General features: G+C 48.8%; 2 protein-coding genes across 5 annotated transcripts; one reads left to right on the top strand and one right to left on the bottom strand.

Annotated features, from left to right (window-relative positions):
* Window positions 1–13645: 13645 nt before the first annotated feature.
* Window positions 13646–29899, bottom strand: Ly6h (lymphocyte antigen 6 family member H). 3 transcript variants are annotated; one of them, XM_028783446.1, is made up of 4 exons: window positions 15673–16172; window positions 15042–15169; window positions 14481–14597; window positions 13646–14242 (listed from the first exon to the last, which is right to left on the bottom strand). In XM_028783446.1, coding segments are annotated over exons 1-4 (483 nt in total). In that variant the 5' UTR covers window positions 15675–16172; the 3' UTR covers window positions 13646–14006. The 3 variants fall into 3 exon arrangements, with proteins under 3 accessions (XP_028639279.1, XP_028639280.1, XP_028639281.1); XM_028783447.1 differs by having other exon boundaries at window positions 15624–15760; XM_028783448.1 differs by lacking the exon at window positions 15673–16172 and adding an exon at window positions 29822–29899 and having other exon boundaries at window positions 13648–14242.
* A 14703-nt stretch (window positions 29900–44602) lies between these two features.
* Gpihbp1 (glycosylphosphatidylinositol anchored high density lipoprotein binding protein 1) lies at window positions 44603–47478 on the top strand. 2 transcript variants are annotated; one of them, XM_028783441.1, is made up of 4 exons: window positions 44603–44739; window positions 45046–45168; window positions 45555–45671; window positions 46124–47478. In XM_028783441.1, exons 1-4 carry the CDS (start codon window positions 44688–44690, stop codon window positions 46201–46203), a joined length of 372 nt encoding a protein of 123 aa, XP_028639274.1. In that variant the 5' UTR covers window positions 44603–44687; the 3' UTR covers window positions 46204–47478. The 2 variants fall into 2 exon arrangements, with proteins under 2 accessions (XP_028639274.1, XP_028639273.1); XM_028783440.1 differs by having other exon boundaries at window positions 45772–46246.
* The last annotated feature ends 6273 nt before the right edge of the window (window positions 47479–53751 follow it).

Genomic DNA, 53751 nt, shown 5'->3' with positions numbered 1-53751 from the left:
GATAGATAGATAGATAGATAGATAGATAGATAGATAGATAGATAGATAGATAGATAGATATGATGGATGGGTAGATGATGGATGGATAGATAGATAGATAGATAGATAGATAGATAGATAGATGAGAGATGGATAGATGATGGATAAATAGATGATAGATATGAGAGTAGATAGACAAGAAATAATAATTGATAGATGATAGATAATATATACAGAGATAATGATAGACAATTGGCAGAAAGATAGATAAGAGATGAAGTGGCAGACGGATATATCAATTAATTGATACTGACAGATGCTAGATGGAAGAAAGAAATTTGATTCGGTCTAGTCAGGCACAGTAAGCTAAACCTTTAATCTCAGCTACACTGGAGCTGAACAACAAAACAGAAAGATCCCATCTCAAAAATAATATTAAGACTGGGGATGTGACTCAGTTGCTAGGTTACTTGCTCATCATGCACGAAGCCCTGGGTTTGACCTGCAGCACCACACAACTGGGTGTGGCGGTGTAGGCTTGTGATCCCAGCACTTGGGAGATGAAGCAGAAGGATCAGGTTCAGTCAACCCTCAGTTATATAACAACTTAGAGGACAATTTAGCCTAGCACTCATGATACATTGTTTCAAAAAACACTGAGTAGAAAACAAAACCAAACCTCTGCTTTATTAAGTCCATGTAGATTTATTTCCCTACCACAGGTCTATGAAGCATCCTGGAGTAACTTCTGAGTTGTAGACTTGTGAATCTTCTGAGCCTTGTGTCCATGTGTTTGTTTTGCTGACAGTTGTCCCTGCTGTGCACGGTGTCCTTTGCACCTGGTGTGTAGTATTCCACTGTGTAATGACACCACTATCAACACTTTTCTCCTATTGATGGGTCATTTCTGGATTTTTTTGTTGTTGTTGTTCTTATGAACAGTGAAGTTACAAGCATCAAATGCATGTCTCTGGTACACAACACACTTGGGACATTTTTATTGGGTGATATGCTGGCAAGGGATGGCTTGGTCCTGGGGGACATAATCACTCAGCTTTCCAGAAGGTACTGGTTGTCCTCAGGTGGCTGTACAATTTGTCTCTGACCTGAAAAGTCCAGGCAGGGCTGCAAAGCACATCTTCAACACGTGACATTGTCAGCTCTCCCAGGTTTGTTAATCCAGCGGGGACAGCTCATATCTGCAGTTGTTTCCCTGGCAACTAGTGAAACTGGAGACCTCCATACTGGAGACCTGTTCTGTGACTTGCCTGTGCCTGCAAGACTCTGCCATTTCCACCAGATCTCTGGTCCTCGTCTTCCAGGGGCTGCTAGTTATTTATCAATGTTGTCTTCAATCAGTTACTCTGTTGTCAGTGTCTTTTCTCAGACTGTAAATCATCCTTTTGCTTTATTTAAGATGTTGACAAGTGAAGGCTTTTAGCTGTCACTAGTTAGCCTTTTGTTATAATTTGCTCTTTTTGTATCTTATTTTGGAAGTTTGCCCTGTGCACAGGTCACACCAAAGTCCTTCTCCAGGCTTTCCTCTTGACATTTCCTTCCCTTGATCCTGGAGTTCATTTTAGTGGGTAGTCTGAGGAAGGGATCCAATATCTGGTTCCCCGCTCCAGCTCATTCTCGAAGGGACTCTCATTTTCCCCTTCCTGTCACTTGGTGTGATGGTTTGTATATGCTTGGCCCAGGGAGGGGCACTATTAGCAGGTGTAGCCTTGTTGGAGTAGATGTGTCAAGACCCCCATCCTAGCTGCCTGAAGTCAGTCTTCTACTAACAGCCTTCAGATGAAGATGTAGAACTCTCAGCTCTGCCTGCATCATACCTGCCTGAATGCTGCCATGTTCCTGCCTTGATGATAATGGACTAAGCCTCTGAACCTATAAACCAGCCCCAATTAAATGTTGTCCTTTATAAGACTTGCCTTGGTCATGGTGTCTGTTCACAGCAGTGAAACACTAAGACACATGGGCTCTGCATACTGCTAGGTCTGTCTCTGGGTGCCTGATCCTGTTTCAAAGGACGTTTTTGTCACCTGTAACCATGTCTTCCTCTCACTGCCACTGTGATGTCATGAAGGTTCTTGATGCCCCACAGCATGTGTCCTGTCCCCACTCCAGTATTCTGCCAGTTCCTCCACTGTAAGTGAGGATAGTGGTGGCCTTCCAAGCTGGTGGATGAAAAACAGAGAGTAATAACCCCAAGCATGCAGCTAGTGTTCTTGGTCCCGTAAGTGGCACTTCCCACACTGGGGTTTTGACCTGTTAAAATATATACTAAGTTCATTCAATAAAATTCAAAAAACTCATTCAATAAAATTTGGGCCTCCGACTCCCTGGAGGCCTCCAACAAGGAGCAATGGGAAGAACTGGCAGGGGCCACAGGTAGCCTACATGGGCAGAAAAGGGAAAGTTTAAACACCGCCACTTCCCAAGAAGCCTCTGTAGGAAAGGCACGGGTAACCATGGTGACTACCAGATGGAACACGTGCCTCAGACATATTCTGCAGAGAGACTGAGTCCCCTAGATTCTCTGGGTTAGGATCACAGTCAATGTCACCTCAAGTTCATGAGCTCATACTAACCAGCTATGGTCATGTATGGTTTGGGCACTCCAAGTCTAGAAAGGGCCAGTCTGAGGAGGGTTTGAACAAGAAAGTGAGTGTTTGGGAGCACGGTCAAAAGAAAAGGGTTGATCCTGGGACTTTTAAACAAGCAAGGCTCTTTACTCTAAGCTGTCTGCTCTTCATAGCTGCTCACAGTATGCCCCTTCCATGCCCAGATAAGTTTGGGTGTCACTAGGCACTTGATTCCTGACTTATGGTTAATTCGCCATCATTTACCCCACTCCACCCCTTTCTATTTTATTCATTCATCCTTTTTGATCATTCAATAAAATTCTAATACCAATGGCTGTCCGGTCAGGCTCACTTGTTCATACCCACCCATGTGAGGTCCCTTCCTCCAGGAAGGCCTCGAAGTGCTAGCTAAGCCTGGTCAGGACCAAGCTTTGCCTCAACCAAAACCTCAGTTGGACAGTCCTTTGCCAAGGATTCTGAGGCAGTCTGCATCTGCTCGGTGATCTCTTGTGCTCACACACCCTCTCTACCTTCATCTACCTACACCTTTGAGGTCCTTCCCTTCAGAAGTCCCTCCTGGATACTATTACCCTCCTAAATTTCCTACCAAAAGGGACACAGGGTCTCCCTGGCAAATGCCCAACTCAGTCAATGATCTGTTACCTCCCAAGGAGTCTCCCCTTAACTCAGGACAGAAGGCTATTACAACCCAGAGAAAACACTTCATCACCCCCTTACAACCCCACAGAGCAATAGGAGCTCTGCTTCTTTCTCGGCCTGTCATGCTGAGAGGGTCTATATAGATGCTAATCATGGACCCATTGTCAAACCTCTATTTAAGGCCTTTTGGGACCAGGATGTAAATTACTAAGTGGTTCTTTCCTTTATCACTGTCTTCCAGACTCAAAAGGCCCTCACCAAGGCCCAGCTACAGCCCTCTGCAACCTTCAAAAGAATTTTCTCCTGCATGTAGCCTATAAGGGAGGGATGGCACTAGGATTCCTGGAGTGAAAGCTAGTGGCACTAAAGTGTGTTGGCTTTCCTTTCTAAACAACTTGAAAGCACCTGCTAAAGGCTGGCCTCTGTGCCTTGGGGCAGTGGCTGCCTGCTGCTGACCAGGAGCCTAACATGCTTACATAAGAACAAAAGTCAGACACTCAAACTGATGTCTGTCAGAACCAGGCCAGCTCCTACCTTACCCAGGCCCAGCTCTGATTAGGAAATCTAAACATTCCTAGCCACAAATAAAATCTCCTAAATATTACAACCCTTCTCTCTACAATAAGACCCATTACACATCAGTGCCTATAAATTTTAGGGTACACTTGGGCAGTTTGTTTAGATTCAGCAGACTTCAGATTCTCAAACTTCCCAGAGTACAGAGTTCACCCTGACCCTCAAACGCATCTGTGTGAAAGGCAGAGAATACTGTTTTATCAAAGCTCTCCCATCCTGGGAAGCCGTCAAAGACTTAACACCTACAAAGACGGCAGGTATGCCTTTTCCACTGTGGGAACTGGAATGAGAACTGTCCCCAGTAGGCTCAGGAATAAACTTTTGGTCCACAGTTGGTAGTGCTGTCAGGGGGGCTGTGGGGGAAGGGTGTGAGGCCTTGCTGGAGGAAGTGTATCACTGGGGGCAGACTTTGAGAGTTCATAGCACGGCACCCAGTTGGCTCTCTCTGTTTCTGTGTCTGTGGTTAAAGCTTTGGTCTCTTAGTGTCCTGCTCTGGCTACCTGCTGTCCAGCCTTCACTGCTATTATGAATCCTCCCAGTGGAGCTGCAAGCCTAAGTAAAATTCTAGAGGTTGCCTTCATCACACACCCTGCACTCATGGGCTGGAAGCTGGAAGAATTGAGGACTCTTGGCACCCCAGGGCCCATAACACATACTTCTCTCCATTTATAGCTGACAGAGGCTGCTATATTGTCTATGCCTCTTCTTCTAACCAAATACCCGACAGGACCTGGCTTCAGAGACGAGTGTTCGATTTGGCTTGCAGTTTGAAGGGATACAGTCCACCATGGCAGGGAAGGTGTGGCAGCCAGAGTGTGAGCAAATGGTCTAGAAGAAGAGGGCAGACAGGAAGAGGGGCTAAGCTATAAACCCTCAAGTCCTTCCTCCAGTGACCCACTTCTTCCAACCAGGCTCCACATCCTAGAGGTCCCATAGCCTTCTGAGACAGCGCCACCAGCTGGGTACCAAGTGTTCAGATACAGGAGCCTATGGGGGCCCTTCACATTCAAATCACAACAACTGCCAAACTCCTGAGCCAGATTGTAGTCATCTACTGAAAGAGCCACCAAAAGACCAAGTACTAGGGGTGCTGGGGAACAATGAGACAATCAGAAAGGCTGCCCCTTTACTCTCCAGCCCCAGAGGCCCTCAGTCATTTGATGGAACGAAAAGACATAACAGAAGACAGAGCTGATACAGAAGGACCCTGGTTTTCCTTACCAGGGAAATTGTCCTTCCTGCTAGTCACAAAAGGAAAATACACACCAGACTGCAGAATTCTTCACACATAAAATATAAGCCTCCACAAAGGCTCCTGCCTGCCTTCTCCATTGCCCAAACCTGGGAGTTAAAATAGAAACCCTCAACAATAACAAAAACAGCAGCAACAACAACTGCCCTCACTCTCTCCTCATACAGGGAGGGTTCCAAGATTACACCTCTGGGGGCTCATTTGTATTTAGAAATTCCTTCTTATTTTTGACTCCGATATCCTCAAACTTCCTTTGTTTAGACTTTTCTTGCTCTGCTCCACAGAACTGATGTCCACGGCAGCCGGCGGAATCGTTTTATCTGCTCTGACAACTTTAACCATGCCCACCCTCTGGCTTGACCCTTTTCTTTTACACAGTCTCCTGGAATTCCCTCTCCTTTGTTACCCTAACCTGCTCCGCCCCTACTATAAAACCACTCAAAACGACATCCAAGTATCAAATAAATTATAGCTTTGCAGATTGTTGGAACAGAGTCCCTTACTAAAAGATGCATCTGGTTATTCTTCTAGACTGGTTTGCTACCACTGCCATTTTCCCCATACAGGACTAGAGAGTCAGAAGCAGGTGGATCTCTGCAATTTTGAGACCAGCCTGGTTTGCATAGCAAGTTTCAGAACAGCTAGGGCTATATAGTAGATCGTTGTTTAAATTTTTTTAATTAATTTAATTAATAAACAATTTTAAAAACTAAAAAACATATATATAAGAAAACAGCTGCCACAAACACATGCAACACATAGTGTGCTTTCTGGTGAGACTTAGTAGGAAGCTTCTACCTTCACATTCCTAAACTGTAAGGAGGGCCTAGCAAGAGGGAAAGGTCAAAGGTCAAGAGGGAAAGGTCAATTCTGTGTTACACAGAATCAAATGACCATCTTTCCTTGTTAACCAATTAATCAGAAGAAATGGCCGCCTTCCCAAATGGAATTTTTCATCATTTTTTTGCCTTTCCTTCTAGGTTGTAGCCCCCAAATCCACAACAGTCACTTCCTTTGACACTGAACAATCTGCTTAGAGATGAAGAAGAGGTACAGTCAGGTCGGGAGGACAAGTCTCAGGACTGAATCAGATTTTTCAGAATCCACCTTTGGTTCTGACAGCATCTCCATTTAACTTAGAACTATTGTTATTACTATTATTAATTTGTGAATTACCAGTTTTCTCATTTTTTTCTTTAGATGTGTTTAAAATCCAGCTAAAGCAGGCTGCCCGCTTATGATCTATAATCCTATTACCTAGGACATTTCATTTAACACACACAACAATTTAGAGGTATTAAATGCTCCCCATAGAGAGAAGCACAAAGTCAAGCTATCTTTAGTTAGATTCCCCTCTTTTTCTTTTGAAACCCGTGCAATTTGAATTAGCAGTTATCAAGCATAAAACACAGCTGGAATACCAAATAATGTTTTTTTTTTGTCCAAAGGCTCCCTGTCCTTTAAATTAGATATTGGAGGAGCATCCAGAGACCAGACTGACTGCTAACAAATTAACAAACCGAAATGCTTTCGGAGGTCTGACAACAACAAAGCTAATCCTGGGGAGCCAAGATGCCCCTAAACCAAACAGACACAATGGACACCTTAAACCAAGTGCTTCAGAAAGCAAACCCCAAAAAGTATCCAGTGAGCAGGATCCTAACAATCAGTTTCCAAAAACAATACATTGGTCTTCCACCAAACCATGGGAGTTGGGAGCCCCAGACAGAACTCACCAGCATCCATCTGAAGAGGCCGTGCTGGGTGGTGGACACAAAGGCTCCTCACCGGTACCTGGTGCAGATTCGGGTGACAAATGGGTTGTGCTTGGGGCCCTAAGTTTGAGAATCATAACAACCAATGCAAAAACACAGCTCTCATCTTAAAGGGAATAAATGATAGTTTCTTCTAGACCCAAGAGCATGAATGTCCATGGTTTAGGAACACAGATTTAAGTTTCTTCATGCTCCATGTTGCAATGTGGTAACAGTCTCACAAAGTTTTTTAGTAACCGTGGTGGTTTGAATACGCTTGGCCCATGGGAAGTGGCCCTATTAGGAGGTGTGGTCTTGTTGGAGGAAGTGTGCCACTGTTGGGAAGAGAGACCCTCCTACTGGCTGCCTGCAGAAGGCAGTCACCTTCTGCCTGCCTTCCTTCAAATCAAGATGTAGAACTCTTAGCTCCTGCTCCAGTACCAAGACTGCCTGCATGCTGCCATGTTTCCCTCCATGATGATACTGAACTGAACCTCTGAACCTGTAAGCCAGCCCCAATTAAATGCTGTCCTTTATAACAGTTACCTTGGTCATGGTGTCTCTTCACAGCAATGGAAACCCTAAGACAGTAACAGATCAAAGAAAGTTATAAATCAAAATACTTTAAAATCTACTGGTCAAGGGGCTGGGGTGATGGGGTAGTAGTTAAAGTGTTTGCCACTGAAGCACATCAGGAGTGTAACTTGGATTCCGAGAACCCATGCAAACATCTGGTGAGTGTGTCAGCCTCCACAGGCATGCATACATATGCACATGCATACCCACACATGTGTGCCGACATGCATGTGAGCATGCATACTTACATGCACATATACACCACGGATACATGAAAAGGGAAAAATTAATGTTTGGAAGCAATGGGTAGGTGTACTGCAGCAAAGCAAAGTAGGGAGGTCTCTATTGAGGTCTCAGATGCTCTTTGGTGACCGTGTTAGTTTTTGGATTGGTCAAAGCCAGTAGCTTACTAAGAGTACATTTTAAAGATTGGTGGTTTTGTTTTTTAGTATAGTCATAAAGCTGTTAGGTTAGACATAGGAATGAGCAAGGAATGACTTTCAAAGAGACTAAAAGTAGCCCAAGATAATTTGGCTCTGATCTGCAATATTTTAACCATCCGTAATCACTACATTCAGCCTTCCAGCCTTGTAGAATCTGAAACATAGGTGTGCCTCCCACTTGGGAACTTCAGCTGAAAATGAATACCCATATACCCCAGCTACCCATATACCCTGAATGTACACACCCATGCACACAAGAATTCATGGGAGTACCCACCCTTCTATCTTGTCTAATGCTCCATCCCAGACCCTAGAGCCTAGCGCTCAGCACCCAGCAAGTAATGAAATGGTTAACAAGTAGCACATTTGGCCAGTGCTTTCCATCTCTTCTGATGTACCCATCTTGCTTATTTTGGAGTATGGATGGCACAGAGTCCTGGAGGGAATTGAGTGGGAAAAGGGCAAAACCTCCCTTCAGTCCATAGTTTCTACTGCTTTCCAGCCCCTGCTTCTAGATCAGCATTCTGCCAGCCTGGAACTTAAGGAGCAGAGCCAGAGGCTAGACCCAGCCCCAACTCCACATACACAACAGCCCTTAACCAGGATGTTCCACCTCACGCCTCAGGACCAGACTGTGAGGGTGCAACTCTCGGAGAGAGTCAGATAGCAAGGAGTAGGGAGAAGGAATCTGAATGGAGGTAATCTGGCATTTCCTGCAAGTCAGCCAAGACTTCTATCTCAGCACCTGCCCGCCCACCCCCGCTCTCTCTCCTCTTCACCTTGTTTTCTTAAGATTTATTTTATGTGTGTTCATATTTTACCTGCATGTATGTGTGTGCATCACACCTGTGCCTGGGGCCCACAGAGGTCAGAAGAGGAATTTGGATGCCCTGGGACTGAACTTCTGGATGGTTTTGAGCCACCATGGGCGTGCTGGGAACTGAACTCAGGTTCTCTGCAACAGAAGCCCTTAACGGATGAGCCACCTGTCTAGGCTCACGCTTCTGTTTTTAAGGGAAGCTGAGTATTGAACCCAAGGGCTGTATATGCTAGACAAGTGCTCTGCCATTGATTCCAGTCTTATCCTTGATCCTTACCTCTTTCAAATCTACTTCTCACGTATGAAGTGAGAGCAATAAGACAAAGTGGGCACAGCAGGTACAGAAGGAGATGAATGTGTGCTCAGCACCATGGAAAGGAAAGAGCAGGGAGGGCACAGGGTGCCCACTGCTGCTGACAGAAGCCACCATGGTATTGGAGGACTCCACTGGTTTCCAAGCAGCACATGGAAGGCAGGGGACCCTTGTGGCCCTGCATAGCAGTCACGGTGCCAAACTCGCCTCTGGTCAAGATGTCAGGGTACCGCAGGCAGATCTGTGACACAAACATGCTGACCAAACACTGTCCGTTTAAATGGGGTAGCATTTGAAAATATGTCACCAGGGTCTAGGTTGCTTGCCATCAGGAAATCTGATGCAACTTGCTCCATTATCTGCTCATTAAGCTGGAGACACACGTGGTGGGGTCAGTGGATGGGAGAGAGCTTCTCTACAAATCCATCAGCCGTTCTTGACTTGTAAAATCTAATTGAGATATGAATAAATACTCTAACGTAAGCAAAGGTGAGTACAGTTCCTAAGGTAGTGGGAAGGCCTGCTGGGAAGAGACTCCTGGGCCACTGTCACTACCCAGCCACCCTTTGCAAAGACTCTGTGCCATGAACACAGAAACCGAACAAAAAACAGGAAAACTGAAATCAAGGTTGGATGTCTTCATTTGGAGGCCGTGTGGTTTTATGCCTTGGCAAGGCCAGTAGTGAATTTAGAAGCAGGGGTTTCCTTCCCTGCTAATTGTAGTGTGGTCTGTATCTGTTTCAGTGGTGCTAACCCTTCTGCGTATCTGGTCAGCTTCAGTGCTGTGGACCCCACCTTCCCACTGCAGGTTTTAAAACTACACCTCCTAGTCCCACAGTCTCACAGGCAGCTCGGAGGCCGTGAGCAAGTTTGACTTTGGGAGAGGTGCCTCGGATCTGCTCTCCCAGGGTTAGGGCCTCCTAGCTGGTGGAGCAGCTGGACTGGTGTCTCTGCTGGATTCCACCTTCAACTCATCAAGTCCTAGTAAGCTCTCTTCCTGAGCATCAGGCAGACGCTGGGGTCTGCACTAGAAAGGACAGTGTGTGTGCAGGGACCACCACTCAGCTATATGAGGGACATGATGGTAGTACTCCTGCTGTTTTATTTCCAGACCTAGCCATTCACCAAGGCAGCCTACACTTGTCTTATTCAAAGCAGCCATCCATGTCATCTTCCCAGGGTGGTGGCTAATGGAGGGTGGGGAGAGCAAACCATCACATCTGTCACTCAGTTATCTGTGGTAACTTGTGTCAGCCCAATGGTCATCAGCCAAGAGGATCTTCATCCTTGTTGTGTCTGTCAGCTCCTCCAACCTGCTCTTCTGGGGCTGCCTGGGGCCCACCATCACCCCATCACCACCCTCAGATCTGGGATCGTGTGAGTACACCCATTAACAGAGATGTCCTAGCTGAATGGACCTCCCTCCACTTGACTACATGCTTCCTATTTTTAAATGTCTGAGCAACTCCTCTTAGGGGTATCTGTTCTACTCTCAGAGAAGCAAGGGGGGGGTTAGGCTTTGGGAAGCACTAAAGCTAAAGAACTCAGCCCATCACTGATCTGTCGGTAGGCCTCATTTGTTCGCTCATATGGAGTGAACCACTTATGGAAAAACAAAACAGAAAGCCAAAAACATCAGCTTCCCACACAAATATGACAAATTGGATTTCAAAGGAAAGGGCCTATCATTCTACTACCACAGAAGCTATGGAGAGTCTAGCCGTTCACACACCTAGGGAGGCAAGCAGCTCATGAGAAGAAAGCTACACAGTTCTTTAGAGAGATCCCATTCCAGAGGCCCTTATGTATCTGAGTGAGGACTGCACCTGTTTCAGACCCCAGAGAGCAAACTCTAAACAGATTCTAACAGAGACTCTGGATATGGGAAACTTCACCTACATAAGAACCAAGGGCAGAAGTGCCAAAGTTTCCAGAGGGGCCACAAAAGTCAGTTGCCTCAGCAGCCATTAAAATGTTTCCCGAATTAAAAAGGCATACCCAAGACCAGTGACAGAACCAGAGAGGTGGCAGCTCTTGGGCATCCTGTCTAGGTAAGAATGCATCATGTTGTAAAGGTCGTGGTTTAAATCACTGAGGAGATTGGGCTGTTTCATAAGTGACTGAAAGACAGTGGCCACTTGGAACAACCCCCTCCCTCTTGCTACAACGAAGCTCAGGCGGATGGATGTCTGAGTGCAGCTACCAAGCCTGCCAACATTCAAGAACACACGGTACAGATTCACAAGAAGACAGAGGAGGTTCTGAGGAGGAAGCCCCAGACTGTACAAAAATTAGACAGACAGACCTCAATGCTTCCAGCCTCAGTATAACACACACATGGTTCCACAAAGCAAGACAGGGGTGGCCATCAAACTGCCAGACCTACATAGAGTTGTGTATGCCGGGAAGAGGCCAATGCTGGCATGAGAGGTCAGCAGGAAGGAGTCAGGAACTCCTCAAGGGACACTGTGACTAAGGACCTCAGGGACATTCAGCCATGGCTGACATATTGTCAGATGGAATGCCAGCAAGGTTCTATCCTTTATCTATTGGATGGACAGAAACCCCTGACAATACACAGCTAGAAAGGATGTAACAGCTAGACAGGATCACCTTGTTAGAGGACCTAAGATTTCCTCTCTGCCTGCCTCTCCCTTCCTCAGATCAACCCTTCGTACCTGATCGCCTCAGGCCCTAGCAGGAGGACAAGGATAGACACCCCCCGCCCCAGCCAGTGATAAATCTGAAAATAACTCTTAGTGTCTACTAAGGGCTGGCTAAATAAACCAGAGCCATCCATTCCCGGGACAAGTTGGAACTTGAAAACCCACAGGACACCAACTATGACTCCCTGAAAAGAGACTGCTGAGGGGCTTCCTAGCAAAAAGGGCCAGACCGGGAGATGAGATGGTAACCAAATCTGATGCTGAATTTCACCCTTAGAACACACAGGATGGAAAAAGAAAGAACTAACTCCCCCATGTCCTCTGTCCTTCACGTGTGTGCCATGGCACACATTCACAATGCAGCAAATAAAAACTAAATAGAATAATTAAAAAAAAAAAAAAAACAAGACGAAGGACAGAGAAGCACTCAGCCCCATCCAGAGAGCCTGTACCTGTCACCAATGTGGAAGGCACCCAATACCACACCAAAGCTGGCCATGGAACTCTCCCTGAGTTTAAGCTCTCCCTGAGATTAAGGCATTGGCAACTCAAATAAGGTTGCTGAGGGGGCCCAACCCTCTGTGCCTGTTACCCCTCCCTCAGAATCCCCTCAGGGGTACAGCAAGAGAGTTCCTCTAACTTCATGTATTTCTTCAGAGAATCTTGGTCCTGTTTGTCTTGAATGACCATTAAGACAACACATTTGGTGCAGAGTTGCCTGAATGAATGTGGGCTCCAAGCTCATCTCCAGCTGGTGGCTTGGCCTTCCAGAATCTCCACAGACTTCCCCAGGGCATCCACCACTTTCAGGCTTCCTGTTCCTTCCATACACACCCTTCCCCTGCTCCAACTGTACTCCATGCTCCCTAGGCACCAGGCATAAGCAGGGGGAGCATTTTAGAAGGAGGCATGGAACAGAAGGGTCCAATGGGGCAAAGTTCAAATGCAAAAGGAACCAAGCTTTTAGAGACAAGTCCTTGGCTGTGTCCACAACAGATTGCAGACATTAGCAACTAGTGATGACAGGGACTCCCCCTTCCCAGTCACCCACCCGAGCCTTACTCTGGTCACTCATAGACAGTTCTCAGGAGTAATACCAAGGCTACAGGAACTCGTTCTCTTTCTGGGGGTCCAGGACCCAGCAGTACCACGGGTTTGGGTCAGCCACAGGTGGCAAGGAGGAAGCGCTGGCTAAAATTCAGGCCCCAGAGAATGCCTGGGGTGTTCCCTGAGCATCACAGGGTGAGCCTGGCTACACAAACCATCTGTGGAGCATCTGGCAAGCAGCAGGAAGCAGGGTGGACTCAGGGATGAAACTGAAGACCAGCAGCTGGGGTGGAAAGACCAGGACAACTCATCTCCCCGTACAAGTCTTCCCCGTCTCTCCCACCTTTGCCACCTTGTATGGAAATCAGCATCTTCAGGCCTCAGGACTCCATCCATGCTGCACCCCAACTCATAGTGGGGCAGAGGGGTGCAGATATCCAGTGAAGGGGCAGTTCAGGAAGTGAGACCTCTACTTCCACCTTAAGCAACCCCAGGGCCTTTAGCCACCCTCAGAGAGCTGAACAGGCACGACAGTGTCTGCAGTCAGGCCAATGTGCGTCCTCGGGTGTGAATGTGCATCTGGACACATCACTCGGGGTGATGGAGACACTGGTGAGGATATTTTGGTGCCTGTGTGTGCAGGCACCTGTGAGTGTGAACATGTGACTGTGAGCAGAAGAGGAGACACTGACTTGTTCTGCAGGAAGGCATCTCCCCAGGCTGGCCGTGTGCATTGGGGAACGCATCTAGGAGTATATCTTACACCCATGGTGAGCTTGAAAAGTTCTCAGGCCTCCTCCCACCCCCGCAGCCCTACTCAGAGCATCCCCCGGTGTCTTAGCATACACTCTCACCGCCCTGAACTCCTGACCAGACAGACCCCTGTCTGTCAGGTCTCTCTGTGCCTAGCTGGGCGCTTGCTCCCTACCAAGACCATGCCCGACCTCCAACACCCAGGCTCAGACCCGGGGCACAAGACTCAGAAGTGACTTTATTTCTCTGTAGTTAATGCCCCTCAGGCCAGGCTGTTGGGCTGTCCCTGGCTTGACCTCCCTCCCCTTGGGGACCTGGAGGGTCCCAGTCCCTTGCCCTCCCCCTCCCCCCTACCCCAGCTTCCTGCCAGGATGTCTGGATTCCTGGAGCTATCCAGCTGCTTGGGATATGGAGCTGGTGGAGAAACGGAGAAGGCTCACTCACATTTAGGGAGGTTGAGCGTCTCAGACCTTGATTCCAAGCCCTTGCTGTCCCAGCCCCAGCCAGACCAGGCTGGGGAGAGGCAACAACAGGCTCAGGGGACAAGCTCCAAAGCCCAGCAGGAGGGAGGGAGGGGTCTTAGGGCCCAGCCCAAAGGAGAACAGGCCCCAGGCTGAGCAGGAGCCCCCCAGCCAGGGCCCAGGGGTTGCGTCCCGCCGCTGATGCCCCGTTGCACAAATCTTTCTCGCAGCAGTCCACGTCGACTTTTAAGATCCCAGAGTTAATGAACCCCATCAGATAGTCTGAGAAAAAGTGCCGCTTAACGAAGTCGCAGGAGGAAGCACACATCTTGTTCACAGAATGGTCCTTCCTGCCTGGGGAAAAGAAGGAAGGCATGAGGGCTAAGCCCACTTCCACCTGAGCCCTGTCCCTTCCCTAAAACCCAGGAACCTCTAGATCAGTTTAAGACTTGGAGCCAGGGACGAACGAGCCAGTGTTGTTTTGCCTCAAAGTCGTGCTCTTGTCCCGGGCTAGAGGATTCAGAGGACAACTCTGACCTCTCCCTCGCTCTAGCTTTCAGTAGCCCCGCCCCCTCACCAGGTCCAGACTTACTGCTGCTGGGGTCGGTGATCCGCACGCTGGCACAAACGGTATCAGTGGGCTGGCACTGCTTCGGGGCGCAATGGCTGGAATTGGCCAGGGTGCAGTCCTGGCACCACAGACCATAAGCTAGGCAGGGCACAGAGAGAGGAATGACCAGGGGAACCCAGGTCTGGAGAGCCAACCCTACACCCCCATTCCCCAACCTGCTGCAGCTATCGTGGCAGAACCATGCCCCATGGAAGAGTTCCAGTCCCACAAGACCCAAATGGGTCTCCAGGTTGACCCTATGGCTGTACCTACCATCCTGCCTCCCCCCATGCTCTTACTCCTGCACACAGCCGCCCCCCCCCAAAGATAGGTAGGTTCCAAGACAGGAAAGGTCCACCCGACTTAACAGGAAGCTCGCTGGACCTCTGAGAATGAGGGATATCTGTGCAGTACTAGAAGCAAGGTGGAAAGGCACTGGATGCCCTCAGGTGTGAGGAGAGCCCCCGGTGGCTGGAGCTGAGATATAAGAGTGGTGCTCCCCGCGACATGACCCCCTCCCCGCTCACCCCCCCCCCAACTCACCCGGCGAGGGGCAGAGAAGCAAGGCCAGCAGCGCCAGGCCAAGACTCTTCATGGCTGCAGGCAGCATGCTCCGATAGGGCCTGAGAGAGGCGCGGGGGCTGCAGGCGGGGGTCCTCTGGGACGAAGGCCTGGAGGGGAATAGCCTCGGTCAGAGGACCCTTCCTTTTTCTGGCCTGAGGATATAACCATCCCCCCCGCCCCAGGAATCAAAAGCGCGCGGGGTGTGTGTGGGGGGTGGGAGGTCCAGTAGCTCTCAATGCCCCACCCCCAACCCATCACCAGGAGCATCCACCATCACTGCCTCCCCTCCAGGGAGGAGAGGTCTGCCCTCTCCGGTGAGGTGGCCACCCGAGGTCCCCGCAGCCTTCGCCCTGCACCTGCGTGGGGAGGGTGTCTTCTCTCCCCAAGGAGCTGTAGGTGCCTCCGGACAGGAAAAGCGGGAGGAGGGAGCGCACCTTACCTGCCGGCGGGGGAGGGGTGCGCGCCGCGTCCCCGTCCTCGTCCCCACCCCTGGGCTGGGGGGCCGGGAACCCCGCGCCGAGTCCCCTCCCCTGGTCCCCGCGCGCGCGCCTCGGCGCTCACCGCGAATCGGGGCGTGGAGTGCGGGCCTCGGGGTGGGGGGCGCACTCACATCCCTGGGGTGTCCGCACTCCGGGCTCAGCGGCGGGCGCGGCGCGGGGAGCGATGCCCTTCGGTCTCCCTGCGGACCGGAACCGGGGCGCAGCTTCGTCTTTCGGGGAACGCAGCCGCAGACGAGGACCCCGCGCGAGGGGCGGGGCGGAGCCGGGGCGGGAGCCGCGCGCGGAGGGGAGACGCGCGGGGTGGGGGTCGCCAAGGGCTGGAGGCCACGCAGCAGGTCGCCCTACCCGGCCTCGGCGCCCTTCGTCCGCGCGCAACGCCCCTTCTAGGTCTCCTGCTCCCGCTGCAGCAGCCCCCCACCCTTGTCCACCTCCCTACCCGGCGTGGGAGGATCCTCCCCCTCTGCTTGGCCGAGGTCCCCTTGCAGATTCTCGGAAGAGCTTTGGCTGCTAAAGGAAGCAAAATGCACAAAGACGCAGCGAAAGAGGGAAGCGGAGGGATAGCGGCTGTGGGGTTCAGACGCCCAGCCTTGGGGCTCCTCCCTTCCCAACCTCCACCTCGCGTCCAATAGTTCCAGCCAATTCTACTCCTAAGAGTGCCCATGACGACGCCCACCGGCAACTCAGCCCTAGGGACTTTTGTAACCAACCACACCCACACACAGAGATGACAATCCTGGCCCCGGTATAGGGATAGTTGGCCAGGTTCACACCTTGCGCTCCTTCTCCCACCTGCCCTTCATCTCTCCTGGGCTCTGGGTAAGCCACAGCTAGTACCTTCGCTCCCTTTTCACACAGGAGGAAAGCTGTTCCGTGTTCAAAGCCCTAGGCCCTGGGAAAAGCTGTGAGCAGACCTTGGATTCTGAAGGCCCACCCCACCCCCACCTTAGAACCTCACACCAGACAAACGATTGTCACTAATACCAGGTCCTTGCTAGATGTAACAGCATCAGCTGTCAATCCGAGCGCATAGTCTGTTCTCTTTGATCTAAACAAGCACATTATAGGTGCACATCGCCTTGGTATCTCGGTGTTGAGTTTACAGGTAGGGCGAACACACAGCGATAGAGCTTCCTGCCCAGTGCCACACCAGTGACTAGATGATCAAACAGTATGAACACTTGAGTGGTTCACAAGTGCTGAGGAAGAGGGGGACTGGAGACTTTGAAGAAGGGATCTAGTTGAAGACAGTACAGAGGGCAAGAGTTAGTTCATAAATGATTCTCTGCAAAATATGTCAGTACCTTTGTGGAGCCCAGAGCCAGCCTGCCAAAAGACTCGGGTGAGGGCAGCGTCACCCGAGCCTGCACTCAGGCTGGCAGACTGGGCCATAGTATGGATTCTTGTAGAGCAAAGGCCTGGTGAGGCTTCTAGGTGTTTTCTGGAGAAACATGGGGGAGTGAATGGTCCATGAACCCTGTTCATCATGACCTGACGGAAGCTTGAAAAAGCCGGTGTCCTGCCTACATTTACCCCAACACTAACAAACCAAAGAGTCAAACAGAGATAAGCACCAACAACAAACTGAAATCCTAGAACACAAAGTTGATGTGCTTATTAAGATGTGCTAGAAGAAGAAACACATGACCCCAAGCTCAACTGCAAGTTTACCTGAAAGAAACTTGACTTACTTGAAAAAAGACCAATGGGGGCCTTAAAAGAATTTCCAGGAAAAGAAGCCAGTCACTGAAAAAGAAAGGGGGAGGGAGCAACAAACACCCTACATGTCACATCCTTTTATTTATATGAATATGCCCAAAATGTAAGAATCCAACAAAGACAGAAAGATTAGCCGAGTATGAGGGAGGAAGAGGAATGACTGGCTTGGGACACAACTAATAAGGGAAGTGATAAAAGTTTCATTTTGTAGTAATGATGTGCCCTAAAATTAGATCCTGGTGATGGATACACAACTTTATTAATACACTAAAAGTCACTCAAATGTAGTCAATAAAGAGTGAGTTTTGTGCTATGTGATGTGTCATATCTTAATAAAGTTGATGTTTAAAAAAAAACTTAGCACAGAGTTAGCCAGCAAATTAGATACAGATGAAGAGGGAATTTATAAGCTGGAAGACAAATCTGAAGAAATTATCAAGAAAGGCTGAGGATCTAGCTCAGAGGTAGGACTCCTGCCCACAAACGCTCAGGGATGTAACATGCAATAAGAAGTTCAGAAGCATAAAGAACTACAAAAGATGGTGTGCAGAGAACTAAGAAAAGTCTAACTGAAACCCCCACGATTGTGTTTAAAGACATTCTACTAAAAATAAGTCAGAACTGGTGAAAGGTAAGTACTGGTAGAGATTCTGATGTATAATAAGCAAAATAACAAATGACGATTTACCTAAGCACAACATAGCAAAATTACAGCCCACCAAAGACAGGAAAACCTAGAAAATGAAGAAGATAATTCTAAAAAATCTGGCAACAGAGCAACCAAAACCAAAGAGGATGAAATAGCATCTTTACAGAGTCCCAAAAAATAATGCCTAATTCAGAATTTAATACACTGGTTTTCTACAATTAAGTGCAAAACAAATTTTCAGATAACCTTAAGCCTAGAAAACAACTTAGTAGCAAGAAAACAAAGAGACTGACTCAAAATCAACAAAGGATCTAACTAAATATGCTTCAAAAGAAGGCATACAGGTAGTTACAGGTTTGCAGAAGAATACTAAATATCACTGGTTACCAAGGAAATGTTAATTCAGACCACAATGAAATGTAATGTGACATCAATTAGGATAATGATTCCACAAAAGATGGAGTACCACAGTGCTAGCCAGGATGTTAAGGAGGGGAATGTGTGCATGATCTCATCTGAGGAGCAGAGAAAGAATGATGAAGCCCAGGAGCTGGGCACCAAGAGATACAATTTCCCTTAGACAGAAGGTAAGTCAGTAAGATCTGTTACACAACCCAGGGCCATAGTTAATACAATGGTTTTTTTTTTTTTAATTACCAAGATAAAGTATTTTAAATGTCGTCATTGAAAACCCAAGAGGTTGAAAAGCTGATTGGCTTCATTTAATTATTCTACGGTATGTTGTGTATCTAAAGGCTCCCTGGTACCCCTAAAACACACACAACTATAATTAATCAACTGAACTATTTCTTTTGATTTGTTTTCTTGTGACAGGATCATGCTGGTAGCCCAAGCTGACTTCTAACCTGCTACTCTTCTGCCTCAGCTTCTGTAGTGCTGAGGGTCCAGGTATGTACCACCGCATTGGCTATGTTTGGTTACAAAGGTTAACCACTCAAGTGCCAGTTCCCAGGTGTTGGCACTATTGAAGACTTTCTGGAAACTTTAGGAGTTGAGGATGGAGAAATGAAGACTGGTGACAGATCCTGTGGAGTTGCCCCTGGCCCTTCCTGTCCCTGTGCTTCCTATCTGTTAAGAAATTAGAACAACCTCTACCAAATGTTCCTCCCATGTCCTGTTGCCAAGCAACCTGGAGAGATACCTCAGAGACAGTGAGCTATAGCATATCTTCCCTTCTTAAAGCTGTTTATAGAGATATTTTATGTCAGAGCAATAAGAAAACTAATATACTGACTCAAAGTTTTTGAATGGTTATTTTGTATTTATTTGGGGGGATTTTGGGGTGCTGTTTTCAAAGATAAGGTCTTGTGAAACTCAGTCTGACCTTGAACTTGCTATATAGACCAGATTGGCTTTGAATTTCTGATCCCTCGACCTCTGCCTTCCAAATGCTAGGATTACAAGCAGGCCATACCACAACCGGAATGCTGTTTTATAGCTTGAATAAATATATATTTTCAGATAAAATTCAAAGAGTTTTACCCCTATCCACTCCTCCCTAGATAAACATTTAAAGAAGATGCTTCAAAAAGGAGGATGATGGTGAAGGGACGCCTGAATACAGGAGAGAGAAAAGACCTGGCTTACAAGAAGGAAAGTCTAAGTCATCCTATGCCAACAAAGGCATCTGCCATGTGACTTCTAGACAGCTGGAACCCTGGGCAGCAGCGCGTGCCAGTCAGGCGGGTGCTCTAGGACAGGAGATCCAAGACCCTGCATTGCTAAGAAACAGCTAAGTGAGTGATAAACTTTAGACTCCTTTAGATGCTCAGGATGCAGAGAAAGGTTTCCAGGGCAACCAGCAGCTCTCACTGAAAGAACCACATGTGGGGCAGGCAACCTGTACAAAGACTAGAAGTGGAAAGACACCAAGGATTCAGAGCAGTAAGGAAGGCAGGGTTGGGTGGGGTGGGGTGGGCAGACAGAGAGCCTGGGAATCAATCTACAGGGAGATGAGATAGGGACAGATCAAATAACAGAACCCTCCAGAGAACTGTAGTGTACTACCTTATCTGTGAGAAAATCCCTGTTGAAGAGTGTGTAACTAATGCTATGTAACATTTGGTTGGCCCATGGTACTCAGACGGTAGGTCAAACATTACTCTGGATGTGTGAGGGTGTTTTGGGATGAGATTAACATTTAGCCAGCAAAAAAAGGATGAAAAAGCGTTTCTTTTCTCTTTTTTCCTTCATTTCTAGGGCCTCGCTATGTTGCCCAGGTTAGTCTCAAGTCTACGTAGCTCAGGCTAGTCTCAAGTCACTATGTAACTAGATGAGTGCCGCTGGACTCAGCCAAGTTAACATTTATTACTGTTCGTTTGTTATTGAGGGAGTCTTGTGGCCCTCCCTTCTCCCTGGGGCTGCTGACTATGAGCCCAGGAGAACAAAGGGAGCAGAGTCAAACAGTGTTCGCACAGCCCATGAGTGTGACTACCAAGATCAGCTTCAGGGAGGCAGCTCAATTTTAATTGGGGGTAAATCAAGGTTATAGAGGTTTTGGAAAGGGTATTGGTGTTTCTAGACAAGTAGATTTCTAGGTAGGTGGGTACATATCATTGACTACAGCTTAGGGTACTGGCTAATGCCTCGTTTGCATGGAGAGGCATTCTAGAAATCACAGGGGCTTGCTGGACAGGTTCTTTATCAGGAGAAAGGAAGCTGAACCCAAAATCTCACCAAGGCTACCTGACATTCCGAAGATAGAAGGTGGGGGGTTTCGGGCTCCCCAGACAAGGTCAGAGAGGAAGAAGACCCACTTATAAAAGGAGTTCTCCATTTTGTACCGAGCTCAAGTTGTACAATGGTCGACTGTGGCCTTAATTAGCAGGGTTTTTCCACAGGGTATCATGACTGTGGGTATAATGGATGACGTTATGACAGGAGAGATATGAATAAATATCTATTCACCCCAGATAGAGAACCCACAAACAACCAAAGTAAGGACCACTCTACTAGCTGGTTTTGTGTCAACTTGACACAAGTTGTAGTTATCACAGAGAAAGGAGCCTCCCTTGAGGAAATGCCTCCATGAGATCCAGCTGTAAGGAATTTCTCAACTAGTGATCAAGGGGGAAGGGCCCAGGCCATTGTGGGTGGTGCCATCCCTGGGCTGGTAGTTTTGGGTTCTGTAAGAAAGCAAGCTGAGCAAACCAGGGGAAGCAAGCCAGTAAGCAGCACCCTCCAAGGCCTCTGCATCAGCTCCTGCCTCCAAGTTCCTGCCCTGTGTGAGTTCCAGTCCTAACTTCCTTTGGTGATGAACAGCAATGTAGAAGTGTAAGCTGAATAAACCCTTCCCTCCCCAACTTGCTTCTTGGTCATGATGTTTTGTGCAGAAATAGAAACCCTGACTAAGACAATCACCAAAGTCCAACTTGTTGTACAATGGGTTTTACTCATTTTAGGGTTACTTAAGAGAAATATGGACATCCCTTACAGGATATGTAAATGGCTCAAAGACAGCTATACCACCAAAAGTCCATTCTAATAAAAGCTATGAACTCAGGAGAGCTGGAAATCAAGAGCACACTGTAAAGCCTGCAGGCACATCCACAGGTTGCAGAGTGTCTCTTCCAGTCAGCTCAGCTGGTCTCTGTCTTTTTCAGGAGGCTTGGTTGGTCTGAGAGTAGGTCTCAGTAGCCCTCACTGCTTATATCCACTTGTTACATAAGGGTCCTAGTGAGTCTGGTTGGTTTCAGGGACTTCCTGAAGCCTTCATGTAATCGAACTTTGGCTACTTTTTGGGTTCCTTTCTGAATCACCCTTCTCCACTCCTATTTCTACCCTTCCAACCCCCAACACTAGATAGAAGCAAAAGAAGGAGAAGTGGGGGTCAATATTGTTAGACTACTTTCTGGTGAATAGGTGTATTAAGTTCCTTGGGGCAAGTTCGATCTTTGACATTAGGATATTCAATTTCTTTCTTTCTTTCTTTCTTCTTCTTCTTCTTCTTCTTCTTCTTCTTCTTCTTCTTCTTCTTCTTCTTCTCCTCCTCCTCCTCCTCCTCCTCCTCCTCCTCCTCCTGTTTCTCTTCTTCCTCCTCCTCCTCTTCCTCCTCCTCCTCCTTCTTCTTCTCCTTCTCCTCCTTCTTCTCTCTTTGTGCACAATCACTTGACAAACTATAACAATCACAACCAGCAACCAGCAGCATCAGCAGAAAGAGAAGCAGCAGCTACAGTCCCTCTCTGGAATCTAGCTTTCAAGAGTCCCCAGAATTCCAAACATCACACACTTGCAGAAACTATCTACAATTGGCAAGCTCACACCCTTGCTGGAGCACGAGGCAAATCATAGTCAGCTGCTGTGGACAATCTAAAGCAGCTCCATATCCTCCCACACCTGGGATTAAAACAAAAACATATTCCTACAATCTCTCTCTCTCTCTCTCTCTCTCTCTCTCTCTTGTGTGTGTGTGTGTGTGTGTGTGTGTGTGTGTGTGTGTGTTTAAAGAAACCAAAATCCTCACTATACCTTTGTTGGTTATTTCCTGAACTTAAAGAGTTTCCCTACAGGATAGACTGTTTCACCTCTGTTTACAACATCCTGAGTCCTGTGTCTTAACCAGCTTTCCTCCATGATAGAGGTTTATCTAGGAGAAAATTGCTACACAACAGGGCAGAGGGCAGAGGTCAAAGGATAACTTATAAGAATCAGTTCTCCCCTTCTATCATGTAGGTCCTAGAGATTGAATTTAAGGCTTAGCAGCAAGGACCTTTATTCACTGGCCCATCTCACTAGCCCACAGAGTAACATTTAAATGGTTAAGTCTTGACTAAGTAAGTACTTCATAGTGTGGGTGGGCCACATCTAATCAGCTGAAGGTCTAAATAGAAGGAAAACCTGAGGTTGCCTGAGCAATAGGGAATTCTGCCAGTCCTGACTTTGGGCATGGTTGCTTGTGGGCTGTTGACTGTTGGCCCATCTTCAGGGGTTAGAACTGTCATCCCACAGTCATGTGAACCCCTTCCTTAAAATAACTCTGCATGTTTGCATACTCATTTGCTCTCCAGAGAACCCTGGGTAGTGAGGGACACTGGTGATGGAGGTCACCAGAGTCTGTTCTGGTCCTCCCTGATCACAAAAAACAACGGGCAGGGATGGGGTTACTGAGGATGCGGTATGGAAGCCCTCAGCAGGTGTAGTCTCGCCCTCACCACCTTCCATCATCCGATTCTCACCCTAAGCCAGCATGAAGCTTCCCCTTGACAGCCAGAGAAGACTGGTGTCAGGTCGTGGGGGCTCCTGTACTGGGGAAGAACACAAACTGGGGCAGCCAAGCCAACAGGAAGATAGCTCTTTGCTCTGCTGTACATGGCAGAAAAGAGGACCTTGGATGTGGATAAGAGTTTGGACAGGATCTCCCTGAGGTGAAACAGAAGATATGAGGAGGAAGTGGTTGGCTCAGGCTACATTCGGCAGAAAATCACAGGCCATAGGATGGGTGGATGCAGGCCAGCATCCAGATATGGCCATCCTTAACCATATGTGGCTCATCTATTTCTTATTTCATACTACCCTTCATGAGGCAGAGGGACAGGATTGTTAAAAGGCTGGCTTCTGCCTCCTTTCTCAGTTCACTCTGGAGTTCCACACAGGCATGGTATGGCTGAGAGGGCTCCATGATGGTATGGGGACTTTCCTGACCACAGCTAGCCCTCCCCCAGGATGGAAATCTCTGTCAAGTTTCTGTTCAGTACCTGTGAACCCAAGGTGAGTCTAGCCCCAAATCTTAATCCCTAGGGGAGGTGGTGAAATGGGCTTGCAGGCTAGCCTACTCAGACACCACCCTCAGACATTCTCATCCTGTGATCTCCCTCACCCCTCCCTCAGCCCAAGCTAAATGAACTTGCTTTTCACAAAGACAGCACCTTCAAGAGTGAGTCACAAAGACTGTGGCTTCTGTCTTGGGTCCCCTCAGCACTTCCATGGCCCTAATCCTGGTATAGCCACCTGCCACATCATGAAGTAGCTCTAGCAACAGGGGCTGAGCCTGCCAACACCCCATGAGTGAGTTTGGGAGTGGACCCTGCCCAGCTAAGCTTTCAGATGGGCCAGAAGCCCCTGGCCTGATTCGAGATCACAGTCCAGAGCCCCCTACAAAGCACCTGGATTCCTGCTCTAGGCACCAAGAGGAAATGAATTTGCTGTTTTAAGCCCCTACATTTGAAGGCAATCTGCCTGCCACACCGGAAAACACAGGTGGGTAGGGCCTAGCTTATGCAAGAGCTGGGGTGGGGGCAGAGCACAGGAGGAGGCTAGGATGGAGAAAGAATAAGGCTTGAGGAGAGGAAGGCTGGCCCCTCGGGAGCACGGAAAATGGAGAGCCTGAGACCTGCTCTCCCCAGGCTGGACTTGGTTGCCAGGGAGACGAGATTCCCAACCTGGTTTCCAGGCTACTCTGACTTCCTCCTGATGCTTGCGGTCTGTTGGTTTTCCCTATCAGGATTTTTGCAGGCAAGAACAATGGTAGCCATGATTAGCAGAAGAAAGGATTTTAAAAAGTGAAATGTCAAGATGTGACCCAGCCTCTCTAGCCTGGGCAGCCCACCCCCTCATGGAGTAGGCTTTGACTGACCTAACCTGGCTGGCTCATACTGCTGTTTCTAGGTCCATGGGGTAGCAAGGACGGTGGATCTTGACCCTGCCTGGGACACTCTGCTAAGTACCATACAAAGGATAATGTGTTCATGGCCCAGGGTTTGTTTTTACCTATTTATTTTTGGTATGTGTCTGCAGTTGTGTGTGTATATGTTTATGTTGGGGTGCATTGTGTGTGTACATGTTTGTGGAAGTCAGCAGTCAACCTGGGTGTGGTTCATCAGAAACTGCCACATGGAGGGACACACCTTTAATCTCAGTACTCAGAAGACAGAGACAGGCAGATCTCTGTGAAGTCCATGCCAGCTGGGTCTGGACAGCTGTGGTCTGCACAGTGAGTTCCAAGCCAGCCAAAGTGTGTATGTGTGGGAGGAGAGTGATTGAGTGAGAGAGAGAGAGACAGAGAGAGACAGACACAGAGACACAGAGAGAGAAAGACCAAAGAGAGAGACAGACAGAGACAGAGGGACAAAGACAGAGAGAGAGTGCACTGATTTTTGAGACAAAGTCTCACTCATCAAATAGGCTGACCTGTTAGCCAGTTGGCCTCAGGGATCCTCAGTTCCACGTCCCCTGTGCTGGGATTACAAGTGCTCCCACAGAGGTTAGAAGAGGACATCAGATTCCCTGAAACTAGAGTTAGAGATGATTGTGAGGCCCCATGTGAGTGCTGAGAATCATACCCTCGTTCCCTTCAAAACCAACAAGTGCTCTCAAGAGTTAGTTATCTCAACGAACTTCAGATGCCCAGACCTCTTTTTTATACAAAGGACTGGTAATTTGGAGCTGCTTCTCAGCGCTAATGTCAGAACCAGGGACAGCGCCAGTGTCCCAGTCTGTACACCATTAGCTCCCCAGGGCCCAGGAGTCCTGGAGCTCCAGAGAAGAGGGCAGATGACAGGGATGAGGGGTGAGGGGCCAGCTGAGGCACACTGCAGAGCTTTCTGCTTTAACCAGGGCCCAGAATTCCTCCAAACAGTTAGAGACTACACTTGACTCACAGAAGATGGCCTTATTTGCAGTGGCTCACACCCAGGGCATGAAGAAATCATTATTTCTAAAAACTTCTGGTGACAGCCCCCAACAGGAACTAGAATAGGAGACACACAGTAAGGATGTCATGTGACCATGAGCCAAGCCTAGAAGGATGGGAAAGATTCCCTAGACCCTTAGAGAGAGTGTGGCCCTGCTGGCAACTTTGACTACTTGAAAGGCTAAGGCAGGAGGATTATCATAAGGTTAAGGCCAGCCTGGGCTACATATTGAGTTCCAGGCTAGCCTGAGATACATAGTGAATTCCAGGCCAGGGCAGGTGACAGAGGGAGACCTTACCTCAAAATTAAAGAAATCCAGAAGCCTTCTAGCTTCAGGGTGGCTTGGTAGTATTACTCTTGCTAATTATTCATGAGACCCTGGCTTCAGTCCAGAGTATTACAACCTACGCTCTACCTTCCAACAGCATGAGAAGATGAGAAGCGTCTCTGGTGGGTTAAGCACCAAACATGTGGTGACCTCTCACATTGGCCACTCCAAGCTGCCATGCTGCCTCTCCAGCTCATGTTTACAGGCTGGCCTGGTAGGCAATAGGTGGCAGGCATTCTCCTTTTTCCACCTCCACTGTGCCAGGATTTCAAGTGTGCCCACGGCCAGTGGAGCCTTTTCAGGTTGAATGGTCCGTCCTCCGACATAAGTGTCTCATTACAGAAGACTTAATGCCCAGAAGGAGTTGGAAGAATTGAACAACCAGCCCCCACATGCCCAACAACACATGCTCTGCTTGCCTGCCAAGTGTCTCCCTGTCCCTCTGATCCTCCCTCCCATCTTGCCTTCTTGACAGGCTTCAAAAGGAGCTGTAGACATCTGCATAGGCCCCCTGAGACCTCAGCATGAATGCCATTGACTAACAGTGCTCTGTTGTATCAGAGGTAAAAATATTACTCAGTGAAATGGAGGAGCCCCAGGTGAAGCATTCCATAGCAAGTTCTATCAACTACATGACACCCAAAGCCCTCTCCAAATTAGACATTGCCATCACACACACACACACACACACACACACACACACACACACCACATGCACACACATACACATACAAACACACAGATCATACACATACATACCACACACCATATGCACACACACACCAAAGACAGACAGACAGACACACACACATACCACATGCATACACACAAGCACACACACACGATATAGAGATAGAGATAGAGAGAAAGAGAGAGAGAGAGAGAGAGAGAGAGAGAGAGAGACAACATACACACAGACACTATATGTGCACACACACCACAGACACACACACCACAGACACATCACAAACACCACATACCACATGCACTCACACAAACATACACACACACTACATGCACATACACATCATACATGTCACATATAACCACATATTACATGCACACACACATATGCACATATATACACATCACATGCACACACATAAACACACAGATCATATATATACACCACACACCACATACACACCACAGATACTCACACATAACATGCACACACACCCCACATATACACACACATCACACACATACACATCACACACACCACATACACACATATCACAAGCATGCACGTGCACACCACATATCACACACACCACATACACACACACCACTTGCACACACATACACACACACACACACCAATCCCCTCCTTCTCATTCACAGTTCTCTTTCTTTCCCAAGGCAGGCATTAGGAAATCTGGAAGAGCTGGAGTGGAAATCTGTGGTGTCTTAGCTGTCTTTCCTTTGCTGTGCTAAAACACTGACCAAAAACAACTTGGGGAAGAAAGGGTTTGTTTCACCTTATAACTTCCGGGTCACAGTTCAACATGGAGGGAAGTTTGGGCAGGAACTAGAGGCAGGAAGCAGGAGGGAGGAAGTGAAGCAGAGGCCATGGAGGCATGATGCTCATTGGCTTGCTCCCATGACTTGTTCAGCCTGCTTTCTCCCAAAAGCCAGGGTCATCTGCCTCAAGGATAATATCTCCAGTGGGATGGACCCTCCCACATCAAAGAAAAAGTCGCAACAGACATGCTTCCAGGCAAATTTGATGGAGGCATTTTCTCAGTTGAGATTCCTTCTTCCCAGGTTGCCCTAGCTTTTGTTTGTTTAGTTAACAAAAAAAAAAAAAGAAAAAGAAAAAATAGAAAAGAAACCTAACCTGCAAACATAGTGTGTTCTTGTGTATCATTTCTTGTCACTCCAGGCTAGCAATTTGTCCTTTGCCATACAGAGGAACACTCTCTCAGATGAGTAGGCTGTTAGGTGCTAGCCATAGGTGTGGGCATGAACTTCCTGCTTTCTGGTCAGTACTCGAGTGTGGGTTGTCAGATCTGAAGGTCAGGTGAAGTTCTAAGCAATTGCTGGATTTACATGGTGTGTGGGGCTGTGTGTGGGTGTGGTGTGTTTGTGTGTATGTGTTCTATACTGCAAACATGTGGGTGTGCGGTGCTGACACGGGCACTTTCTGTGGTATTGATCAGCTCTGGGAACTTCCCCATGGTTCCCTCTGCTTCCTGCCCTGGAGTCTTATGTTTACCTGCAATTCTTGCCTCTTCGAGAGCATCTGAAACCCACACTAGGGGTGCTTGGTACCACATGCCCTGATACAGAGTCACATTCCATGAAAAGACGGAGCTAGGGAGATGGCTCAGTGGGTAGTGTTTGTCATATAAAAGTGAAGATCTGAGTTTGGATCCCCAGAGCCCGAATCCAGCTGGGCACAGTAGTGCTGTAATCTCAGTGTTCCTACAGGAACTAGGAGGTGGGGTCAGGGAGATCCTTGGGGGCACACAGTCCTGACTTGTGTGGTAGTGAGACTATTTCAAATGAGGTGGAAAGCAAGGACAGACTCTTGATCTCCACATACATATTGTAGCAAATGTGTGACTAAATACACACACATACACATTTACACACACACACACAGGTAAAAACTGTGTTCAGTATGTGCCCATGTGGAGGTTCCATAGTGAGAGGAAGAAAGACAAGCAGACACCTCACTGCTGTGAACAAATCCTGTCCCATGAACATCCACCCACTCCCCAGACAGCACCCATCCACTCCCCTCAAGAGTGAGTCCGAAGACCATTCATGAGGCCCCATCTCTTAAAGGTCTCATCCCTCAAACCACCAGACTTGGACAAAACTGAACATATAAGTCTTTGGAGGACAAACCACAGCAAAACTAGATAGCACCGGGACTGTCATGGAACAGGCACCGTCTCCTAAAAGGAGAAACGACCAAACAAGAACAAACCATTCCCAGAAACACTCGCTCGCCATCCCTTCAAATGCAAGGCTTCAACGTTTTTATTCCTCATCTTTTTAACCTGAGTATCTCTCCTTTAAGTTCTGGGAGGAAGGCACCGTTCTTCACATTCCCGTGTTGGCTTGCTTTGTGACGCTTCAGTATCGCACTGCTGCTGTTACAAACAAGAAGCTGAGGCTTGATTCAGGCTTCTCTTTGCAGGTCATCCTGTCCTGACAATGTCACACAAGCTGGGCCTTCAGAGAGCAATATTCTGAAGCCACTGCCTTTTTCTATTTTATCCTTTCTGTGACGTTCCTATCAACTTGACACACAGGTGGGGGAAGGGTAATTGTGTTTGCTTCCTATTTCTAAGGTTTTTGCTGCTGCTGTTTTGAGAGATGTGTGTGTGTGTGTGTGTGTGTGTGTGTATGTGTGCCTGCGCATGTGTACGCACGAGTGCACACATGTGCAAGCTAAAACAAGGTCTTGTGTGCTGAAACAAGGTTCCTTGTAGCTCAGGCTATCTCAGAACTCCAGATTCCCTTGTTATCACCTCCTGAGAACTGAGATTGAGGCGTGCACCACTCTGCCCGCCTTGAGGATTTTTTTTAACCTACCATGTTTAGTATGTGTGTAAAAATGTCCATATTATTACAAAGCCAAAAGTTCAGGGCAGGGTGCATCAGCAGAAGCATACCCTGTGACTCTACCCTTATTGCTCCATCCTTGTCGCCTCTTCTAGGGTCTCCCCTTCCCCTGGGATATGTGTCTCTTCTATACCAACATGAGAATCAGTGGCTTGTGTTGGCATTCTCTTCCTTACACCAAGTGTGGCCACCAGCAGCACACTGCCATTTCTGTTTGTCAGCACATCCTGAGGAAGAACCTACATGCTCTTTTCTTGGACCATGTGACCCTGGGGGAGGGGCCATGGACCAGTGCATCCAGACAGCCCTGTAGCAGTGGCCCTTGGGAAGTTCCCTACCTTAGCCAGTGTGCGAATGTGTAACCTTTAGAGTGGGTTCCTGAAGTGGACAAAACGGTGTTCCATCTGCAGGTATCTGTGCCGCTGACAGGAGTCTCTCCCCCAAAGGCTGTGAGTCCCCTGAACTCAAAGTGCAGTCGCTAATTGCCCAGAGCTGTCAGAAGATGTCCACGTGGTCCAAGTTAGCTGTGTTCCCTGAACGGGAAGATACTGAGTTTTGTGGAGTTAGACAAGTGCATGGTGCCTTCTGGTAACTGTCCATTCATGCATGATGATGATGATGATGATATTTTAATATTTCCCCCAACTAAATATCCTGGAACTTCTTAGTGCTCAGGGAAAGTAACCTTAATAACCTTAATTAACCGTAAGTTACGTGCACACACACAATTTTGTCTTTTATCACTCTCTCTCTGTCCCCCTTCTCACGTCTTTCACCCCTGCTGTCTTCCTCTTATTGTTCTTGGTAGTATAGGGTTCATAGCTTCCCTGTCTGCCCTCCTACACCTCAGGGCAAAGGACCCCTTTGAGTTTCTGCAATGGTGTGACAGGTGCTGTCAGAAAGGCCACACCCCTTTGGTGGCTTCTCACTGCTTTTGCTGACACTCTGGGGCAGGTGGTCTGCAGAGGTTCCTTTGCTGTGAGCAAGGCTGGCTGGCTTGCTGCCAGAGACTGCCCTGGGGCTCACAAGTTCTTATGCCTTCTCCTGTTCATTTCTCCTCTGCTCCTTGGGAGCCTGGGAGTTGGAAGCCTGGGTGGCCTTGGCCTAGAGCTGAACCTACACTTTCTTCTCAAGTTGCCTGCCTCTCTATCCCATCACTCCTGCCTCATCCTTGGGGCTTTACACTTAGATTCTTGGGCTCCTCCAGCCTTTCCAGCCAGCTCCACACATCTGAGTGCTTGGTATTGCCGAGAAAGACCTGGGGCTCAGTGTCAGGAAAACTATCAGAAACACAGATAGACATGTAATGTCACAGACCCTTCGGCTGCCACCCCCTGCAGTCTCGGATAAGCTAGTGTGAATGACCTTACAGCTCTCAGGGCACGCCTCCTCCCCACTCCTCAGAACCATGACAGCCTTGACTTATAGCTGGTCTTCTATCATTGTTAACAGCACACCAACTGGGTCATGTGGTGTGGAGCACCCTTCCCCTAGAAATCTAGAAAAGGAAGAAATCCCCTTTTTTGTTTCCTGGATCTGAAGGGAGCTGAGAGAACTGGAGGGTTTGTCTGTCTCCTTCAGGGCCCGTTACGCTGCCTAATATTTAACACTAACTCTCCTCACATGCTGGGAACTGAAGGGAGCTGAGGCTCTTTGTGAGAAAGCCCTGCTGTTGAGGTCCAAGTCTGACATTACCAGAAAGCCCTGAGCAAAATAGCAGACTTCCTTTGTTAGCTTCCTCCTCTTAAGCTGGGGGATCCCAGACCCCACACCTTATACCTGCGGAATGTCAGGAAGGCTTGGTTAGGTTCAGCTTCCTTTAAGAACCTAATGACCTAACTCCTGAGATTCCTGGAGCACCTCCCCATGCTAATGAGGTATCTCAGTACCTTAGCCTTCAGCCAATGATCTTTGCCCACTCTTTGCCCCCTTCCCCAAAACTATATAACCCTCGGCACACCCCAAGTAAAGTTGATCTGTCTCTCCAAAGCTTGTCCTGGTGTGTCACTATTACTAATCATACTCACAGGCCATTTGAAGCCCTGTTCATCGACTCTGCTCCCTTCGTCCTCCTGGGCCAGTGACCAACGATCCCAGGGAGAAGGGAGACAGCTCTTCCCTTCAGGACTGCGGTCATGCCCCTTCTGTCTTTCCTAGGGGAGCTCCATCTTGGACCTATGGGCTCATTCTCCTACTTCAGGCTGAAGTGTTCCTATCTAAATTCCTCTGAAGTGCGAGTTCATCTTCCTTCCTTCCTATAAACCTTATCTGACCTTGTTTGTGTCAGAATACATTGAATAACAACAAATTCACAGGTTATATCAGTTTTTTTAGTCATTTATTTGTTTGTTTGTTGTGTGCATGCTTTTGTGCCCAGGCATGCATGGGTGTGCACACACACTCTCAGAGAGAGAGAAGGAGAGAGAGAGAGAGGGAGCATGTGCACACCTGCATATGTGTGCATGAGTTTATGTGTACCATGTGACTGGAGGAGCCCTCATTGGCCAGAGGTGGACATCAGATCCCCTGAAACTAAAGTTACACGAAGTTGTGAGCTGCCTGACATGGGTGCTGGGAACCAAACGCAGGTCTTCTGCTGAGTCATGTTTTGTTGGCTTCAACTTACCAAGTAGTCTTGATTTCCCTTGGTAACTGGTTGATACTAACACAGATTTTTTTTTTTTGGTCCAGTTGTAATTACTAATAATTGTCATGCCACACGTTCTACATCATACAATAGCTATACCTCCATACATGCATGAATGTCAGTTTCAAGATGGTTGTAAAGGATTAATGAGGCTGTAAAGGAGTTCAGTGTGTTCTAAAGAGACCCAACAGGAGGCTAGCAGAGATGGGCAGACCGCAGACAGAGACTAGATGCAAAAGGAAGCCATGCAGGAATTGGATAACAAACCATGCTGGAGGCCCTGAAGTCAAACTTTGGGGTCAGAGTTGATCTCTCAGGGGAAGGCACAGCCTAGTAAAAACCACTATTTACCCCATAGGGAGTAGCTCAGGACAAGGCTCAGCCTGAACTCCACACTCAGTGTTCAAAGAGAAATTACCTAGACATAATGCCACCAGCTGAGATGCCGTCCTGGACATCAAGATGCCTCCGACAAGAAGGTGGGGGATGGTGAACAGTCAGAGATGCTCTAGGAGAACCCTGGCAGGTGTTAAAGGGTCTATGCAAGCTTTCATGTAGCTATATCAAGGGCTAGCAGGACCCTATCCCTCGCTGGCCACACACTCTGAGACCCTGTGTCTTTTAACTGGGCTTGGCATAAGCTGGCCAGTAGAGGAGGGCACCAAGAAGTCCCCAGGGAACAGGAGGTGTTCCTACTGAGCTGACATCCAGGCAGACTCAAGCCTAAAGTACTTCTGAACAGCACATGTGGGCTGTCCCTAGAGGGGCTAGACTCAGAGAGCAAAGCTTAGGCCACCTTCAAGCCTTAGAGAGCTCCCAATAGTTTCCCAAACAATGGGACCAGATCAATGTACAGAAGGGAAACACCTTTCTGCCCCCAGCTCCAGCCTGGACCATGCCCACCTTTGTGTCTGTAAAAGAGCAGCCATTTTTTCTGCCAGAGTAAGCCCTGTTCCCTGCATCAGGAGAGGGAGAAATGACCTAGGCCTCAACTCTCCAGCTCAGTCTGAGAAAGTGAACCACAAGGCTAAGGGTCCCTGCCCCTATCTTGGAGCCACAGATTTAGAGCAGGGCACCTTTCTCTAAGCCCCATGAAAGAGGAAGATGCTGGGTCCTTGCTCTTTACTGGGGAGTGGCATGTGAGGGAGTTAAATTTGGCTGTTCTGGAAGTGCCAAGTCTATCCACTCCCCAGCTACTGCAGGCTCCTTGTCTCAGTCAACTGCACCAGCTCCACCATCGTGACATCCAGATCAACTGCTACCTTTCCCCAGGCAGAGGATCTGGTGCCTGGACTCTCAGGAGACAAGTGGGCAGAGCCACTTGACCTCCCCAGAACTTGGGCTAATGTGCCAGTGCCTCCTGGGAGCTTGCAAAGTCTCCAGATGCCTCAGGCCACCTTAGCCTCCCAGAGATGAACAAGAACCCTGGGAATTTTCTGAGGTTAAGTTTGCCACCTAGCACAGAAGGAGCTGATTGAAATCTAGGTTTAATTATTGAGTGATAACCATATCTAGTGAGCAGCAAACTTGTGTGACCTTCTTGGTGATCTATGGAGCCCCGGCACTGGCAGAGGGAGGGCTCTGTCTGGGATCATCACCAGGCACCTCTCTGACCTCAGTTGGGGATTCAATGGGTTCCTGGTTCCATTAACCCACTGAAGTATTCGGATCCCTCATGTAAGGTTCTCTGGAATCTTTTGAAAGTATGTGCCCCTCCCCCTAGAACACACACAAAGAAGCAAGCATATCTATCCTTGGCAGCCCACAAAAAAAAAAAAAAAATCTATTCCAGATAGAGCCAACAGGACCAGATGTAGAGCAGAGAAATGGGACGATGCCAGGTTCCTGGTGTACAGCTGATCAACATTCCAAGTCTCTCCCAAGACCTGAGCCCCTAGCTTTCCAACCAGGTGCCCTGCCTACTACAAGAAACCAGCCTCCGGCTCTCTACACACACAGCTGCCTCCCACTCTGTTAAATTCTGCAGCTGTCTTCATCTCTGTCTTTTCTTCTGCTTTGGATGACATCGCTCTTTAATTTCCCAAGCCAAAAGCACAGCTAATGAGTATCAGGCTTCTTTTCTAATATGCTCTGAAAAGCAAGCAAAGCTCCAGAGGGGCCCAAGAGAAGAGGAAACTCACAGAACTGCTTGTCTGGGGCTTTGTATAGATCTATGCCCATCACTGGACAAAGGCTGAGGGGATTTTTATTAAGACTGGGCAATTATCTGAACAATAGAAAGCTCCATGCCTGTACTCCTGGCTCAACCAGGTAGATGACACTCAGGAGAGTAGCCATCGTGAAGACCCCTGACCATCTTCAACTTGGCTTGTTAACTAGTGACCTTGTCTGTCTGACTCCATTAGTCCGGTCTGGTGTTGCTAATGTGTCCATGTTGCAGGTATTGCTGGTTAGTCTTCTATAGACTGGGCTGGCCTCTAACTCACAGATATCTGCCTGCTTCTATCTCCCAAGTGCTGAAATTAAAGGCATGTGGCCACGCCCGGCCAAGGGTCTACTAATGTCATTAAACTAAGCTTTGTTCCCATGTTTACATGACCAGCTTGTACTTTACCATGGAGCTAACCCTAGCACACAGCCACCAAAATACAGCTACAGTCATTCTTGATTACTCATAGCCAACTCCTTGTCTACAGAGTTCTCAGGGATGGTCTCCTTCCTAACATAGGTGGCAGCATTTTAGAAGGCAACATTACTCACAGTCCAGTGTGTTACAATCGGCTGCATTAGAATCCAGGGGTGCCTCTCAAGCTCTGCTCAAGGGAAGGCGCTTCCGTAGAGCCAGCGGCACTGGCCAGAGCCCCATGCTTCCTATTATGTTCTTTATCTCATGCTCAGTACAAGCTTCTCCATCCCCAACATCACCACTTTAGCCCTAACATTGACTCAACCCTAACCTCTGTTTTTATTATGACTGTCGAACGGAGGCAGTCACTGAATCGTGTTCTGAATGTCGTATCCTGAAGTTCTGATCCCTGAGCCTCAGTGTAGCTGTGTTTGGAAACAGACCCTTTAAAGACATGGTTTAGGTCTTAATCCAATAAGAAGAGATCAGAATGAATGGACAGACACACGAGGAGATACACACGGAGGTAGGATGTGGGGAAGACATAAGAAAAAAGATCGCATCTACACAACCTGGCTAACACCTTTATCTTAGGCTCCCAAATCCAGAATTCAGAATAAAGCACTAGTCACTTAGGTTGCTCAATCCATGGCACACACAACAACAACCCAGAAGAACAATATGTTGCAGGTGGGTGCCCACCACAGATTCATCACAGGTGCCAGGGCAGAAGAGGACCCCTGCCCCACAGTTGCAGCCTCCCTTCCTAGGAGCGTCAGTACACCTGTGCTGCAGAACTGAAGGCAGCAGCCATGGCAGAGAGCAGGGTGGTCACAGACTCCATCTGAGCATTCAGGTGCAGCGCCTGACTCTGTAAGAATCATTCCTGGCTGCCCACCATCCTGCCTTCCCTGGAGAAGCCACAGCTGCTCACTAGCCTTCCAGTAAATTCCATTTCTACTCTGGTAAGCTGGGGACCATCCCTGCTGTGGGTAGCTAGGAGCCTGGCAGACAGACAAGGCACCATGATGGGGAATGGAGGGATGCCAGGCTGGTGATTTGGACTGGCTGAGTTAACAACAGACAAAACACAGCCAGCAGAGAAGAAAGAGCCTCAGACAGCCCACACTTCACATGGAACTAAAAAACAAAGCCTACGAAAGCCACTTGGATCACTTGGCATAAAGTGCCCCAGAAGGCACAGTCTTGGCGGGGGGTGGGGGGGGTTAGAGAAAGACACTAAAGAGACAGAGAAAGAATGGCTCAGAACTTTCCCCAACCTGTCTAAAGGATCTTGGTTTTGCTCTATGGTTATGCCCAGGCACCAGAGTCCTGGCTGAGTCCACCTGCAAGGGTTTAGGTCTGTATCAAGCGTTCCACCCTCAGGGAGTGTTAGCAAATAGGCCAGGTCCCAGCAGGCCAGCAGGTGGCAAGGCAGTTTTCCGGGTGCTCAGTCCTTCCTCCTTGGAGGAGCCTCACCAGAAGATTCTCCTCCCAGATAGCAATGGTTAGAAACATCCAGGAATACCCATTACCTTCCCTACCACTAGATGCCTCCCACTAACTGTGGACTCCAGCCAGGTCGTGGCATATTCAACCTGGAAGTGAAGTTATGCAGGAAAGACTCACAAGACGTAATTTTACATTAGCAAAATTCCAGTGAGTACATTTGGAAGTAGAAAAAGCTCCGTCTGAGGTTGAACGGGATGTTGTGCTTGCTGCTTTGGAGTCTCTCGGCGGAGGTTCTGTGTTCAAAAGGACAGCTCCAGCTGCTGGCTGGACAGTAAAGATCTGCTTCATTGATGGAAACCTAAAATTGACAGTGGTCACAAGCAGCTGAGAGCCTGAAAGGTTCAGCTGATGAGAAACCACTGAAACAGGGAACACCTGACCAAGGTCTACAGTTAGGGGCAAGGCCCAGCCACTCCCCCACTCCAGCAGACCAATTTATGGATTTGGCAAGAAGGACACACGAAAGAAACAAAGCGTACAAGTCTCTGGATCCTCTTGAAAGTCACCAGAAGCCCCAACCCCAACCCCACAAGTACACACAGCAGGAACTGTTACTGGGGTGTCTCCAACCAACTGAGCTGGGTGCTGGTCAGGCTGAGAGCTCAAAAGATACAGCTTTGAAGCTGGAGAGAAGGCTCAGTGGTTAGGAGCATTGAGTGTTCTTCCAGAGGTCCTGAGTTCAATTCCCAGCAACATGGTAGCTCACAACCATCTGTAATGGGATCCAATGCTCTCTTCTGGTGTGTCTGAAGACAGCTACAGTGTATTCATATATGTAAAATAAAAATAAGAAAAAACAAAGGATACAGCTTTCTTGAGTAGGTCTTGGGGGGACACACCTGCCCCTGAGTTACTTATGTTCCTGTAAGTAACCTCCCTAAACCCACCGATTCGCTCAGGTGCATTCGGGTGGAATCATTTCTGTGGTCTGTCAGCAGTGCTCTAGCTAAGATGATATTTCTTCGTATCTTTCCAAGAAAAAAAATCACATAACAAACCTGGCTGTGCTTGCTGTTAGCAGCCTTGCTTGGAGCCTGTTGCCATCTGTCAGAGAAATCAAGCAATGTGGACAAAAAGATGCCTACATCTCTTGGGGAGTTTGGGACAGACTCCAAGCCCTCACTGCTTGGATTTGTGCTTTCTGAATGCCCACAGCATCTGTGTGTAGGTGAAATGGTTGGGGGTGGAGAGGGTGACAGAATAGCGGCCTAATTCTGCTCTCTAACTCCTTTAGCTGTGTGCCATAATCTTGGGATGAATAAATACATCCACAATTTCCAGGATCCCTCACAAGTACTTTGGTCCTCCAGGTTAAGGGTTGACAGGACATGAACCCAATTACCTTGCATCCCCAAGGTCTCGACAGTCAGCACGATGGCCAGAAGCACAAACTCTCTGGGCTACTTCCCTAAAACTCACTACACTACCTGGCAACTGAGAAGCTTGAGGTGAGTGGGGTGTGGTGGTGCATGCCTTTAATCTAATCCCAGCACTCAGGAGGCAGGGGCAGCTGGGTCTCTACGAGTTCAAGGCCAGCCTAGTCTACATAGTGAGTTCCAAGAAAGTCAGGCCTATGTAGAGACCCATCTCACAAAACAAACAAAACAAAAAAAACAAAAACAAAAAAAACAGGGAGGGAAGGGAAGGAAGAAGAAAAGAAAGAAGGAAAAAAGGCAGGCAATCACAGAATGTCTGTCAGAAAGTCATGGTGATTTCAATGTGAACTCTCTGCTCTGTCATTGTTCCTGGGACATGCAGCTAGGCATCTGGAAACAGTTCTCTGTAGCTATAGTCACTTCAGTCTCCTCCTGTCAGCTCTGCATCCCACTTTAGACTTTAGACTGAAGGTCCTTGGCAGCTTCCTGTGGCCCTGCTCAACTGACCCACCTGAAGGATCTGAAAGAACTGTAGACGCCCAAGCTCCAGCCTCATGTTCCATGTAGAATGGGAACCCAGAATCTAGGAGCCACCACCACAGGGTGCACCAGCGCTTCCACTTGTAACGTCTCCAGTGTCCAATCCTCCTCATCCTTCTCTTTGTACCGGACTGCAATGGGCTGGCTAGTCTATGTCAGAGTGACACACAGGCTGGAGTTATCTGAAAGGGAGAAAACTCAATTGAGAAAATGCCCCCATAAGATCGGGTTGTAGACAACCCTGGAAGGTGTTTCCTTAATTAGTGCCTAATGAGGGAGGGCCCAGTCCATTGTGGGTATTTCTATCCCTTGGATACTCCTGAGTTCTATTTAAAAAAAAAAAAATTCAGGCTGAGCAAGGCAGGCCAAGCAAGCCAGTAAGCAGCACCCCTCCATGGCTTCTGCATCAGCTCCTGCCTCCAGGTTCCTGCCCTGTTTGAGTTCCTGTCCTGACTCCCTTCAGTGATGAACAGTGCTGTGGAAGTGTAAGCCAAATAAACCTTTTCCTTCCCAATTTGCTTTACGGTCATGATTTCATCCCAGCAATAGAAATCCTACCTAAGACAGGGTCTGTGGTGGTTTTGAATATGCTTGGCCTAGGGAGTGGCACTATTAGGAGGTGTGACCCTGTTAAAGTAGGGCTTTGTTGAAGGAAAGGTGTCACAGGTGGGCTTTGAGACTCTCCTAGCCACGTGGGAGCCAGTCTTCTCCTGTTTGCCTTTGGAACAAGATGTAGAACTCTCAGCTCCTCTAGAGCCATGCCTGCCTGGATGCTGCCATGCTTCCGACCATGATGATAATGGACTGGCCCTCTGAACCTATAAGCCAGCCCCAATTAAATGTTGTCCTTATAAGAGTTTCCTTGGTCATGTCTCCTTACAGCAATAGAAAAAACTAAGAGGGCCCAACCCTTTCATCATGCAACACTGCCCTCAAATACCACCTCTAAAGCTTATTCCGTGGGCAAGGGAGTGAGGTCAGGAAGTATATCCCTTGCTGGAGGCACAGTCCCCAGTGTGTAGTTACCACTGAAGTGCACCTGGATTGGGCATCTTGTTGAACCTGTTCCCCAGCTGTGAAGTTGAACCAAACTGAATGTGGCTTTAAGATGTCCCCAACACTCAAGTCTTTGGGTTGCATTAATTCAGAGCCTAACTGAACAGAGCCCAAGAACAGGCTTTTCGAAACAGGCAGGCAGCTGGGCTTTAGTGCATCATACCAGGGACACCACCCCAGGCCTTACCAGACAAGTCCAGGGCCCACTCCCATTGTAAGGACCACCCAGTTTTTAAATCATTATGTGTGCCTGTAGCTGCTAAATTTAACTTACCCAAGGGTTTTCCTTTTAGAGGTAGGTACATCCTGTTGCAAGGAATAATCATTCTTACAAAACAATTCACTTAAAAGAACATGGCTTGCAGGAGCATACAGAGCCCACCAGAAGCTGAGGCTGCTACCAGACAGGGATGGGCCCTGGCCTGGATAACTTACTGTTGTGCAGAGAAGAATCCAGCATTGTCTAGTTGGAATCCCAGGACATAAGGAAGGACAGGAAGCTATCAGTGACTACTGCTGCTCTGAGGAAGAAAGGGGGCAAGAGCCGGGGTCCACCTCCTAGTCCACACCCCCAAGGTCATCTTTGACCACAGCCTGTCTCCTTGTTTCTCCTCCTAAGATGTTGTACTGGCTGGTTTTGTGTGTCAACTTGACACAAACTGGAGTTATCACAGAGAAAGGAGCCTCCCTTGAGGAAATGCCTCCATGAGATCCAGCTGTAAGGCATTTTCTGTATTAGTTAGTGATCAAGGAGGGAGGGCCTATTGTGGGTGATGCCATTCCTGGGCTGGTAGTCCTGGGTTCTATAAGAAAGCAAGCTGAGCAAGCCAGGGGAAGCAAGCCAGTAAGTAACATCCCTCCATGGCTTCTGCATCAGCTCCTGCTCCCTGACCTGCTTGAGTTCCAGTCCTGACCTCCTTTGGTGATGAACAGCAGTGTAGAAGTGTAAGCTGAATAAACCCTTTCCTCCCCAACTTGATTCTTGGTCATGATGTTTCTGCAGCACTGGAAACCCTAAGACAGATGTACTTTAGTGATTTTTGAGCCTCAGTATACAGCAGCCAGGGTCTGAAAGGTAGACCTCTGGGTCCTCAGAGCTCCAACTGAAGCTGAGGCAGCTGACAGGGGAGTGGTGCATGCATCACAGGGGGTCTCTGCCCCAGCTGGGGACATCAGGGGTCAAGTTACATACCTCTCTGCCTTATTCTGGGCCCTAGTCTGGGGGTCCTGCATGCTGTCCTTACAACTCATTGAGGCTCCTTGGAAGCCCAAGGCTGCAAGGTGCCGGTCACCTCCTTGTACAGACACAGCCCTGACATACTCTGAGCCCTCTGTGAGATGGCCTTCATGATCTCAGGAGTCAATCTCCAGCCTGAGGCACGTCTTTCCTTCTCTCTCACTTCTCACAGAGGATCCCAAAGGAGGAACAGGGATAAGCCACCAAGATGATTCTCTTTCCCTAGTTCAGCAGGGCCTGCCCTCCCCAGGGTGATCAGAGTTGCCAACAGTAAGAGGCTTGGGTAGGAGGTGCTGGATCCCAATAGGAATCCTTAACTCCTTCTAGTGGGAATGTGGCCCACAGCACCTTACCTGAGATTTCATAATGACATCGGCAGGGTCCCTGTGAGATGTCGCACAGCTCTGCCTCCTGCCTACTGCAAGATGCGGACTCTGCCAAGAGGCCCTGTGTGCCTGCCGCTGGATGCTTGAGTGTCTCCAGTAGCTGTTGTCCCAATCCCTGTAGCCCACAGCCTCCCGCACATAAGGTACCCCCACCAGAGATCTATGTCCCAGCTCAGGGCCCTGTCCCCCTCCACAGATAATCTTGCCTTCCTGGGCCTGTGGGAAAGCCCACACCTTGCAGGCCTCCACTGTCCCTGTCTTGGGACAGGGATATATGCCTGGGAAGAAAATGCAGATCTGGGACTATAAGAGAAGACATCGGACAGCCCAGGAATGTGGTGCTTTCTGTGAGGTCACACAACATAACTTCAGCCTTCCTTTGAAGCAGGAAGCAGGTTCACTATTCACTTCCTTCTTGAGATGTGAAGAGCGTCTTTGTCCTCCCACTCCATTGTAGAACTCCCGGTGTAATTATTTTTAGAATCTGACCGTACTGGGGGAGGGAGATGGTTGCATGACCAGATGCCATAATTGACACAGAGTGCCCTTTGCCTCTATATTTTCCAAGGAGGATGCCAGTAGTGCACACAGGGGTGGGGGACAATAGAACTGGGCCTTGACTGGTCTTCTCAGAGAAGAAGGGGCTGAGCTCTCTGCTGGGAGACCCGTGGCAGAGCCCCCAGCTTCAGGGAGCCACGTGGAGGCCAGAAGACAGAGGACACAGGGTGAGGCCTCAGCAGCCTTTGCTGTCCCCTACAAGACCCACAGAAAGGAGAGTACCCAGGTTGATATGTGTGGCTGAAGGTGTTTAGGGACCAGAGAAGGGATACAGCTGGGAGGAAATGAACAATGAAGGGGCTTCTGAGACTGTGGTAGGCTTCCCTCATGGACTCAGGAAAGAAGAGGCGAACCCCGATCCACCCACCACGGCTGCTTCTGAGCGCAGGTTCTCAAGAAGAGACTAGTGCCTGTCTGACCCGGGAGAACCTATATATCACCTCTGAGGGAGTCATTTACCCACCTTATCCCAGGGGAAGAGGTTGTGTGTTCTGCTTCAAGAAAGGAATCCAGACGGAACAGGAAGTGGGTCAGCAGCAGAGAATAGGGGGATGATGAACAAGAAAGCTAATGTAATTATACCCTGGGGTATAATCTGCCCCAAAGGCCTAATCTCCAGACACCAGATGCAAACCCCAAATTCTGTATCTATCAATTGTTGCAGTTTCAATGTGCCAATCTCCCAAATGTCCCCCTTGTTCTCTCAGTAGTATCCTTGGGGGATAGAACAGCCCTCAATCTGACACTATCGTGTTCCCAGAGGTCAAGATAGGATCACATAAACCCTCAAGTATAGTAGCCTGCAGCCCTCAGTACTGCCCCTGCCTGCCCAGCCTCACCAATCACCTCATTAGCCACCTCACCAGAGGGGACATGAGTAGCCAGGAATTCCATGTCCACAGTCAGCACTGAAATCTGAGCCCAAGCCTGCTGCTTCCAAAAAGACTAAAGTGGGGAGGGGCTCAGAGTCCAATAGTATCCTCGGAGCCTAAGAAGGCATGCAGTCAAAGCAAGGCCAGAACCCACAGGCAGAAGGGTCTGCAGACTGGAAGCCAGGTGACTGACTGTTTTCAGGGGTACTCATTTAGAGAGGAAATCTCAGCTAGAAGGGAGACTCCACCCAGGAGCAGAAGCCCAGGACCCAGGCTTCAAGATGACTCTGGGCACCTCAGAGCCACTAGACTGAAATCTTGGCCTCTCGGCAGACATATCCTTACTCTGGAGGAGCTATAGGTTCCCTTGGGCCCGCTCAAGAGGCCATGTAGTACAAGGTGGGGGTGGGGGGAGGGAGGGGATGGGGATCCATGCACACTAAACAAAGTGATTCCCACCCATACTCAGATCAGAGTTGAAGGGAGTAAGTCTCTGCTATCAAGGTATCAGGTAGGCAACCTTATCTCCACCAAGAGTCATCAACCTTGGCTTAGTTGGACCAGATTCCAGCAAGCTTTTCCTGTAGGGCTGGGAACAGTATGTGCTGAGTCTGGGAGGGGTGTGTGCAGCACTGGGGACAATGTGCACCTCCACTGAAGCCAGGGTGGCCACACCACTGCCTCTTACATTTCCTAAACATTGCCTGCCCTCACTCTTCTGAAATGCTCACAAGCTCAGGCCTGGGTGCATGTGGCCCTGGCAGAGGAAGAGCTGGGCTCACAGGAAGACTATTTGACAGCCTAGGCCTGTGGGAGGAAGGTATAGTAGCGAGCCTCCTTCTCCTTACAGGGTCCTGGATACCCAGGTCCTCACGAGGTCAGAGGCTCCCCCAGGAGAAGCAGGTGGCAGCTAGAAGTAAGCACGTGGCCTGCAGCTGACAGGGCCAGAAGAAAGACCAAAAGAGATGACCCTAACTTGGGAAGAAACCATGGCTATGAGGACTTAGGAATGGGTGTGCAGGACAACAGGAGGCTGGGCAAGTTCCCAAATGCTAGGAAGGAAGACAGTTCAAGAGGAGTCAAGGAAGCTCTGCATGCTCATGGCTAAGGCACCGGACACATATCTTCCAATTAGCCCAGAAGGGACCACCCATGCCATGCACCGTCATTGGCATTTGTGAGTCCTGGCCCTTGATGGTCACTTCACCCTAAGTGAAAGACAAGGTTAGACAATTTGAGGAACATGGAACTGGGACTCAAATATTTGTTCCAAGTTACCCCTAGGAGACTGGCAATTTCTCCCACTCCCTATTGATAATCCAGGAAAGTGTGGCTTAGGCAAGTTAAGGAGCTGGCCAAAGCCACAAGACAGGTAGAGTTCTCAGGACTTGCCAGTAACTCTGACTCCTATCCTGAACCCAGAGCTTCTTCTCTCCATCCTTCAGGTGAGGGAACGTGACTCTCCAGTACTTATCTCATCCATCTGCAAACTGTCCTGGAGCTTAGGGGTCTGCTATACCCTGGGAGAGACCCAGGAGTCCAAGGGCTCACACAGCGTACACTGGGGGAAACAGTGACTGGGGCTTTGCCAGGCAGAAGCCAGTCCCAGAAGGCTCTCTGCCTCTAAGTCAACACCTACCTAGGTGCAGAGGCCCAGGGAGGAGGGGATCTACATTCTGTAGGCTTATCAAGGGCAGGAGTACCCCAGAGTGGTTAGTGGTTGCAATATCAGGAGACAGACATCCTGAAAAGTGTGAACAGTAGGGAGACCTCTGGGGAGGTAACTCATAAAAGAGACTGAAGGAGAAGGAGGTTACACAGGGAGCAGCCTGTCTAGGGAAGAAGAGGCCAGAGCAGTAGGAGCCTGGGCAAGGAAGATCACAGACAGGAGGTGAGGAAAATGGTTCTTGGAGCTGCAGCTGGCAGACCATGCTTTTTTTCTAAATACTCTGGAGAATATCTCCACTCGCATGGAAGGTACCTGGCCTGTGACCCTCAAATAGAATCCTGAGCCCTTGTGGTTGTGAAGCCAGGGTCCCCAGAGGTTTGAGATGGGTGCTGATCCAGCCAAGAACCAGGCCTACATCAAGCATGACAGTGCCAAGGCCTGGAGGGGTAAAGAGCCAAGACAGGAACAGGTGGCTCCGGAGGCCACCACTCACCTTTTGTAGTCCCCACCAGCTCAGGAACAGCTCAGGTGAACAGGACACTGTAATAACTAACTTCCCCTTCCTCTCTATCCCCGGAGGTTCTGGAGGGAAGTGATGCTCCTGGCCTGGTGCCTGTAGCTGGAGACCAATGTGAGGCTCATTGTTTGAGATTAGAGCTGGTGGGGGCCACAGGAAGCCCCCAGTAATGTCCTATGTCCTACTTACTGCAGACTCAGAACTCTGAGTGGGGACTGAGCCAGTAGACAGAAGAGCCTGAGCCAGGATGAAGGCTCTCGGGGCTGTCCTCCTGATCTTGCTACTAAGTGGACAGCCAGGTACGGGTCACCTCAAGAAGGGATGGGCCAGTCCTTACCCATGAGTACCTCCAGGAACCCCTTATCCTAGGGACAAGGAACATGCCTGAGGAGTAGGATGGAAGGCGGGGCTCTTCTCTTCTGCGCGCTGCAGGCTTGGCTGCTTCAGCACTGCAGGGTTGAGGGGAGTGGAATTCTGTCTCCTTCTATAAAATGGAAAGGGTATGAGGAAGAGAGCATGTTAGTTAGGGTCAGGACTTAGTGCTCAACCCTGAGTCCCCTCTGCATCTAAGTGGCCAAGGCTTACTGATGTCCCTGCATCACCAGGGATCAACAGGACACAAGAAGATGATGATGCGGACCCGGAGCCAGAGAGTTATGGCTACGATGATGACGATGAAGAAGAGGAAGAGGAGGAGACCAACATGATCCCTGGAAGCAGGGACAGAGGTACCCCACCCCAGCTGAGGGCCCAGCTTCCTGCTCTACACAGAGCATTCTCGTAACGCTTACCTCCCATCCCTGAGGATAAAGCAGAACAAGCTGCTAGCATCCAAGCCAGGAGCCCCGCATGCCCACACACTGGCTCTCCCCTCAGGCTGCAACCTTGTCCACCCTGAGCCAACACCCAGGACTGCCCCTCTCAACCCTACCCCAACCCCCATGACCCTTAGCCCTGGACCTCACCTTACCTAAACCCCATGCTCTGTCTTTCCTCTTAATAGCTCCAGGCACAGGCCCCTCTGGGAGGGCTACTGGGTAATTGGTGGTAGGGACCAGGCTTGGGCATGGCCCTGGAGTCCCACTCTTAACCTGAGCTGCCCTGCTACTCACAGAGCCTCTACAGTGCTACTTCTGCCAAGTGCTTCACAGCGGGGAGAGCTGCAACCAGACACAGAGCTGCTCCGGCAGCAAGCCCTCCTGCATCACAGTCATCTCCCATGGCGAAATTGGTGAGCACCTCAGGGAGGTACACCCAGGGCGGGGGACGGAGAAAGAGCCCACACCAACACCCATGCTCCACCCTTACCACCTGTTTTCCACACCCCCTAGACAAAGGTTACCTGACTACCTACTCCATGTGGTGTACCGATACCTGCCAGCCCATCAGCAAAACAGTGGAAAGAACCCAGATGACCCAGACCTGTTGCCAGTCCACATTGTGCAATATTCCACCCTGGCAGAACCCCCAAGTCCAGAACCCTCTGGGTGGCCGGGCAGACAGCCCCCTGGAGGGTGGGACCAGACATCCTCAAGGTGGCCGTCCCCAGGTTGTCAAGGTTGTTCATCCTCAGAGTGACGGGGCTAACTTGCCTAAGGGTGGCAAGGCTAACAAGCCTCAGGGAAGCGGGGCAGGATGCCCTCTAGGCTGTACCAAATTTGGTAATACAATCTTCCTGCTCAGCTTCATCACGAGTCTGTGGGCATCAGGGGTCTGAAGACCTGTCCTCCTCCAACCAGGACACCCTGGCCTCTCCTCCCTGACAACCAGCTTCAGAGAATAAACTTGAATGTTTTTTGCTGTCTAGCCAGTTGCAGCTCCTTCAGCGATTCTCTGCCCTCATTTTCACCCTCAGGCCTCCTTCCCTTCTCTCCTCAGCCTGTGGGCAGCAGCGTAGGTAACATTTCAGCCTCAGATTCAGTTGTCTATTGCCTGTGCTCTGGGGATGTTCAGCCTATAGGGGCCCCATCTGCTCAGCAACGCAGAGAAAATAGCAAGCCTGGAAGGCTCATTCTCATCCTGAATTTGCCAGCATGAAATTCTTCCCCAGAGCCACCATCTAGAGAAAAATCAGCCCTTTCATATGTGTGAGGTGCAGGGTGAGCATCCAGAGACCTGGAGGGAAGGGCTGTTGGAAGGAAACCAAGAATATTGCAGGGCTGAGGTACAGTGACTGCAGCTAAGGCAAAGAGGGAGGCAGAAAGGGTAAGGAAAGCCTGGCTGCTTAGTAGGGGATTCTCCAGCTATGCCCTGGCACAGAAATCCATCCTCTTCTGGGTTTTAGAATCCCTCTTCTAGCATAGGCCACTAGGAGGATGCTGGGAACCTGAGATAAACAGCAGGTCTGGGAAATGTCAAAAAGCCCCAAGGTCTCCTTAGGCAGAGAAATAGATGGCACACACATCCCTGCCTGGGTGGGTGGGTACCTTCTCTGGTGAGGAGAGGCCCCTAACAGGTAGCCTCTCCTTAAGTCAGCAGGGAACCTGGCTTCTTGGCAGGTTGGCCAATCCTTCACTGGGTATGTCTCATATTGACTGAGCTCTTGGCTTCTTTGACAGCACCAAGCTAGACTTCTACCAGCACTTGGTGCCACAGCAGATCTCTGGGATAGAAAAAGAAGAACATGTCTGGGCCACTACTCCACTGCTAACTTGGATGGAATTCAGATTCCCCACTTGTGCAACACGGAGCGGGCTTAAGGGACTCCTGGGTCCCCAGTACCTTAATGTTGCAAGAACTAGAAGTCTAGGGTCCTTTTCTAAAAGCCAAGTTTGTTTGTTGGCATGCAGTAAGAAACCCCCTAGTATATCTTATCTCTGCTTTTCCTGTTAATAAAGTATCAGTGCTAAGCTAGTCTGTACAAGGACAGAGCCCTTGGGTGGAGGAGGCACCTCTTCCTCTGTCCCCTTTCTCCTTCCTGATGATTGGAATTCAGCAGCCCTATCTACCACAAGGAAGCATCATGAGGATAGCAAGGGAACATGGGAGAAGGTTCTAGAACATCAATAAATAAGACATTGCACCGTGTACCTCAGGAAGCCCTTTTTGATTTTTCTGTTGCTCACGTTTTCACGCGTGTTTGCACACATGGGCTTACACACATGCTTCGTTACACACACAGACACAGCTCCAAGCGGTTCACAGCTGGGAAGTCAGATCGCCTGAGTTAAAATCTTCAATCCATCCTACAACTCCAAGACCTCCGGGACCCCCATGCAGCTCATCACCTCTGTGACAAGGGACTCCACTGTGGACACACTAAAGTGTCCCAAGCCTGAGTATTCATAAGACACTTAGGACTCATGCACCATCCGACCCACTGGGGTGTGTGTTTATTGTAAATGCCCCACCTGTGCTAGCTTCAGTCTCTCCAGACTAAAAGAACCCTCAGTAACCACCCCCGACTTACAAACACTAGACACATTGTTTCAGCCTGAAGTCACTGCTTTAGGGCCTCTCCGGCCTCACTATCCTGTTCCAGGGTCTCTGTGCTCGCTTCTGAGGAAGCAGGAGACACAGCTAAGGTCAAGCTGGAGACTGTGCAGGTGGAACGGAGTGCAATCCAGTGGCTTCAGAAAGGAGCAAGGAGTAACTTGAGAACACAGAAGGTCATCTGCCGGCACTCATCGTTATCATAGTCAGCCATCCTGACAACCCCCCCCACGTGCACGCACACACACACACACACACACACACACACAAAGTTCCAACTTTCCCCAGTGCCATACACTCATGCTCAAGCCTTCAACACCAGCCTCTGGAGGACATGTAAGATCTAAGCCTCACTTTTGAGACCAGCATGCAGGAACACTGCAGGTGGAAGCTAGGCTGGGCCATACCCTCCTCTAGTGCTGCAGCATACCCTTGGACTTATGGGGAAGTCATGAGACTGTGACCTACTGCAGCACCCTTGGGAAACCAACCCAGCCGCACTTCCCCCCGCCTGGCTGGAGGATTGGGCACAACCCCTCCCTCACATCCTGTTGTTCTTCCTTGGGATGACATCCTGCACTGGGTTCTGAGATAGGGTCTAGGATATCTTGACTGACTGGCACCTCTCACCTGCCTAGGAACTGTGGGAACCCTGTAGGTATATGCACTATTTAGCTCCCCTAGCCTGTGAGACAACACCTTACCTAACTCCTAGTGACATTCTTCACTTGATCTTAGACAAAAGGCAGAGAAGTGATAGTGACATTCTTTAAATAGCAAATATCTGGGGGAATGAGTCTTGCTTCTGTAGCCACAATCATGTGACCTTGAGCCAGATCCCCCTGTCTGAGATTCCTGTATCCTTTGTTGGGGAGTCCTGACCATGTCCATTCTCACCAGCACACCCCTCTACCTCAGAGCTCATTGACTCATGGCAATGCTGTGTGTGTGCGCACACACACACACACGCACACTTGAGTACGCACATGTACATGTACATGCACATGCACCTGTTCCTCTTACTTACTTTTCGATAGCTGTGAGGAGATACCATGGCCAAAGCAACTTACAAAAAAAAAAATAATACATTTATTGGGGCTTCAGGTTCTAGAGGATGAGCCCATGGCAGGGAGCATGGCAGCAGGCAGGGAAGCCTGGCACTGAAGCAGTAGGTAGCTGAGAGCTTACATCTGGTCCACAAGCATGACATAGGAGTGCCTATGATACTCGGAATGGTGTGGGCTTTTGAAACCTCAAGGCCAGCTCCCAGGGACACACTTCCTCCAACAAGGCCACACCTCTTAAACCTTCCCAAACAGTTCCACCAACCGGAGACCATGTATTCAACTATATGAGCCTATTGGGCTATTCTGCTTTTTAACACTCTCCCATTGCAGCTGCCTGGCCTATCAGCTATGATACACACACACACACACACACACACACACAATCAATAAGTAGAACTCAGCTCAGTACCCACTTAAGGATGTCTCCTCCCACTTAGGGATAGCTTCATACCCACTGAGGGGTGGGACCAAGGTTGCCCTGGGAAACAAACAAGCATCCATCCAGGAGTTAAAAGGTTTCTTCCTCAGTGTGTCCTCCCCTCTTTTAAGAAAGGTTCTCTCTACATAGCAATTTGCTGTCCTGAAACTGACCAAGTAGACCAGGCTGGTCTTAAACTCTCAGAGACCAGTCTGCCTCTGCCTCTGCCTCCTGAGTGCTGGGATTAAATTAAAGGCACATGCCCAGCTGTGACTTTTTCTCTTAATTCTGTGCGAGGTGTAAAGGAAATATACCATCTTTTCCATCAAAGAGTTAAATAAGACAAAGCTCCTTTTTTTTTTTTAATTATAAAGAAGCCACTCACTTGGCAGAAATTCAAATTCCCCTAGGGGCATCATTTTTTGAATCAAATATGTGCTCAGGATTGTGTTCTCTTTTAAAATTTTTTCCCTTTGCTTATCAGCTGCCTTGTTCTAAGTCAGCCAACGGCTTGTTTGTTTGTTTGTTTATTGTATGTGAGTACACTATTGTTCTCTTCAAACACACTAGAAGAGGGCATAAGATCCCATTACAGATGGTTGTGAGCCACCATGTGCTTTCTGGGAACCGAACTCAGGAGTGCTGATCCATCTCTCCAGCCCTTGTCAAACTGCTAGAAATGTGTCTGGGATCCCAAGAAAATAACCACACAATCTCAAGTATGTTGCTGGCAAGGCAAAATGTTTCAGTTAGCCACAGCTCCTGTAGCCGTCACACACACACACACACACACACACACACACACACACACACACCCGGGTCAAACTATCTCAGCCTCTGCTCCTGTAGACCCCTGAGCCCGGAAGGTTCAGATGCATCTCCGGAGAGCCCTGAAATGAGCCAGACAGCTCTCTCAGCAAAACCTGAATCCTTGCTTTCTTACAGCGACATCCACAGACCTCAGCCCTTGCGGCTCCACGCTCAGCCCTTTGTAGCACCATGCCAGGAACCCCTTCAGTGAACCTTCTTCCGGCAACCTTCCCTCCAGGCTCTCTTCTCTCCCAGCTTCTAAGTTTCCCCGCCTGGCTGACAGTCATAGCTTTAGGGTGATGGGAACTCTATCCCAGGTGAAGGAAGATAGTGACAGCTGGCTCCTGATCTGCCTCAGAATCAGAACATCCACCAGATCCCGTCATACTCTGAGTCCGCTGTGGGGCGGACTTCCTGGGTGTTATGCTCCTGGGAAGGCTTGGAGCACTCAGCAAAGGGTCTCTGCCCTACTGAGCTGAGGGTTTGGCTCACTTAGCTTGAGCCCAGAACATCGATTTACTTTCAGATGCCAGGAACAGAAAATGTAACTGAAGTAACTGGCTGCAGTTTGTTTGTTTGTTTGTTTGTTTGTTTGTTTTTGTTTGTTTTATGGATGCTTTTGCCAGTTGGTTGCAGTGTGTCTTCTCTCTACTGCTAACTTGGGAGGATGGAATAGGCAACAGAGTGAGCTCCATCTCAAACAAGCAATAAATAAACAAAATGGAAGCATTCTGGGTGTCTGACAGCTGACACAGTAGTGTAACAACCCCAGAGTTGGGTTAGCACCCTGGCTGTGCCTGTGTCCCCATCTCTTCTCGTTCAGTTGTATTAGATCAGGGCCAACTTTAATGACCAGGTCTTATCTTCATTGCCTCTGTAAATACCCTTTCTCCAAACACAGCCACACTATGGGATGGGATGGGATGGGATGGGATGGGATGGGATGGGATGGGATGGGGACAGGTAGGAATTAAGTGTGGCTTTCTAGGCTGCCATTCAGAACATGTCAGAACTCCTGGTCTGTCAGCAACAGGGAGACCAGGGAGAGAAAAAGATTGTCAGGTAGAGGGACTGCTTTCTAGGAACTCTTGGAGACTGTGGCCACAAATCACACTCAGTCATCACATACATGGCCAATCATGTGTACACATGTCCAGCTGGGCAACCATAAGGATGATTGGTGGTCTAGGGGGGTAATCTAGCACCTCAATGGGCTGGTCCAGAAGCACGAGTCCAACCTGGGAAAGGGTACACGGTCGGCCTAAGGAGCTAGGTAAGACTGCTGTGAGCTACCTTGATCTGGCTCCATTCTCACATGATACTCGAAATCTTATCTTGGGGTACCTAAGCTGAGAGATGTATGTGGCTTAACTCTGGTAGAACTCAGTCTGCTGGAGATGTTGTATTAACAAAGAGGATATTAGTTCCCTGACCAGTGGTATCCAGGTGAAGCAAGCCCAAGGTTGCAGAATAAGCTCTGGGAATGTACTGGAGCCCAAGGTTCTTTTCTTGTGTGGGTCCATGGTAACCTACCAGCTGGAGCAAGATGGAGGATATCCTTAGCCTAGATCCAGGCCTAGATCTGCCCAGTGTTATAGAACCTTCTGATAGACTCAGAAGGTCTCCCCTCCATATAGAGCCTGTGGGTATCCCCCTAGATTATGTTGTGTGTTTAGGCTCTGTATTGTGACTCTCCACATAAAAGAAACAACTGTTTGTTCCAAACAGGGAGGTAGCCAATGGGTTAAAGTAAGATCCCACCAAGTTTAGCTTGGAAAAATTTATAAATGAGTCTGCTGGGGTTACACACAGGATGACGCACAGGCAGCTGCACCACTAAAAAGTCCCAACCCCTAATTTTGTTAACCCCTTACATATTTTTGCATTTCTAAGAGGACATGCAACTTGAGCAGGAGGGATGGCAGTTGGACTCTCTGGAGAGGTGTCTTGTGACCGTCCCTTAAGAGCCCAGTGGTGTAGACTTAGCTTCCTCCTGTATAGGTCAACTTACTTCATTGTCCTAGTTTGCTTTCTGTTGTTATGATAAAATACCACAACCAACACCAGCCTGGTGAGGAAAGGGTTTATTTGGCTTTCATGACCCCATCACAGTCCATCACGAAGGAAATTCATGGCCTGAGCTCAAGACAGGAACCAGAAGCCAGGAATTGAGGCTATGAGGAATGCTTGCCCACCATAGCTTTCTCAGCTTATATTCTTATATAATTCAGGACTGTCCACTCAAGGTTGGCACTGCCCAGAGTAAGCTGGGTTCTACCATATGGATCATTAATCATGAAAATGCCTCCAGAGACTCCCAATCAGAGGCCAATCTGATGGAGGCATCTTCTCAGTCAAGGTTCACTCTTGTTGAAAGACTCTAGTTTGGGTGAGGTTGACAACTAACTAACCAGCATATAAGACCAAGATTCCCTGTAGGTCACCACAGTGGTTCAACTTTCATGACGGTAAAGGTCATAGCAAGCTCAAAAGAAATAGCTATATTCTATCTTTCCTCCAACTCTTACAGTGTTGCTCTGTCCCCCTGCGCCATGCTCTCTGAAGCTTGGGAGAGATATTATGTGTTCTCTTCTACTCAGGATGGCCATTGTCTACCACAGTACTACGGTAGATAACAGTAACCAACCCTCCTTAGAGTAATGGAACAATCTAAGCCAGTGAGCAAAGTCTCACAGACTAGCTAGGCATAGCGATGTCTTAGTTTTGTTTCCTGTCACTGGGATGGAAACTCTGACAAAAGCAGCTTAAGGGAGAAAGGGTTTGCTTTGGCTCAAAGTCCAAGGTTCAGACCATCATGGCAGGTAAATCAAGGCAGGAGGAACTTAAGCTTAAAGCATCGTCTGGTCACAATAATGTCCACAGTCAAGAGGCAGAGAGAGCACAATGAAGGATTGCTAGTGCTCAGCTCACGCTCTCCACTCTAGACGGTTCAGGAAGCTCTGCTCAGGGAACAGCGCCACCCACAGGAAAGACGTAGTCAGCCAATATAATCAAAGTAAGCTCCTCATGCACATGGCCAGAGGATTGCCACCGAGGTCATTCTAGAGTCTTTCAAGTTGACAATTGACACGACCGTCACAACGGCATAGACCTATAATCCAACTAAATCTGAAGGCTGAAGCAGGAAGGTAAGTTCAAGGCCAGCCTTGGACTAAAGAGAGCCTGTCTCAAAATTAAAAATCAAAAAGAGGCCAGACAGTGGTGGCTCACGCCTTTAATCTCAGCACTTGGGAGGCAGAGGCAGGCAGATTTCTGAGTTCGAGGCTAGCCTGAGGAGATGACTCAGTAGATAAAGTACTTTTGTATATTCAATAAAGCCAAATTCCAATTCAAGCACCACACAAAATCTGGATGTAGCAAATGGTTATAACCCCATCTCTGGGGAAGCCGACACATGAGGCTCTCTCAGGCTTATTTGGCAACTAGTCTTGCTGAATTGATAAGCCCCATGCTCAATAAGAGACTATAAGGTGGAGCTGGATATAGTAGCACACAACTTTAACTCTGACACCCAGAAGGCAGAGGCAGAGGCAGAGAGGCAGAGAGGCAGAGAGGCAGAGAGG

This window comes from Grammomys surdaster, unplaced genomic scaffold, assembly GCF_004785775.1.
Source record: "Grammomys surdaster isolate TR1022 unplaced genomic scaffold, NIH_TR_1.0 1129, whole genome shotgun sequence".
Taxonomy (NCBI): domain Eukaryota; kingdom Metazoa; phylum Chordata; class Mammalia; order Rodentia; family Muridae; genus Grammomys; species Grammomys surdaster.
This window is presented reverse-complemented; position numbering and strand designations above follow the sequence as displayed.

Coding starts and splice junctions, on each gene's coding strand:
- Ly6h (XM_028783446.1), bottom strand. Junction 14,598..15,041: donor GCTTCTCTGCCCCTCGCCGG/GTGAGTTGGGGG, acceptor TGCCCTGCCTAG/CTTATGGTCTGTGGTGCCAG. Junction 14,243..14,480: donor GATCACCGACCCCAGCAGCA/GTAAGTCTGGAC, acceptor TCTTTTCCCCAG/GCAGGAAGGACCATTCTGTG.
- Gpihbp1 (XM_028783440.1), top strand. CDS start 44,688: ATGAAGGCTCTCGGGGCTGTCCTCCTGATCTTGCTACTAAGTGGACAG. Junction 44,740..45,045: donor GCTACTAAGTGGACAGCCAG/GTACGGGTCACC, acceptor CTGCATCACCAG/GGATCAACAGGACACAAGAA. Junction 45,672..45,771: donor CATCTCCCATGGCGAAATTG/GTGAGCACCTCA, acceptor CACACCCCCTAG/ACAAAGGTTACCTGACTACC.